Below are 72089 nucleotides of genomic sequence, written 5' to 3' on the forward strand. Positions count from 1 at the left end.
TCATAGTTTCTTCATAGTTCGTAGGTTCGTGATGGTATAGTAACATGACTTCCAGAACAGGATTACCGTACCACTCTGGTGCGGATCGTGCTCTATTTGACCTACGAGGTTCAGTAGTAAATTGATCTGAAGTTTCATGATAATTATCATTAGCTTCCTCTCTAGTTGGTGTAGGCATCATGGGAACGTTTTTCTGTGATGAACTACTTTCCAATTCAAGAGAAGGTACAATTACCTCATCAAGTTCTACTTTCCTCCCACTTATTTCTTTCGAGAGAAACTCGTTCTCTAAAAAGTTTCCATTCTTGGCAACAAAAATCTTGCCTTCGGATTTGTGGTAGAAGGTGTACCCAATTGTTTCCTTAGGGTATCCTATGAAGACGCACTTCTCCGATTTGGGTTCGATCTTATCAAGCTGAAGCCTTTTGACATAAGTGTCAACCCCAAACTTTAAGAAACGACAGCTTAGGTTTCTTGCCAAACCATAGTACATATGGTGTCATCTCAACGAATTTAGACGGTGCCCTATTTAACGTGAATGTAGTTGTATCTAATGCATAATCGCAAAACGATAGTGGTAAATCGGTAAGAGACATCATAGATCGCACCATATCTAATAAAGTACGGTTACGACGTTCGGACACACCATTACACTGTGGTGTTCTAGGTGGCGTGAGTTGTGAAACTATTCCACATTGTTTTAAATGAAGGCCAAACTCGTAACTCAAATATTCACCTCCAGATCAGATCGTAAAAACTTTATTTTCTTGTTACGATGATTCTCCACTTCACTCTGAAATTCTTTGAACTTTTCAAATGTTTCAGACTTGTGTTTCGTGAAGTAGATATACCCATATCTTCTCAAATCATCTGTGAAGGTCAGAAAATAACGGTACCCACCGTGAGCTTCAACACTCATCAGACCGCATACATTGGTATGTATTATTTCCAATAAGTCATTAGCTCGCTCCATTGTTCCGGAGAATGGTTCGCAAGTATCAACTGATTCATAATCAAGTGATTCCGAAAGCCCATCTGCATGGAGTTCAACAAAAATAGACCACTCTTCAAGGGTGCATGACCATAAAAGATATTACTCATATAAATAGAACAACCATTATTCTCTGATTTAAATGAATAATCGTCTCGCACTAAACAAGATCCAGATATAATGTTCATGCTCAACGGTGGCACCAAATAACAATTATTAAGGTCTAAAACTAATCCCGAAGGTAGATGTAGAGGTAGCGTGCCGACGGCGATCACATCGACCTTGGAACCATTCCCGACGCGCATCGTCACCTCATCCTTAGCCAATCTTCGTTTAATCCGTAGCCCCTGTTTCGATATACAAATATGAGCAACCGAACCAGTATCAAATACCGAGGCTCTACTATGAGCATTAGTAAGGTACACATCAATAACATGTATATCAAATATACCTTTGTTCACTTTGCCATCCTTCTTATCCACCAAATACTTGGGGCAGTTCCACTTCCAGTGACCAGTCCCTTTGCAGTAGAAGCACTCAGTTTCAGGCTTTCCCGGGAGTGGCAACTTGCTTGCCATTCTTCTTGAAGTTCCCCTTCTTTCCCTTGCCCTTTTTCTTGAAACTAGTGGTCTTGTTAACCATCTACACTTGATGCTCCTTCTTGATTTCTACCTCTGCAGCTTTGAGCATTGCGAAGATCTCGGGAATTGTCCTATCCATCCCCTGCATATTATAGTTCATCACGAAGCCTTTGTAGCTTGGTGGCAGTGATTGAAGAACTCTGTCAATAACACTATCATCTGGAAGATTAACTCCCAGCTGAGTCAAGTGATTATGATACCCAGACATTTTGAGTATGTGTTCACTAACAGAACTATTCTCCTCCATCTTGTAGCTATAGAACTTATTGGAGACTTCATATCTCTCAACTCGGGCATTTGCTTGAAATATTAACTTCAACTCCTGGAACATCTCATATGGTCCATGACCTTCAAAATGTCTTTGAAGTCCCGATTCTAAGATGTAAAGCATGGCACACTGAAGTATCAAGTAGTCATCAGATCGAGCTTGCCAGACATTCATAAGATCAGCATCTACTCCTGTAGCAGGCCTTTCACCTTGCGGTGCATCAAGGACATAATTCTTCTGTGCAGCAATGAGGATAATCCTCAAGTTACGGACTCAGTCCGTGTAGTTGCTACCATAATCTTTCAACTTAGCTTTCTCTAGGAACGCACTAAATTCAAGGGAACGGTAGCACGGGCCATTGATCTACAACATAGATATGCAAAAACTATCAGGACTAAGTTCATGATAAATTAAGTTCAATTAATCAAATTACTTAAGAACTCCCGATGCGGCTTGAAGCTACGTCAGTATTTCCCCAAAGAGGAAGGGATGATGTAGCATAGCAGCAGTAGGTATTTCCCTCAGTTATGAGACCAAGGATATCGAACCAGTAGGAGAACCAAGCAACACAACGTAAACAACACATGTACACAAATAACAACCACTCGCAACCCGACGTGTTATAGGGGTTGTCAATCCCTTTCGGGTAACGGCGCCAGAAATTGGCATGTGGACAAGAGAAAGTTGTAATAGATTGATAGATAGAATGCCAAATAATAATAAATAATCATAAAATGCAGCGAGGTATTTTTGTATTTTTGGTTTAATAGATCTGAAAATAAAAGCAAAGGAAAATGGATCGCAAAGGCAAATAATATGAGAAAGAGACCCAGGGGCCGTAGGTTTCACTAGTGGCTTCTCTCGAGAAAAATAGCAAACGGTGGGTAAACAAATTACTGTTGGGCAATTGATAGAACTTAAAATAATCATGACGATATCCAGGCAATGATTAATACATAGGCATCATGTCCAAGATTAGTATACCGACTCCTGCCTGCATCTACTAGTATTACTCCACACATCGACCGCTATCCAGCATGCATCTAGCGTATTAAGTTCATGGAGAAACGGAGTAATGCAATAAGAACGATGACATGATGTAGACAAGATCTATCTATGTAGAGATAGACCCCATCGTTTTATCCTTAGTAGCAACGATACATATGTGTCGGTTCCCCTTCTGTCACTGGGATCAAGCACCGTAAGATCGAACCCACTACAAAGCACCTCTTCCCATTGCAAGATAAATAGATCAAGTTGGCCAAACAAACCCAAATATCGGAGAATAAATACGAGGCTATAAGAAATCATGCATATAAGAGATCAAAGAAACTCAAATAACTTTCATGGATATAAAATGATAGATCTGATCATAAACTCAAAGTTCATCCGATCCCAACAAACACACCGCAAAAAGAGTTACATCATATGGATCTCCAAGAGACCATTGTATTGAGAATTCAGCGAGAGATAGGAAGCCATCTAGCTACTAACTACGGACCCAAAGGTCTACAAAGAACTACTCAAGCATCACCGGAGAGGCACCAATGGAAGTGGTGAACCCCTCCGTGATGGTGTCTAGATTGGATCTAGTGGTTCTGGACTCTACGGCGGCTGGAATTGATTTTCATCGACTCCCCTAGGGTTTCTGGAATATTGGGGTAATTATAGAGCAAAGAGGCGGTCTGGGGGGCACCCGAGGTGGGCACAACCCACCAGGGCGCGCCTGGGCCTCCTGGCGTGCCCTGGTGGGTTGTGCCCACCTCGGGTGCCCCCCAGACTGCCTCTTTGCTCTATAAATACCCTACCCTCGGAGCACCCCCAGGTGCAGCCTTGGCCCATTAGGTGTCTTCTGGTCCATAAAAAATCTCCGTGAAGTTTCGTTGCATTTGGACTCCGTTTGGTATTGATTTCCTGTGATGTAAAAAACATGCAGAAAACGTCAACTGGCACTTGGCACTATGTCACTTGGTTAGTACCAAAAAATGATATAAAATGACTATAAAATGATTATAAAACATCCCAGATTGATAGTATAACAACATGGAACAATCAAAAATTATAGATACGTTGGAGACGTATCAAGCATCCCCAAGCTTAACTCCTCCTCGTCCTCGAGTAGGTAAGTGATAAAAACAGACTTTTTGATGTGGAATGCTGCCTAACATGTCATATCATATTCTTTTCTTTATAGCATGGACATTTGGACTTTTATGTGATTCAAAGAAATAGTCTAGATTTGACATGATAACTTAAATACTCAAGCATATCAACAAGCAACCAAGTCTTTCAAATATCAATGCTAAAATAAGTTATCCCTAGCCCATCATGCTCAAACATTGATCCATTCATGAAACACACTCGCATATTAACTACACCCAATACTCAAGTACGATCATATTGCCTCCTAGTTGGTGCTTTTATAAGAGAAGATGGAGACTCAAATTCAAAACAAAATTTGCATAAAGTAAAAGAAAGGCCCTTTGCAGAGGGAAGTAGGGATTTGTAGAGGTGCCAGAGCTCAAAGCAAAAATTGAGAGATAAAAACATTTTGGGAGGTGTGTCTTTCCCACCAATGAAAACGAACTAGAGTTCCCAACAGTTTCCATGCTAAATATATCATAGGCAGTTCCCAAACAAAAATTAAAGTTTATTCCTTTTTTAACCATACTTTCACTTTCCATGGCTAGCTGTATCCACGGTTGCCCTCCATATCAACACTTTCCAAGGAATTTATTTTTTGACAACATAAAGTAAATTCATTTTTCATTTGGGGACTGGGCATCCCTAATACCTTTGCCTTACTCTTGTGCAATGACAAGCGAATAGACACTCATCGTGAGAATAACACATCTAGCATGGAAAATATTAGCGACCCCTCACTGCTCCACGAACGGTACGAACACACAAAAAGAGAAGTTTATTTTCAAAATTAGAGATGGCACATAAAAATTCGCTTAGAACGGCAAAATAATACCTCATATAGGTAGATATAGTGGACTCATGTGGCAAAACTGGTTTAAAGGTTTTTGGATGCACAAGTAGAGATCATACTTAGTGCAATATGAAGGCTAGCAAAAGATTGAGAAGCGACCAACCAAGAAACGAATAATCTCATAAGTGAGCATTAAGCATAATTAACACCGAATAATGCACCACAAGTAGGATATAATTTCATTGCATAATTATTGACTTTCGTGCTTGCATAGGGAATCACAAATCTTAACACCAATATTCTTACTAAAGCATAATTACTCATCAATATAACTCACATATCACATCATCATATCTCAAAACTATTACTAAGAATCAAGTTTATTTTGTCCAATGATCTTCATGAAAGTTTTTATTATATCCTTCTTGGATATCTATCACTTTGGAACTAATTTTCATATGTTGCATTTTGAAAAGCTCAAACAAATATAAGTGAAGATCATGAGCATAATATTTCTTTCTCTCAAATTAATTTAAGTGAAGTAAGAGAGAGTTTCTTGAAAATTTTACTAACTCTCAAATAAATATAAGTGAAGCAAGAGAGCATTTATTCAAAAATACTAAAGCACACCGTGCTCAAAAAGATATAAGTGAAGCACTAGAGCAAGTCCATAGCTGATAAAAAATTTAAGTGAAGCATAGAGAGCAATTCTAACAAGTCATGACATAATTTTGGCTCTCTCAAATAGGTGTGTCCAGCAAGGAATCAAGACTTAAAACACAAAATAAAACAAGCAAAGACTCATATCATACAAGAAGCTCCAAGCAAAACATATAGTATGTGACGAATAAAAATATAGCTTCGAGTAAAATACCGATGGTCGTTAGAAGAAAGAGGGGATGCCACTCGGGGCATCCCCAAGCTTAGTTGCTTGCTCTCTTTTGGATAATAGCTTGGGATGCCGGGGCATCCCTAAGCTTAGGCTCTTCTTACTCCTTATTCCTTCATCCATCGTAAGATAATCCAAAACTTGAAAACTTCAATCACATAAAACTCAACAAAACCTTCGTGAGATCCGTTAGTACAAGAAAATAAATCACTACTATAAGTACTGTTGCAACCTATTCATATTTTATTCTTGCATTATATCTACTATGTTACAACTTTTTTTATGGCAAAAACTCATCAAAGAAAACCATAGAGCCATCAAAATAAGCACACAACGCAAAGAAAACATAATCTGTCAAAAACAGAACAGTCTATAGCAATCTGAATTGTTCGAATACTTCTGAAACTCCAAAAATTTCAAAAAATTAGGACGACCTAAGAAATTTGTATATAAATCTACTGCAAAAACAATTGGTATTTTATCACGCTCTGGTTAAAAATAAGAATTGTTTTCGTGGGCGCAAAAGTTTCTGTTTTCAGCAAGATCAAACAACTATCACCCAAGAAGATCGTAAGGGCTTTACTTGGCACAAATACTAATTAAAACACAAAAAACACAATCATAACAGTAGCATAATTGTGCAACCACTAGAAAGCAAAAAGCAAAAACAAATTTTATTCATTGGGTTGCCTCCCAACAAGCACTATAGTTATACGCCCTTAGCTAGGTATAAAGCAAGGATCTAAGTTTTGTCATCTTTGTTTCGAGATCCATAAGATGCTCTCATGATTGATTCATATGGTGGCCTAATTCTTGTTCTAGGGAAGTGTTCCATACCCTTCCTCAAAGGAAATTGGAACTTAATATTGCCTTCTTTCATATCAATCACGGCACCAATAGTGCGTAAAAACGGTCTACCAAGAATAATTGGACAAGACGGACTGCAAATCAATATCAAGAACGATAAAATCTATGGGCACATAATTCCTATTTGCAGGAATAAGAACATCATTAATTCTTCCCATAGGCTTTTTAGTAGTAGAATCCGCCAAGTGCAAATTTAAAGAGTATTCTTCAAGATCGACAAGACCAAGCACATCACATAAAGATTTCAGAATTGTAGAAGCACTAGCACCCAAGTCACACAAAGCAAAACACTCATAATTTTTAATCTTGACTTTGATAGTAGGTTCCCATTCATCATGCAATTTTTTAGGAATTGAAACTTCTAATTCCAACTTTTCTTCAAAAGCTTTCATCATAGCGTCAACAATATGTTTAGTAAAAGCTTTATTTTGTTCATAAGCATGGGGCGAATTTATCATGGATTGCAACAAAGAAATACAAGCAATCAAAGATCAACTATCATATTTAAAGTCTTTGTAATCCAAAAGAGTGGGCACATCACTACGTAAAGTCTTGACCTCTTCAAACCCACTTTTATCAATTTTCTCAACAAGATTTTCACCCTCCGAATTATCGGGACACCTTCTAACTAAAGTTGACTCTTCTCCAGTCACTTTTTCATCAATCTTAACTTTACTAAACAAGGAATCAATAGAAGAAACACCAATCATTTTAAGATCTTCATCACTTTTGCGAAAGTAATCACTAGAAAACGCTTTTTCTAAAAATTCTCTTTTAGCTCTAAGCATAGCGGTTCTTTTCTTACTTTCATACATAGAAACATAAAGAGCTTTAATTGATTCATCAACCTTAGGCACACAAATTTTCATCTTGAGATTTTCCACATCATGAGAAATTCTATCAACACTTCTAGACAAATCATCAGTCTTATTCAACTTTTCTTCTATGGTAGTGTTGAAAACTTTTTGCATGTTGATAAGTTATTTAATATTATTCTCAAGATCATAGGTATTCCTATTATTATTATTATTATTATTATTATAAGATTGATTTCCATAGAAATTCCCATAATTATTAGAGGAATTACTAGGAAAAGGCCTAGGATTAAAATTACCTCTATAAGCATTGTTGTTGAAATTATTTTGAGAGATAAAATTCACATCTACGGCATCACTATTTTGCTCAATCAAAGTAGACAAAGGCATATCATTGAAATTAATAGGAGCACTTTTACTAGCAACCAATTTCATAAGAGCACCAACTTTTTCACTCAAAGAAGAAATTTCTTCAACCGAATTAATTTTTTTACTAGTAGGAGCTCTTTCGGTATGCCATTGCGAATAATTTGCCATAACATTATCAAGAAATTTGGTGGCTTCACCCAAAGTAATTTCCATAAAAGTACCACCCGCGGTGGATTCTAAAAGATTACTAGAAACAAAATTCAACCCCGCATAAATTTTTTGTATTATCATCCAAAGATTTAACCCATGAGTTGGGCAATTCCTTAGCATCATTTTCATCCTTTCCCAAGATTGTGCAACATGCTCATGTTCAAGTTTGCGGGAGGAAATACTTAGTGATAAAAGCATCTTTGCACTTATTCCAAGAATCGATACTATTGCAAGGCAAAGAAGAGATCCAAATTTGGCGGGATTGAAATTCATGATCTGGGTTCTAAGGGAAATAATTTTGTAGGAGGAAATACTTAGTGATAAAAGCATCTTTGCACTTATTCCAAGAATCGATACTATTGCGAGGCAAAGAAGAGATCCAAATTTTTTTGGAATCACGCAAAGAAAACGGAAATAATTTCATCTTCACAACATCATCGTTGACATCTTTTTTATTTTGCATATCACATAATTCCATGAAGGTATTAAGATGGGACGCGGCATCCTCATTAGGAGTACCGGAAAATTGATCTTTCATAACAAGATTCAGCAAAGCAATATTAATATCACAAGACTCTGCATTAGTGGCGAGAGGAGCAATCGGAGTGCCAATAAAATCATTGTTGTTGGTATTTGAGAAATCACATAACTTGGTGTTCTCTTGAGTCATGATGACTACGCAACAAGATTGCACTCAAAAACAAATCCGGCAATAAAACGGCGAACGAAAAACAGGGGCGAATAAAACGGAATTTTTTTTGTGGAGTGGGGGAGAGGATAACGAGAGGCAAATGGAAAATAATGTAAATTGCGAGGAGATGAGATTTGGGATTAGGAACCTGGTATATGTTGAAGATCTTCCCCGGCAAACGTGCCATAAATTCCTTTTGATGCGGCTTGAAGCTACGTCTGTATTTCCCCAAAGAGGAAGTGATGATGCAACACAGTAGCGGTAGGTATTTCCCTCAGTTATGAGACCAAGGTTATCGAACCAGTAGGAGAACCAAGCAACACAACGTAAACAACACCTGCACACAAATAACAACCACTCGCAGCCCGATGTGTTAAAGGGGTTGTCAATCCCTTTCGGGTAACGGTGCCACAAATTGGCACGTGGATGGGAGAAAGTTGTAATAGATTGATAGAACGAACACCAAATAAAATAAATAATACAAAAATGCAGCGAGGTATTTTTGTATTTTTGGTTTAATAGATCTGAAAATAAAATAAAGGAAAATAGATCACTGATGTCGCTTGAAGCTACATCGGTATTTCCCCAAAGAGGAAGGGATGATGCAACACAGCGGCGGTAGATATTTCCCTCAGATATGAAACCAAGGTTATCGAACCAGTAGGAGAACCAAGCAACACAACGTAAACAGCCCCTGCACACAAATAACAACACCTCGCAACCCGACGTGTTAAAGGGGTTGTCAATCCCTTTCGGGGTACGGCGCCAGAAATGATGCGTGGACGGGATAAAATTGTAATAGATTGAATAAATAGATCGCAAATAAAATAAAGTGCAGCAAAGTATTTTTGTATTTTTGGTTTAATAGATCTGAAAATAAATGCAAGAGAAAAGTAGATCGCAAAGGCAAATATATGAGAACAAACACCCGGGGGCCGTAGGTTTCACTAGTGGCTTCTCTCGAGAAAAATAGCAAACGGTGGGTGAACAAATTACTATTGGGCAATTGACAGAACTTCGAATAATCATGACGCTATCCAGGCAATGATCATTATATAGGCATCACGTCCAAGATTAGTAGACCGACTCCTACCTGGATCTACTACTATTACTCCACACACCGACCGCTATCCAGCATGCATCTAGTGTATTTAGTTCATGGAAAAACGGAGTAATGAAATAAGAACGATGACATGATGTAGACAAGATCTATCTATGTAGAGATAGACCCCATCGTTTTATCCTTAGTAGCAACGATACATACGTGTCGTTTCCCCTTCTGTCACTGGGATCAAGCACCGTAAGCTCGAACCCACTACAAAGCACCTCTTCCCATTGCAAGATAAATGGATCAAGTTGGCCAAACAAAACCCAAATATCAGAGAATAAATAGGAGGCTATAAGCAATCATGCATATAAGAGATCAAAGAAACTCAAATAACTTTCATGGATATAAAAAGATAGATCTGATCATAAACTCAAAGGTCATCGATCGCAACAAACACACCGCAAAAGAGTTACAACATATGGATCTCCAAGAGACCATTGTATTGAGAATTCAGCGAGAGAGAGGAAGCCATCTAGCTACTAACTACGGACCCGAAGGTCTACAAAGAACTACTCACGCATCATCGAAGAGGCACCAATGGAAGTGGTGAACCCCATCCGAGATGGTGTCTAGATTGGATCTGGTGGTTCTGGACTCTGCGGCGGCTGGATGAATATTTCGTCGACTCCCCTAGGGTTTATGGAATATGGGGGTATTTTTAGAGCAAAGAGGTGGTCCGGGGGCACCCGAGGTGGGTACAACCCACCAGGGCGCGCCTGGGCCTCCTTGGTTATGGAAAGATTAGATGCTATTGAAAACAACATGCTTACTGAAGAGCATATTGAAAATTTGGATAAAAAGATGCACAATCTTGCCGCTAAAATTGGGTCAAAGACGGGAGAAGTTTTTAAGTTGTTAAAAGAAAAGGGAACCGTAATGCACGAAAGAATTGAAGGAAGTCTGCCTCGGATTGATAAACTGGAAGAAATCTTTACTAATTTGAGCACGGCTTTTGCTGCCGCTAAGACTATTGAAAAAATTCCCGTAAAAATTGGTAAGACCCAAGTTACCAAGAATAAGGGTGCAACTTCTAGTAATAATAATGGAGATCTTAAGATGATTAGCATTCACTCGGATTTTGTTGAAGTTATTGGGGATTCCTTCGGAAAAATGAATTATTTAAAGTTGTCCCTAGAAGTATTATTATTGAAAATCTTTATGCTAAATCTATTAAGGATCCTAAGTGTTTGATTGAGGAGTTGGACAAAGGTGACAAAACTTAGATCCTTGCTTTATGCCTAGCTAAAGGCGTAAAACTATAGCGCTTGTTGGGAGGCAACCCAATGAATAAAATTTATTTTTTCTTTTTGCTTTCTGTTCTTGAGTGTTTTCACAATTATGCTACAGTTATGATTGTGTTTTTTGTGCTTTAATTAGTGTTTGTGCCAAGTAAAGCCTTTAGGATCTTCTTGGGTGATAGTTGTTTGATCTTGCTGAAAACAGAAACTTTTGCGCTCACAAAAAAATTCTTATTTTTAACCAGAGCGTGATAAAATACTAATTTTTCTGCAGTAGATTATATACATATTACCCAGGTCGTCCTAATTTTTCAGAATTTTTAGAGTTCCAGAAGTATTCGAACAAATCATATTGCTACAGACTGTTCTGTTTTGACAGATGCTGTTTTCTTTGCGTTGTGTGCTTATTTTGATGGCTCTATGGTTTTCTTTGATGAGTTTTTGCCATAGAAAGTTGGAATATAGTAGATATAATGCAAAAATAAAATATGAATTGGTTTGATACAGTACTTATAATAGTGATTTAGATTTCATACACTAACGGATCTCACGAAGGTTTTGTTGAGTTTTTTGTGATTGAAGTTTTCAACTTTTAGGTTATGTTATGATGGATGAAGGAATAAGGAGTAAGAAGAGCCTAAGCTTGGGGATGCCCCGACATCCCAAGCTATTATCCAAAAATGAGCAAACAACTAAGCTTGGGGATGCCCCCGAGTGGCATCCCCTCTTTCTTCTAACGACCATCGGTATTATACTCGAAGCTATATTTTTATTCGTCACATAATATGTGTTTTTGCTTGGAGTGTCTTGTATGATATGAGTCTTTGCTTGTTTTATTTTGTGTTTTAAGTCTTGATTCCTTGCTGGACACACCTATTTGAGAGAGCCAAAATTATGTCATGACTTGTTAGAATTGCTCTCTATGCTTCACTTAAATCTTTTATGAGCTATGGACTTGCTCTAGTGCTTCACTTATATCTTTTTTAGGACGGTGTGCTTTAGTATTTTTGAAGAAATGCTCTCTTGCTTCACTTAGATTTATTTGAGATTTATTTGAAAGCAACATATGAAAATTAGTTCCAAAGTGATAGATATCCAAGAAGGATATAGTAAAAACTTTCATGAAGATCATTGGACAAAATAATCTTGATTCTTAGTAATAGTTTTGAGATATGAAGATGTGATACGTGAGTTATGTTGATGAGTAATTATGCTTTAGTAAGAATAATTGTGTTAAGGTTTGTGATTCCCTATGCAAGCACAAAAGTCAATAATTATGCAATGAAATTATATCCTACTTGTGGTGCATTATTTGGTGTTAATTATGCTTAATGCTCACTTGTGAGATTATTCATTTCTTGGTTGGTCGCTTCTCAATCTTTTGCTAGCCTTCATTTTTCACTAAGTATGATCTCTACTTGTGCATCCAAAAACCTTTAAACCAGTTTTGCCACATGAGTCCACTATATCTACCTATATGCGGTATTCTTTTGCTGTTCTAAGCAAATTTGTATGTGCCATCTCTAATTTTCAAAATAAACTTATCTTTTGTGTGTTCGTTCCGCTCGCAGAGCGGTGAGGGGTGGCTAATATTTTCCATGCTAGATGTGTTATTTTCATGATGAGTGTTTATTCACTTGTCATTGCACGAGAGTAAAGCAAAGGTATTAGGGATGTCCAGTCTCAAAATGAAAAATGAATTTACTTTATGTTGTCAAATAATAAATTCCTTGGAAAGTGTTGGTATGGAGGGCAACCGTGGATATGGCTAACCATGGAAAGTGAAAGTATGGTTGAAAAAGGAATAAACTTTATTTTCTGTTTGGGAACCGCCTATGATATATCTAGCATGGAAAGTGTTGGGAACTCTAAGTCGTTTTCGTTGGTGGGAAGGATACACCTCCCAAAATGTTTTTATCTCTAAATTTTTCGCTTTGAGCTCTGGCACCTCTACAAATCCCTACTTCCCTCTGCGAAGGGCCTTTCTTTTACTTATGCAATTTTTATTTTTGAATTTGAGTCTCCATCTTCTCTTATAAAATCACCACCTAGGAGGCAATATGATCATACTTGAGTATTGGGTGTAGTTAATATGCAAGTGTGTTTCATGAATGGATCAATGGTTGAGCATGATGGGCTAGGGATAACTTATTTTAGCGTTGATATTTTGAAAGACATTGTTGCTTGTTGATATGCTTGAGTATTTAAATTATGATGTCAAAACTAGACTATTGCTTTGAATCACATAAAAGTCCAAATGTCCATGCTATAAAGAAAAGATTATGATATGACATGATAGGCAGCATTCCACATCAAAAATTCTGTTTTTATCACTTACCTACTCGAGTACGAGTAGGAGTTAAGCTTGGGGATGCTGATACGTCTCTAATGTATCTATAATTTTTGATTGTTCCATGTTGTTATATTATCAATCTTGGATGTTTTATAATCATTTTATAGTCATTTTATATCATTTTTTGGTACTAACCTATTGACATAGTGCCAAAGTGCCAGTTGTTGTTTTCTGCATGTTTTTTACATCCCAGGAAATCAATACCAAACAGAGTCCAAATGCAACAAAACTTCACGGAGAATATTTTTGGACTAGAAGACACCTAATGGGCCCTGGCTACACCTGGGGGTTGCTCCGAGGAGAGCACAACCCTTCACGGCGCGCCAGGAGGCCCAGGCGCGCCCTGGTGGGTTGTGCCCACCTCGGGTGCCCCCCAGACCGCCTCTTTGCTCTATAAATACCCCAATATTCCCAAAACCCTAGGAGAGTCGAAAAAATACTGATCCAGCCGCCGCAGAGTCCAGTACCACCAGATCCAATCTAGACACCATCTCAGATGGGGTTCACCACCTCCATTGGTGCCTCTCCGATGATGCGTGAGTAGTTCTTTCTAGACTTTCGGGTCTGTAGTTAGTAGCTGGATGGCTTCCTCTCTCTCACTAAATTCTCAATACAATGGTATCTTGGAGATCCATATGATGTAACTCTTCTTGTGCTGTGTTTGTTGGGATCTGATGAACTTTGAGTTTATGATCAGTTATATCTTTTTATATCCATGAAAATATTTGAGTTTCTTTGATCTCTTTTATGCATGATCTCTTATAGCCTCATATTTCTTCTTCAATATTTGGGTTTTGTTTGGCCAACTTGATCTATTTCTCTTGCAATGGGGAGAGGTGCTTTGTAGTGGGTTCGATCTTACGGTGCTTGATCCCAGTGACAGAAGGGGAACTGACACGTATGTATCATTGCTACTAAGGATAAAATGATGGGGTCTATCTCTACATAGATAGATCTTGTCTACATCATGTCATCCTTCTTATTGTATTACTCCATTTCTCCATGAACTTAATACACTAGATGCATGCTGGATAGCGGTCGATGTGTGGAGTAATAGTAGTAGATGCAGGCAGGAGTCGGTCTACTAATCTTGGACGTGATGCCTATATAATGATCATTGCCTAGATATCGTCATGATTATTTGAAGTTCTATCAATTTCCCAACAGTAATTTCTTCACCCACCATTTGCTATTTTTCTCGAGAGAAGCCACTAGTGAAACCTACGGCCCCCGGGTCTCTTTCTCATATATTTGCCTTTGCGATCTACTTTTGCTTTGCATTTATTTTCAGATCTATTAAACCAAAAATACAAAAATACTTTGATGTACTTTATTTTATTTGCGATCTATCTATTGAATCGATTACAACTTTCTCCCGTCCACGCTCCAATTTCTGGCGCCGTTACCTGACAGGGATTGACAACCCCTTTAACACGTCGGGTTGCGAGTGGTTGTTATTTGTGTGTAGGGGTTGTTTATGTTGTGTTGCTTGGTTCTCCTACTGGTTCGATAACCTTGTTTTCATCACTAAGGGAAATACCTACCGTCGCTATGCTGCATCATCCCTTCCTCTTTGGGGAAATACTGACGTAGTCCTAGCCGACTTTAGCAACCTTCTGTACCCATGAGATCCCATCTAGGGACCTTTTCCTGCACGTTGCCGGAGGGGATTCGATCACAGAGGGCTTCTACATCAACTCTATTGCCCTTCCGATAAAGCGTGATTAGTTTACCACAAACCTCGGGTCCATAGCTAGTAGCTAGATGGCTTCTTCTCTCTCTTTGATTCTCAATACCATGTTCTCCTCGATGTTCTTGGAGATCTATTCGATGTAATACTTTTTTGCGGTGTGTTTGCCGCGATCCGATGAATTGTGGATTTATGATCAACTTATCTATGAATATTATTTGAATCTTCTCTAAAATGCATGATTTGATATCTTTGTAATTCTCTTCGAACTATCGGTTTGGTTTGGACAACTAGATTTGTTTTTCTTGCAATGGGAGAAGTGCTTAGCTTTGGGTTCAATCTTGCGGTGTCCTTTCCCAGTGACAGCAGGGGCAGCAAGGCACATATTGTATTGTTGCCATCGAGGACAAAAAGATGGGGTTTTCATCACATTGCTTCAGTTAATACCTCTACATCATGTCATCTTACTAATGCATTAATCTGTTCTTTATGAATTTAATACTCTAGATGCATGCTGGATAGCGGTCGATGTGTGGAGTAATAGCAGTAGATGCAGAATCATTTCGGTCTACTTGACACGGACGTGATGCCTATATTCATGATCATTGCCTTAGATATCGTCATAAGTTTGTGCTTTTCTATCAGCAGTAATTTGTTCACCCACCGTAATATTTTCTATCTTGAGAGAAGCCTCTAGTGAAACCTATGGCCCCGGGTCTATTTTCCGTCATATAAGTTTTCGATCTACTATTTTTGCAATCTTTTGCTTTCCAATCTATAAACCAAAAATACCAAAAATATTTACTTTACTGTTTGTTTACTTTCATCTATCTCTACCAGATCTCACTTTTGCAAGTAACCGTGAAGGGATTGACAACCCCTTTATCGCGTTGGGTGCAAGTTGTTTGATTGTTTGTGTGCAGGTATTCGGTGACTTGTGCGTTGCCTCCTACTGGGATTGATACCTTGGTTCTCAAACTGAGGGAAATAGTTATCTCTACTTTGCTGCATCACCGTTTCCTCTTCAAGGGAAAAACCAACGCAAGCTCAAGAAGTAGCAGGGAGAATTTCTGGCGCCGTTGCTGAGGAGATCTACGCCAAGTCAAGACATACCAAGTTGACACTCTGCATGCATGTGGATCATGTTGAGGATATTTTATGTGATAGTTATATTGTTGAATTTTATTATGATCCTACATGTAATTATTATGAGAGAGGGGAATATGGTTGTAGTAATTTTCATGTTACTAAACTACCTCTCGTTATTGTGAGATTCCTATTGCTTCTTTCTTCTTTGCATATGCTAGTTTTTGCTTGCCTTGATAATTTATTTGCCTATAAGATGCCTATGCATAGGAAGTACGTTAGACTTATATGTGTTTTTCACATGCTATATGATGCTCTCTTTGTGCTTCAATCCTTGTCTTTCATGTGAGCATCATCGAAATTATCAATGCCTAGCTAAAAGGCTTTAAAGAAAAGCGCTTGTTGGGAGACAACCCAATGTTTTTATTTCCTGTTTTTGAATAAATATTTCATCTAGCCTCTGGTTAGATGTGATTTTGTGTTTTAATTAGTGTTTGTGCCAAGTAATACCTTTGCGATAGCTTACGGTGACAGTTGATTTGATCTTGCTGAAAAACAGAAACTTTTGCGCCCGGTCGCAGAATTTTTACAAATCACATAAGCGCGATAAAATTCTGATTTTTCACACAAGATTGACATACAAATTGCCTATATTTTCCTAATTTTTAAGAATTTTTGGAGTTACAGAAGTATTCTAGAAATACAGATTGCTATAGACTGTTCTATTTTTAACAGATTCTATTTTCTATGTGTTGTTTGCTTATTTTGATGATTCTATGGGTAGTATCGGGGGGTATGAACCATGGATAAGTTGGAATACAATATATATTACACCAATATAAAAAAGAATGAGTTCACAACAGTACCAAAAGTGGTGATTTATTTTCTTATACTAACGGAGCTTATGAGATTTTCTGTTGAGTTTTGTGTTGTAAAGTTCCAAGTTTTGGGTAAGGATTTGATGGACTATGGAATAAGGAGTGGCAAGAGCCTAAGCTTGGGGATGCCCAAGGCACCCCAAGGTAATATTCAAGGACAACCAAGAGCCTAAGCTTGGGGATGCACCGGAAGGCATCCCCTCTTTTGTCTTCGTCTATCGGTAACTTTACTTGAGGCTATATTTTTATTCACCACATGATATGTGTTTTGCTTGGAGCGTCTTGTATGATTTGAGTCTTCGCTTTTTAGTTTGCCACAATCATCCTTGCTGTACACACATTTTGAGAGAGACACACATGAATCATGAATTATTAGAATACTCTATGTGCTTCACTTATATCTTTTGAGCTAGGCAATTTTGCTCTAGTGCTTCACTTATACCTTTTTAGAGCACGGCGGTGGTTTTATTTTATAGAAATTGATAAAATCTCATGCTTCACTTATATTATTTTGAGAGTCTTTAAAAAACATGGTAATTTGCTTTGGTTATAAAATTAGTCCTAATATGATAGGCACCCAAGAGGGATATAATAAAAACTTTCATATAAAGTGCATTGAATACTATGAGAAGTTTGATTCCTTATAATTGTTTTGAGATATGAAGATGGTGATATTAGAGTCATGCTAGTGAGTAATTGTGAATTTGATAAATACTTGTGTTAAAGTTTGTGATTCCCATAGAATGCACGTATGGTGAACTGTTTTGTGATGAAGTCGGAGCATGCTTTATTTATTGATTGTCTTCCTTATGAGTGCCGGTCGGGGACGAGCGATGGTCTTTTCCTACCAATCTACCCCCCTAGGAGCATGCGCGTAGTACTTTGTTTCGATGACTAACAGATTTTTGCAATAAGTATGTGAGTTCTTTATGACTAATGTTGAGTCCATGGATTGTACGCACTCTCACCCTTCCACCATTGCTAGCCTCTCTTGTGCCGCACAACTTTCACTGGTACCATAAACCCACCATATATCTTCCTCAAAACAGCCACCATACCTACGTATTATGGAATTTCCATAGCCATTATGAGATATATTTCCATGCAACTTTCCACCCTTCTGTTTATTATGACAAGCTTCATCATTGTCATATTGATTTGCATGATCATGTAGTTGACATCGTATTTGTGGCAAAGCCACCATTCATAATTCTCTCATACATGTCACTCTTGATTCATTGCACATCCCGGTACACCGCCGGAGTCGTTCATATAGGGTAATATTTTGTTCTAAGTATTGAGTTGTAATTCTTGAGTTGTAAGTAAATAAAAATGTGATGATCTTCATTATTAGAGCATTGTCCCATGTGAGGAAAGGATGATGGAGACTATGATTCCCCCACAAGTTGGGATGAGACTCCAGATGAAAAAAAAGAGGCAAAAAAATGAGAGAAGGCCCAAATAAAAATAATGAGAGAAAAGAGAGAAGGGGCAATGTTACTATCCTTTTACCACACTTGTGCTTCAAAGTAGCACCAGGATCTTCATGATAGAGAGTCTCCTATATTGTCACTTTCATATACTAGTGGGAATTTTTCATTATGGAACTTGGCTTGTATATTCCAATGATGGGCTTCCTCAAATTTCCCAAGGTCTTCGTCAGCAAGCGAGTTGGAGGCACACCCACTTAGTTTTCGATTGAGCTTTCATAAACTTATAGCTCTAGTGCATCCGTTTCATGGCAATCCCTACTCACTCACATTGACATCTATTAATGGGCATCTCCATAGCCCGTTGATACGCCTAGTTGATGTGAGACTATCTCCCTCTTTTTGTTTTCTCCACAACCACCTTCTATTCCACCTATAGTGCTATGTCCATGGCTCACGCTCATGTATTGCGTGGAAGTTGAAAAAGTTTGAGAACGTCAAAAGTATGAAACAATTGCTTGGCTTGTCATCGGGGCTGTGCGTGATTTGAATATTTTGTGTGATGAAGATGGAGCTTAGCCAGACTATATGATTTTGCAGGGATAAGCTTTCTTTGGCCATGTTATTTTTAGAAGACATAATTTATTTATTAGTATGCTTGAAGTATTATTGTTTTATGTCAATATTAAACTTTTGTCTTGAATCTTATGGATATGGGCATTCATGCCACAATAAAGAAATTACATGGATAAATATGTTAGGTAGCATTCCACATCAAAAATTATGTTTTTATCATTTACCTACTCGAGGACGAGCAGGAATTAAGCTTGGGGATGCTTGATACGTCTCCAACGCATCTATAATTTTTTATTGTTCCACGCTATTGTATATCTGTTTTAGATGTTTTATATGCTATTTTACATAATTTTTGGGACTAACCTATTAACCTAAAGCCCAGTACCAGTTCCTTATTTTTCCTTGTTTTTGAGTTTCGCAGAAAAGGAATACCAAACGGAGTCCAAACGGAACAAAACCTTCGCGATGATTTTTCTTGGACGAGAAGACAACCAGGAGACTTGGAGATGAAGTCGGAGGAGCCACGAGGCGGCCACAAGGATGGAGGGCGCTCCTAGGGGCGTAGGGCGCATCCCCACCCTTGTGGGCCCCTCGTGCACCTCCTGACCTAATTCTTTCGCCTATATATGCCCATATATCCCCAAACCACCAGAGGCATCTATGAAAACACTTTTCCACCGCCGCAACCTTCTGTACCCATGAGATACCATCTAGGGACCTTTTCCGGCACCCTACCGGAGGGGGATTCGATCACAGAGGGCTTCTACATCAACTCTATTGCCCTTCGTTGAAGCGTGAGTAGTTTACCATAGACTTACGGGTCCATAGCTAGTAGCTAGATGGCTTATTCTCTCTCTTTGATTCTCAATACCATGTTCTCCTCGATGTTCTTGGAGATTTATTCGATGTAATACTTTTTTGCGGTGTGTTTGCCGAGATCCGATGAATTGTGGATTTATGATCAACTTATCTATGAATAATATTTGACTCTTCTCTGAATACTTTTATGCATGATTTTATATATTTGTAATTCTCTTCGAACAATCGGTTTGATTTGGCCGACTAGATTCGTTTTTCTTGCAATGGGAGAAGTGCTTAGCTTTGGGTTCAATCATGCGGCACCGGTATGCGTCGGTGCTATACAGACGGTTTTTAACCCCTTTCTGCGACGGCACTTGGAACCGTCGCCAAGTGAGTGTGGGCGATAAGGGGGGGGTCCTTCCCACACGACCCAGAAATCATCGGGGATAGGCCCTCCTGGGACATAGGCTGGGGCCATGTGCGATCGGGCAAGGCATCGAAACCCAATCATTTCCGTTCGTATGTACATCCCACACGGTGAATCCCAGAAAAACATTTCCGTTTGTATGTATATCACACACAGTCAATCCAAGAAATACGTTTTCGTTCTTATGTACATCCCACACAGTCAATCCAGGGAAAACGTTTCTGTTCGTATGTATATCACACGCAGTCAATCCAAGGAATACATTTCCGTTCTTATGTACATCCCACACAGTCAATCCAGGGAAAACTTTTCCGTTCGTATGTACATCCCACATAGTTTTGTGTCTAGGCTCGTGTGTGAAAGGTGTAACTATCACACACGCTCTTCCTTGGTTAACTATTTGCTTTTATCAACTACATCACACACGATTTGATCAAGAAAACTGTGTGGCATTGGGCTATCCATCACAAGCGCTTTTACTACTAGAACCCTTTGCAAAGTTCCATGAAACATTTAGCAGGTTTATTAGTTTAAAATTAATAATTCCAATATTACGCAAATTCACATTTCATATCGAACAGTTGTTTGCAATTTCATATCAGGCACATAAATATATTATAACATCACAGTACGATAGCTAGATGAAAACAACACAATACAACATATATATAGTTCAACTTCATAAGGACAATATATTCATTTCCCTAATCAAGATCATCCAGGCTCGTCTTATCCACCTCTGCTTTCAGTTCAATAAGAACCTGTTTTGCACTGGCCAACTAGGAAAGTGCCTCCTCCTTCGCCAACACCATCTTAGCAAAGTCTGATTTAAAAAATCTGAGCTCATTCTCCACCTTCCTCTTTTTATCCCGCATCTTCAAATATTCTTCAGCGTTGACAACACTTTCTCTATTCTCTTCCTCATACATGCTCTAGAGCTTCGCTAGGCACATCTTCAAAGACTGTGGCCACTCTTGATCAACCCACTCCAAGTAAGAACACTTCCGTTCATCCTATAATATTTAAAACTAGATCAGTAACAATTGTAGGGTAAATGGGTTTATAGAAACATAGAAAATCACCAATGCTTATTTTGAAAAACTGAAGAAACATGTTAATTATGACATATCTTCTCAAAAAGATCAATGTGTAAATGAATTAATTGCTACTAAGACAACAACCAAATTCTGGAACATCAGACGCTATAATTAACTACAACAACGCTACAAGTTCTTACTCATGTACAATAAATAACAAATTGAACATTTTATGAGGAAGGTAAATATAACTGCAACAGCATAGCGACAGTGTTTGGATGACAACAAATTGATACTAACAGGTGTGTACATGCACAAATTTAGTAACATAGAACTAATAGCACTAAGGCCATCCACTATGTATGCCAAAACTGGTGTAAAGACAAATGTTGCTACATCTCGCACCGGTGCCCTGCACTGGCGAGCCGATGCAGCGGAAAAAAATCAGGGACCCGGACTCCGGAGCACCTAGTTGCTCCGATGCCCAGTTCCTTCGTGCCATAAAGATCTAGTATTTTACTGCTTAGCTGCTCGGATGTGTGGACCAAAGTTGGCTGCACAAACTCCTGAAGCAGTGCCAAATAATTTTCTAATGGCATCGCTGATGAGATGACAACAATTTTAGATTACAAACTATGACACTGTCTTAGGATGTGTTTGGTTGAAGGTGTGGTAGGAATGGGTTGGGACCGTGACAGTGTCTGAATCACATCTAAGAAATGATTTGTAACAACGAAAGAGGGTCTAACCTTCTCTGCACATGCCAGAAACTTCCTCCCACTGTCCACAGATTCAAATGCAACTAGCTTCACGCATGGAGATTGAAGGTGACAACGAGCAGATAGATCTTCAGCCACCCCTCTCAATTCGTTGCCACTGATGGTCCTAGGGAGCTACAAGAGGAAGAAATGACTCAAATCGACCGCTGGGTAAAAATCCTTCATTCCAAGTTATAGACCAAGAGAGAGAAGAGAGGCATACCCGGGTGGTGAAGGAGTTGTCGCCGGAGGAGGAACCGCTGGAGAGGTCTTTGAAGAAGACCATGGCGACCCCGGTGGTAGGATGCAAGACGGCGAGAGCAAGGAAGCGGCTATAGCTTAGGAAGGAAGGAAGGAAGGAGGAGGAAACAGGGAAAATGTGACTTGTGGTCGGGGAGAAAAGGGGGTGGGGAAGGGGGTAGATATTTTGGCGGTGGGCCAAAATTTGGGAAATGTGGAGGGAAACTTTGCGCGCGATGCCGCTGGACCATTCACTTTGAACGATTGTGTGCATCGCAAATGATTCTTCTGCTTTATGCGCATGGGATGAGTTTGATAATTCAAATTTTGGTGGAAATTTCCCCGGGTACGCATTGCATAATTTAACATTGCTTGCTAATTTGGGCACACAAAAGAGCGTACAGCAGACATACCACACTTATTGAATCAAGCAATTTTAGTAATTAAACAGAGCTAGTTGACCAAAACATTGCTCTAACAAAAGACCAGCATTAAAAACAAAGCCTAAGTACGCATAATTTTAAAAAATATGTCGTCGCGCCGGCCTATGCATCGCCGGTGTGAGATGAGACTTCGATGACTTGTCCTAGCGACATGCCACCGTTGGTGGACTCCGCGTCCCCCCTGCTGAAGTCGACCGCGTCCTCGTCCTCGTCCTCGATGCCGCCCTCAAGGTTGTAGTACTCATAGTAGTGGTTGCGCTAGAGCTCGCGTTGGTACTCCACCGCTGATTCCTTGATGGACGGACTCTTCTCTACCTCGACCTCGGCCATGCGCAACTCCTCCTCCCGGCGCTCCTCGATCTCCGCCGCCTCCTGCATCTCCAGCTCCCACTCGGCGACCTCATGAGGAAGCAGGTGCTCCATGGCCACCGCCGCCTTTTCGGACGTGGGTTGCATGCTGGAGTCCGAGGTGGCCTGGAATATCTTGGTGTGTGCATCCTTGATCTTGGAGTGGATGGCCTCGACCCGGGCCAGGGCGACATCGGCGGCACTGACGGCAGCTCGAGCGCTCTCGGCATTTGCAGCCGCCATTGCAGCAACAGCTGCAGCCGTCTCGGCTGCTGCAGCTGCCCTGTCGGCTGCCGCAGACGCCCTCTCGGCGGAAGCGGCCGCGCTCAATGCGGATGCGGCGGCACTCTCGGCGTAGGCAGCCGCGCTCTCGGCGCAGGCGGCGGCGCTCCGGGGGGACGCGGCCATCATACGGGCCTTCACGAAGCGTTTCCATGGCGTCATCTTTGCAAGAAGGGGGTGCGGGAATGGGGACCGGGATTCATGGATTCGGGGGTTGCCGGCACTAGAGCAGACGAGCTGGCGAAGCTTAAGGAGGGAGACTTAAATAGACCCAAATATTTTCATCGCAAACGATTCCTAGAAAACAACGGTGTGTGATGTTGTAGATATTTTTTTATTAGCTGTGAAAGACGAATTTGGAGTAAAGTGGCAACGGATGGTGTTTTAAATGTACGGGAAATTTTGTAGTACTAATACAACTGTCATGTCAAATTTTGGAAAATTTCAGGGGTCATTTGACCTTTTAAGACATTTAAGTGAATTCGTAGCCATTTAATGACCGTAATTGAAATTAGAACTACATGTACATGCAACAGCAAACCATAACGGTTTGAAAAGTCATATTTTGTGTACTTGTGTGCGATTTAATTCCATGTGCAGTAAATTGGAAGGAATTTTCAAACATATTGGTCTAACGGCTATGACACAATTAAGCATGGAGTGCCATGGCATTTAAATTCCAAAAAATTAAAAAAAAATATCAAAAACACATGAAACCTTGGTTGATGTAATGTCATGCCACCAAGATGATGTGGTAAAAAATTTGGCATGTGTGACAAAAGTTTGGACACACACCCCTCACAAACCGGAGCAACTCACTAGAAGGCTCGTGGTTCCGATAGGGAACAATGCATGTTTGATGACAAACGGGAGATAGCTTCCTCTTACAGCCTTCAAATTTTTTCGACGTGTAACGTGCACTAATACAACTTTCATGTGAAAATTTGGAAAATTTCAGGGGTCATTTGACCTTTTGAAGACATTTAAGTGATTTTCTAGCCATTTAATGACTGTAATTCAAATCTGAACTACATCTACATGCAACGGCTAACCATAACGGTTTGAAAAATCATATTTATGTACTTGTGTGCGAGTTAATTCCATGTGCAGTAAATTAGAAGGAATTTTCAAACATATTTTTCTCACGACATGGACACATGCATATGTATGCATGGAGTGCCATGGCATTTGAATTCCAAAAAATTAAAAAAATAACAGGAACACATGAAACCTTGGTTGATGTACTGTCATGCCACCAAGATGATGTGGTAAATTTTTTGGCATGTGTGACGAATGTTTGGACACACACCCCTCACAAACCTGAGCAACTCACTAGAAGCCTCATGGTTCCGAGAGGGAACAATGTATGTTTGATGAAGAACGGGAGATAGCTTCCTCTTACAGCCTTCATATTTTTTTCTATGTGTAACGTGCACTAATACAACTGTCATGTGAAAATTTGAAAAATTTCAGGGGTCATTTGACCTTTTGAAGACATTTAAGTGATTTTCTAGCCATTTAATGACCCTAATTCAAATTTTAACTACATCTACATGCAACGGTTAACCATAACGGTTTGAAAAATCATATTTGTGTACTTATGTGCGTGTTAATTCCATGTGCATTAAATTAGAAGGAATTTTCAATCATATTTGCCTCACGACATGGACACATGCATATGTATGCATGGAGTGCCATGGCATTTTAATTCCAATTTTTTTAAAAAAATATCAGAAACACCTGAAACCTTGGTTCATGTAATGTCATTCCACCAAGATGATGTGGTAAAAAAATTGGCATGTTTGACGAAAGTCTGGACACACACCCCTCACAAACTGGAGCAACTCACTAGAAGGCTCGTGGTTCCGAGAGGGAACACTGCATGTTTGATGACGAACGGGAGATAGCTTCCTCTTACGGCCTTCAAAAAATTTCTACGTTTAATGTGCACTACTACAACTGTAATGTGAAAATTAGTAAAATTCTAGCGGTCATTTGACCTTTTAAAGACATTTAAGTGATTTTCTAGCCATTTAATGACCGCAATTCAAATTTAAACTACATCTACATGCAAAGGCTAATCATAACGGTTTGAAAAATCATATTTGTGTACTTGTGTGCGAGTTAATTCCATGTGCAGTAAGTTAGAAGGAATTTTCAAACATATTGGTCTCACGACATGGACATATGCATATGTATGCATGGAGTCCCATGGCATTTTAATTCCAAAAAATTAAAAAATGATTAGAAAAACATGAAACCTTGCTTGATGTAATGTCATGCCACCAAGATGATGTGGTAAAAAAATTGGCATGTTTGACGAAAGTTTGGACACACACCCCTCACAAACCGGAGCAACTCACTAGAAGGCTCGTGGTTCCGAGAGGGAACAATGCATGTTTGATGACGAACAGGCGATAGCTTCCTCTTACGGCCTTCAATTTTTTTCTACGTTTAACGTGCACTACTACAACTGTACTGTGAAAATTTGGAAAATTCTAGCGGTCATTTGACCTTTTAAAGACATTTAAGTGATTTTCTAGCCATTTAATGACCGTAATTCAAATTTGAACTACATCTACATGCAACGGCTAACCATAATGGTTTGAAAAATCATATTTGTGTACTTGTGTGCGAGTTAATTCCATGTGTAGTAAAATAGAAGGAATGTTCAAACATATTGGTCTCACGGCATGGGCACATACATGGAGTGCCATGGCATTTTAATTCCAAAAAATTAAAAAATGATCAGAAAAACATGAAACCTTGCTCGATGTAATGTCATGCCACCAAGATGATGTGGTTAAAAACATGGCCTGTTTGACGAAAGTTTGGACACCCCCCTCACAAACCGGAGCAACTCACTAGAAGGTTCATGGTTCCGAGAGGGAACAATGCATGTTTGATGACGAACGGGAGATAGCTTCCTCTTACGGCCTTCAATTTTTTTTCTATGTTTAACGTGCACTAATACAACTATCATGTGAAAATTTGGAAACTTTCAGGGGTCATTTGACCTTTTAAAGGCATTTAAGTGATTTTCTAGCCATTTAATGACCGTAATTCAAATTTGAACTACATCTACATGCAACGGCTAACCATAACGGTTTGAAAAATCATATTTTTGTAGGTGAGTGGCAGGGATCATTAATTAGACATGGTTATGTATTGGAAACCGTCAGCTATTGTGTTCACACATGGATTTTGCTGCAGGAATCATGTGTAATTCAAACTACAGTACTCGTAAATTCCGGCGACCGGTGTGTGTACTGTTCCCGTGAATATAGATTCGGCCACCAATAAATACTACGTTGCTCACGTCGTCCCACCTGCATTCTCATCTACATCCTCCCCTCGCTCGCCCCCTCTCTCCCTCAAATCTCTGCCATGGCGCCGCCGGTCTACCCACGCGCTGAGGAGGAGTCGCCACCCCCCGAGGACGCTCACTCGAATAGCAGCGACGAGGACCCCTACGCACCGCCGGACGAGGTTGCGCCGGACCCCCCAACTTTGGATTGGTTTTGGGGCCAGTACAATCTTTGTCTGTGGAAGTCGCTGCCGCCGGCTGAGAAAACCAGGCAAGTGGCCTTCAAGAAGGAGATGGCGGAGGAGGAAGCTAGGTACCAGGCGGCCTGTGAAGCCCGTGATGTCGCCTGGAAAAAGAAGGCGGCGGAGCTTTGGGGGCGGGTGCGTCGTCGTGCAGAGGAGGTGTACGAAGACGGGTACTTTGCGAGGAAGGTCAAAGGCGCTGGGCACCTCGTCGTTGCGTGGAGGTGGGCCAATAAGCTCCAGCGTGCCACCAACGAGGAGCTCCGGTGGGCGCCCAACAAACTGGCAAGATCATTCGTGCTCGTCCGCCAGCAAGAGGCAGATCGGTACGTCAAGCGCTGCGAGGCGGAGGAGGCGGAGTAGTGCCTCCGCACAGGGAAGACGCCGCGCACCAGGGAGCTGCTGGCGAGGGGCTGCCAGAATACTGGCCCCATGAGGGATATTAGTTTTAGTATTGTTCATTTTGAATTTTATGCAGTGTACCTAGTAGTTAAGTATCATCACGTATATGTGATGATATTATATATATATATATTCTGTGATGAACTAATGAACAATTAATATATAAGAACATATAAGAACGGAAAACAGAGTACACACATTGAAACAAAGCAATAAACAAAGCAATACTATGATTGCTGTGAACACATAGCTATCCACGTCGAAACGACTCAACAAAATAAAACGCGTCCATGAGACCATGACCAGCAGCCCTTGCCTACGGTAGCTCTTGGCACGGCCTGAACTCGTGCATGCATTCATCCAAGCGGTTGACACGCTCGTGGTACATCTGGAGCGCGATCTCGAGCTCCAAGTTGGCTATTTCATCGAAGATCACCAACTGATGCGACGGCCATGTTCCTCTACTGCGCCCAGGTGGACACCTGGGCCAAGGATGCGGTTGAGCCTACCGATCAGTGTGTTGGCATTGAGCGGACCGCGGACAAGGCAAACAGCATGGCGGGCGTCCGGTGCAAGTACGGCGTGGGCAGCCTCTGGTGCAAGTATGGCACAGAGGGCCTCTGCCCACTCCTGGCGAGGAATGGGGGTATTGACGGGACGTGTACCCAGCTGCGACGCCGTGTCGATAGCAGGCAAGCGCCGATGGTTCTGCTCTTGCTGTGCAGCGCACCGCGCCTCTCACTTTGCGACGCTCCAACAGTCTCGCCGTGTGTCGAGCCGCAGCCTATCGGCGCGGACGCGCCTAGCTTGCTCTACGGCACGCCATCGATCATGTTGTGCGGCGAGCTGCAGCATGTCGGCGCTGACATGCCTATCTTGATCCACGGCGCTCAAGCGCCATGCGCCAAAGGTCTGCTCAACCCTGGCGATGACGCGCATCACGGAGTCATCCATCACGTTGTCGGGGAGCGCCTCGGCCTCGACGGGCCGTGGCGCCTACTCGTTTTCCTCGTCAACGAGGTTGATGGCAGAGGCGGCGCTTTTGTGGGTTGGCATGCTTGGAAAAGGTGGATGTGCTACAGGCTGCGCTTGTCGCCTCCGTGCGTCGTGCGTCGCCTAGGTTTATCCGCAATATTGCTGGGTGGCGGGAAACAGGTGAGGAAATGGCAGGAAACGGTGGCGTGTTCATAAAACGCCATCAATTAATGGAAACTTAGCATAGAAGGAACATCGAGCTAGCACAAGAATTAGATGATGACCAGATGAACACGGACCACACTAGGGAACCCGTCGGTGATGAATTCATCAATCGCAAACGGTTGTATAGCAAGCGTTTGCCCACAACACACACGGCTTATTCCATCACAAACAGGTCGGATGGATCAACTGTATGCCACGTATCGCACATTGTCAAAAAGTAATGCGGTAGACCTTCTTTAACATGTGTTAAAAAACAAGGACCTCGAGGTTAATTTAACTGATGGGATGGGTCATATCAGTCATTTAATTTGACAGATATGACCCATCCTATCAGTTAATTTAACATCAACAGACCTTCCCATCCAGTCACCCATCTCATGCTGCTCCAGCCTGAGCACACTTAACTTGAGAGTTCTCTTACATGATCTACTGGTGGAACAACTGGTCCTTGCTGATATAGGATGCCTCTTCGCATCCTTATGGCATATCCGGATGACCGTCCGTCCCCCAATGGCCAATAGATGTTGTGTAGACAGAGCATATCACATACGTCTTATTAGAAGCAATCGTCTGTGTTATTATCGGTTTTCGCACACATTTCTGATTACATACCTGTTTGCCGCGTATCACACACATCTTGATATATTGAACCGTTCCCGTTCTCTTGTCTCAACGCAAACAGTTCATCCGAGTGAACCGCATGCCGTATATCGCACACACCTTGATCTTGCTGACTGTTTCTTTTGTGTTGCCTAATCACAAACAGTTCATCTGAGTGAACCATATGCTGTCCATCGCACACACCTTCATCTGGCTGCCTGTTTCTTTTGTTCCTCCTCATCGCAAACAGTTAATTGAACTGAACCGTATGCCCTGCATCGCACACGCAACTAAAATCTAAATCGTGTTTGATGCATCCTCCATCGCAAATGTTTTGCACCTTTTTTGATGGTTTTTTTACACCACCGTTTGCGATTATTGCATCGCACACAGTTTTGTCGAAGGGACTCTGATCGTAGTGTCGCGTTAGCAGCATCTTGCAGTAGTGCGGTGTCCTTTCCCAGTGACAGTAGGGGCAGCAAGGCACGTATTGTATTGTTGCCTTCGAGGATAAAAAGATGGGGTTTTCATTATATTGCTTGAGTTAGTCCCTCTACATCATGTCATCTTACTTCAATAATTACTCCGTTCTTTATGAACTTAATACTCTAGATGCATGTTGGATAGCGGTCGATGTGTGGAGTAATAGTAGTAGATGCAGAATTGTTTCGGTCTACTTGACATGGATGTGATACCTATATTCATGATCATTTCCTTATATATCATCATAACTATGCACTTTTCTATCAATTGCTCGGCAGTAATTTCTCCACCCACTGTAATATTTTCTATCTTGAGAGAAGCCTCTAGTGAAACTTATGGCCCCCGGGTCTATTTTCCATCATATAAGTTTCCGATCTACTATTTTGCAATCTTTTACTTTCCAATCTATAAACCAAAAGTACCAAAAATATTTACTTTACTGTTTGTTTACTTTCATCTATCTCTATCAGATCTCACTTTTGCAAGTAACCGTGAAGGGATTGACAACCCCTTTATCGCGTCAGGTGCAAGTTGTTTGATTGTTTGTGCAGGTATTCAGTGACTTGTGCGTTGTGTCCTACTAGATTGATACCTTGGTTCTCAACCTGAGGGAAATACTTATCTCTACTTTGCTGCATCACCCTTTCCTCTTCAAGGGAAAAACCAACGCAAGCTCAAGAAGTAACAGTACACTTTCGCGACCAGAATGACAACGCTACATATGCTTCGACCAGGTGGGTCCCGGCTGTCAGGAAGGATAAGGAGGCACTTCCTTCCGTGCGAAGTTGTTGATGGTGGGTCCGAGCTCTCAGGGTGAGGATTCATTTTCTTCTCGCATAATATGGAGGCACTTCCTTGCGTGCGAAGATGTAGCTGGTGGGTCCATCTATCAATCTCACCGCGTACACTACTCTTCCGACGGCTGTCGTTTGTTGACCACGTTCACCATGCCGTGCGGACAGCACCCAGGCGATGGACGACGAGGAGGCCTAGGAAGGGAATGACAATGAGCCAGGGAAGACGAGGTGATAACCCACAAGTATAGGGAATCGCAACAGTTTTCGAGGGTAGAGTATTCAACCCAAATTTAGAGATTCGACACAAGGGGAGCCAAAGAATATTCTCAAGTATTAGCAGCTGAGTTGTCAATTCAACCACACCTGAAAGACTTAATATCTGTAGCAAAGTATTTAGTAGCAAAGTAGTATGGAAGTAACGGTAACACTGGCAAAAGTAACAGTAGCAGTTTTGTAGCAATCGTAACAGTGGCAACGGAAAAGTAACCGAGCAAAGATCATTATGTGAAAAGCTCGTAGGCAATGGATCAATGATGGATAATTATGGCAGATGGCATTCATCATGCAACATTTATAACATAGGGTGACACAAAACTAACTCCATATCATCAATATAATGTAGGCATGTATTCCAAATATAGTCATACGTGCTTATGGAAAAGAACTTGCATGACATATTTTGTCCTACCCTCCCATGGCAACGGGGTCCTATTGGAAACAAAGGGATATTAAGGCCTCCTTTTAATAGAGAATCGGGCCAAAGCATTAGCACTTAGTGAATACATGAACTCCTCAAACTACGATCATCACCAGGAGTGGTCCCGACTATTGTCACTCTGGGGTTGCCGGATCATAACACGTAGTAGGTGACTATAACTTGCAAGATAGGATCAAGAACACAAATATATTCATGAAAACATAATAGGTTCAGATCTGAAATCATGGAACTCGGGCCCTAGTGACAAGCATTAGGCATAGCAAAGTCATAGCAACATCAATCTTAGAACATAGTGGATAATAGGGATCAAACCCTAACAAAACTAACTCGATTACATGGTAAATCTCATCCAACCCATCACGGCCCAGCATGCCTACGATGGAATTACTCATGCATGGCAGTGAGCATAATGAAATTGGTGATGGAGGATGGTTGATGATGACGATGGCGACGGATTCCCCTCTCTGGAGCCCCGTACGGACACCAGATCTGCCTTCCCGAGGAAGAACAGAGCTTGGCAGCGTCTCCTTATCGTAAAATGCGATGAATCCTTCTCTCTATTTTTTCTCCCCGAAAGAGACTATATGGAGTTGGAGTTGAGGTCGCTGGAGGTCCACGCGGCCCACAAGGTCGGAGGGCGCGCCCTAGGGGGGTGGGCGCGCCCCCCACACTTGTGACCAGGGTGTGGGCCCCCTTCTGTTGATTCTTTCACCAATATTTTTTATTAATTCCAAAACTTATCTCCGTGAAGTTTCAGGTCATTCCGAGAACTTTTTATTCTGCACCAAAATAACACCATGGCAATTCTGCTGAAAACAGCGTCAGTCCGGGTTAGTTCCATTCAAATCATACAAGTTAGATTCCAAAACAAGGGCAAAAGGGTTTGGAAAAGTAGATATGATGGAGACATATCAACTCCCCCAAGCTTAACCCATTGCTTGTCCTAAAGCAATTCAGTTAACAAACTGAAAGTGATAAAGAAAAACTTTAACAAACTCTGTTTGATCTTGTTGTTGCAAATATGTAAAGCCAGCATTCAAGTTTTTAGAAAAGATTATGAACTAACCATATTCACAATAACTTTTAGGTCTCACATTTACCCATATTAATGTAGTGATCCGACCTTAGACAGTCAAATCTCTGTGTATAAGTGTCATCCCTGGATTGGTAATGCTGACACACAGTACTTGAAGGATTTATACAGAGTTTCAATCACACACTTATTACATCGGATGTCTCAGAAGAGAACTTATTACAATAATATGGCTTAAGGCCATCTAAATAAGATAACAACGGAAGCATCGAAGGTAAATGAGTCCATCAACTCCAACGGCATAGCTGAGTGCATGACAACGACCTAGTGCACCTTACTCTTCGTCTGAAAAGTCTGCAACATAATACGTTGCAGCCCGAAATGGGTCAGCACATGGAGTATGCTGGCAAAATAACACTGTAGAGCAAGGAACAAGATAAATGCTAACACTACATGCATATATGGCTGGTGGAGGCTCTAAGTTTATTTTGCATAAAGCCAATTTTACCCTACAACAAAGGAATATGTTATAGTTTAACTATCATGGTGGTTGATAAACATTGAGAATGGAAACCCCATCTAAATCCCAAAATTAAGTAGTTAACAACCCAACAAACTAATTAAGTACCGTGATGAGATCAAATCAATAATTGAGGTACAAGATACTCAAGATGTCCATAACCAAGGACACGGCTAACCATGATTAGTTTGTACACTCTGCAGAGGTTTGCGCACTTTTCCCCACAAGACTCGATCTCCTCCGTTGATTTTCTCGCACTACATGATGTTTGAGAAACGGATGACCGAGACACAGTCTTTGAGAGGCATTAACTCTTTCGACGGGTAAACCATACCACCTACATCCCCTACATCTGCTAGTTTACCACTGAAAGAGGTCACACAACATAATCAACTATGCCAGAGCCCATAATGGCTTGTGGCTGCACACGGAAGTTTCTAGCATGAATAATCTCATGATCCCTTTGAGCCTGGGTGGCGAACCATAGGATGATCACACGGATTCCCCGGGATCTCCTTGGACAACACTGGATTCCCCAGGTGCCCACAAACAATCCACCCATATGTGTATTAAAGTAACCACCTTAAATAAACCCTTTGTTAATATTAATCTCTCACATCTGTCATGGATCACTCAAACCAATCCACGTCTACGAGCATAGCATAGCAATATAAGCATAACGTAGAAGTAACTCACAGGGTTTGAATAAAAAGGGCAATAGGCACTACCTCAACTACTACTTCCCAATACCCACATGTTATCAATCCTACTCATGCAATGTTTGAGGGTGGAAACTAATGCATAAAAACTGGGTAATAAAGGGATATGATCAAAGTGTTACTTGCCTTGCTGACGATCTGCAAACCCTAGTGACTCATAGTAGCACGCTTCGCACTCCGGAAATTCGGAGCTACGGAACTCAAACTACGATCAAAAGAAGTTCAAAATCAAATCTGATTGAAACCAATTTTAAATTGTCAAAAATCATGTTCAAGTTGATTTACTGGAAAGAGGGATTCGATACAAAGATTTTGGCGTTGGTTTCACTGCATTTGGACGAACGGTTAAAAAGTTACGAGGGTTTGAAGATCAGGGGCTAATCTGCGATAAAATAATTGCGGATAGGTCCCTGGCAAAAAAACAGAAAAAGAAAAAAAATCTATCGGACGGACTCCGCTAACAGAGACCAACGAACGAATTCGTTCGTTATAAGAACTAAACGAACGAACGTTCGCAGAATAGATCTAAACCGAAGAAAAACCGAGAAAAACCGATCTATAAAAAAACCTACTTAGATCTAGGGTTTATCGAAATAAACCGACAAAAACCGGACGGCGGCGGCAGATCCGAACAGCGACGGGGCGGCGTGGTGAGGTGGCGGGGCTCCGTGGGCGGCGGCAGCGCGCGGCGGCGCAAGCAGCGGCGGCGCGACACTGCTTGGGAGGCGGCTGCGGTGGCGGGGTGGGGAAGTGGCGGCGGGGTGGGGCGGCTTATAAAGGCCGGGGGGCTCGGCTTGCGCGAGGGGGCGCGGACATCGAGGCCGACCCGGACTCCGGCAGGAGTCTGGCGCTCGCACGGCTGGAGGGAGGCGGCGGCGCTGGCGGGCTTCGGCCCGGCTCGGCTGGGCCTTTGGCCCAGTCGGTCGAAACGTTTTTTTAAATAAAATCCCCGAAAAACAAAAATCCTAATAAAATATAAAAAAATTCTAAAAATGCCAAAAACAATTTTAAGCATCTAAATAAAATACTTAGAACAAAGTGAACATTTTTCTGGCCTAAGAATGCAATTTTGAAAAACATGCATATTTTTCTAATTCAAATAAAATAGCAATAAAAACCCAAATAAAAATATTTATTTGATTTTAACATTTTCCCCCAATATTTCTTTTATTTTGGAGAACTCATTTTATCTCCTCTCATTTATTTTTAATATTAGAAATACTTTGGAGAGAAAAATTATTAAAATCAAAATGATCCTTTCTTTCAAATTCGAGAATTTCAAATATGAATTTTTTGTGAAATCCCCAACTCTCTCCGTGCGTCCTTGAGTTGCGTAAGATTTCTAGGATCACAACAAAAATGCAGATAAAATATGATATGTATATGATGACCTATGTATAACATCCAAATTGAAAATTGGGATGTTACAAACCTACCACCCTTAAGATGAATCTCGCCCTCGAGATTCGGGTTGGCTAGAAAATAGGTGTGGGTGGTCTTTCCGTAGATCTTCTTCTCGCTCCCAGGTGGCTTCATCCTCGGTATGGTGGCTCCACTGTACTTTGCAAAACTTGATAACCTTGCTGCGTGTAACTCGGCTGGCAAACTCGAGAATCTTGACTGGTTTCTCCTCGTAGGTCAAATCACTATCAAACTGAATTGCTTCCATGGGCACTGTATCTCTTAGAGGAATATCGGCCATCTCTGTATGACACTTCTTCAACTGGGAAACGTGAAACACATCATGAACTCCTGACAATCCTTCGGGTAACTCCAACTTGTAGGCCACTTCTCCCATACATTCCGAAACTCGGTATGGTCCTACAAATCTCGGGGCTAACTTTCCCTTAACTACAAATCGTTTAACTCCTCGGAGTGGTGACACACGAAGATATGCTCTGTCTCCGATTTCATAGACTACCTCCTTGCGTTTAGTATCGGCATAACTCTTCTGCCTGGACTGAGCTACCTTCAGTATACCCCGAATCAACTTAACCTTCTCTTCAGATTCCTTGATCAAATCTGGTCCAAACAACTGGCGGTCTCCAACTTCATCCCACATTAACGGTGTCCTGCACCTTCTCCCGTACAAAGCTTCGAAAGGTGCCATCTTCAAACTAGCTTGATAACTGTTGTTGTATGAGAACTCCGCGTAAGGCAAATTATCATCCCAACTAGATCCATCATCTAGCGCACAAGCTCTCAACATGTCCTCCAGAATCTGATTGACTCTCTCGGTCTGTCCATCTATCTGCGGATGAAAGGCTGTACTGAACTCTAGCATAGTACCCAAAGTTTGGTGCAGCTGATTCCAAAACTTCAAGGTAAATTGTCTCCCTCTATCTGATACGATGGTCCTCGGAACTCCATGCAAACATACGATCCTGGTCATATATATCTTGGCCAACTTCGCACTCGTATAGGTGGTTTTCACTGGGATAAAGTGAGCCACTTTGGTCAAGCGATCGACTACTACCCAGATTGAATCATATCCCGATTGGGTCATGGGTAATCCGCTGATAAAATCCATGCCAAGCTTATCCCATTTCCATTCGGGTATCGGCATAGGCTGCAGTAATCCTGCTGGCTTCTGATGTTCTGCCTTCACTCTCTGACATACATCACACACGGTGAGATACTCTGCAATATCCTTCTTCATACCAGTCCACCAGAAACGCTCCTTCAAGTCCAAATACATCTTGGTGTTTCCGGGGTGAATTGAGTATGGCGAATTGTGAGCTTCTTGAAGTATTAACTTCCTGATCTCTGCATTATTGGGTACGTATACATGGTCCTCAAACCACAAAGTCTCGTGCTCATCCTCACGAAAACCTTTGGCTTTTCCTTTGCTCATTTTCTCCTTTATCTCAGCAATTTCTTTGTCATCCTTCTGAGCTTCTTGAATCTTTCCCAATAACATAGACTGAACCTCCATTGCTGCAACAAAACCTCTTGGGACTATCTCCAAACGAAGCTCCCTGAGATCTTCAGCTAACTCCTGCGGTAATCCTCCGATTACGAGGGTATTGACATAACTGCTCAAAGCGTCTGCTACGACATTGGCCTTTCCTGGATGATAATGCAACTTCATATCATAATCCTTTATGAGCTCCAACCATCTCCTCTGTCTGAGATTCAGCTCCTTCTGAGTGAAAATGTACTTCAAACTCTTGTGATCCGTGTACACATCATAGTTGTTTGCAATAAGAAAATGTCTCCAGGTCTTGAGCGCATGCACTACGGCTGCTAACTCCAAATCATGCGTGGCATAATTCAACTCACGCGGTCGAAGCTGACGTGAAGCATAAGAAACAACTCTTACGTCCTGCATAAGTACGCCTCCAAGTCCTAAGCGAGAAGCGTCGCAATACCCATGGAAATCCTTGCGTATATCCGGAAGAATCAGCACTGGGGCTGTAACCAAACGTTTCTTCAACTCTTGAAAACTGGCTTCACAATCTTCAGTCCATTTAAACTTGGTGTCCTTCTTCAATAACTCCGTCATGGGTTTCGCAATCTTGGAAAAATTCTCAATGATTCTTCGGTAATATCCCGCGAGTCCTAGAAAACTGCAGATCTCTCCTACTGAGGTGGGTGCCAACCACTCAGTGACTGGCTGAACCTTGGTAGGGTCTACTTCTATACCTTCTCCTGATATAACATGTCCATGAAATCCAACTTCCTTCAACCAAAACTCACATTTGCTGAACTTGGCATATAACTGATGTCCCCTGAGTTTCTCGAGAACTAAATGCAAATGCTCCTTGTGTTCCTCTTCATTCTTCGAGTATACCAAAATATCATCAATGAACACCACCACAAACTTATCCAAGAACTCCATGAACACCTTGTTCATCATACTCATGAAATAGGCAGGGGCATTAGTTAATCCAAAAGACATAACCGTGTACTCATATAGCCCATACCTGGTGGTAAAAGCTGTCTTAGGTATATCCTGTTCTCGAATCTGCAGCTGGTGGTATCCTGATCGAAGATCGATTTTGGAGAATACTTTAGCTCGTTGCAACTGGTCAAACAAATCATTGATCATTGGTAATGGGTACTTGTTCTTGATCGTCACTTCATTCAACGCACGATAATCAACAACCATCCTCAAAGATCCGTCCTTCTTCTCAACCAAGAGCTCTGGGGCTCCCCACGGTGATGAGCTTGGTCGAATGTAACATTTCTCCAATAACTCCTTAATCTGCTTCTTAATTTCCTCCAGATCATTTGCAGGCATCCAATATGGCCTCTGTGATATTGGTCCGGTGCCTGGCAACAGCTCTATCAAAAACTCTATATCACGATCTGGTGGCATGCCTGGTAACTCCTCTAGAAATACATCCGGGTAATCCTTCACAACAGGCACTTCCTCTTGAACAACTCCTGAGAGAGAATTTACTTGAGTCCTCCTGGGCGCATCTCTGGATACATACTTGATCCTCTTTCTCTCCGGGGTGGTGAGAAGTATCGATTTACTAGCACAGTCAATGTTTCCGCCATACTTCGATAGCCAATCCATGCCTAGTATTATATCCAATCCTTGTGACTCCAAAATTATTAGATCCGAGGGAAACATGTGGCTACCAATGGTTAAGGGTAACCGATCACACCATCGGCTGGCCATATACTCTGCACCTGGCGAGCTTAATAACATGGGTGACCTAAGGGCTAAGGTGGGTAACTTAAACTTGTCCACGAATCCCCTTGATATGTATGAATGCGATGCACTAGTATCAAAAAGAACAAGAGCGGTAAATGACTTAACCAAAAACTTACCAATCATCGCGTCAGGCTGATCTTCAACTTCCTCCACGTTGATATGGTTCACCTGACCTCTGGTGAAGGGATTGGGCTTCTTCCCAGAGCTTCCATTTCCATTGCCATTGCCATTCTTCGACTCAGAACAATCGTTGGCGTAGTGCCCAGTCTTCCCGCACTTGTAGCAGGTGACATGACTCAGATCCTTCTTAGCAGGGATTGCTGGGTTGGAACGGTTCTGGTTACTGCTTGCTCCATTCCCATTTCCATTCTTGGGGCCATAGTGGTTATGCGAACTTCCTCCATTGTGAGTGTGGCCTCCATGGTTATGGGTATATCCTCCCGAGTTCGGGGTAAAACGAGGCTTCTGCGATGCTCCAGAATTGTACTTCCCTTGGCCATACTTCCTTTTGCGGCTCTCTATTTGCTGCTGCTTCCCTTCAATCATAAGAGCCCTGTCTACCAAGTCCTAGTAGTTAGCAAATGTTGCCACCATCAACTGCATACTCAGCTCATCATTCAATCCATCCATAAACTTCTCCTGCTTCGCGGCATCTGTGGCCACATCATCTGGGGCATAGCAAGCTAACTTGCTGAACTCATCCACGTACTACCCCACAGTACAATTTCCCTGGCGTAAGTTGCGGAACTCATGCTTTTTCATGCTCATAGCTCTAGTTGAGACATGTGTTGTACGCAATGCTTGCTGAAACTGATCCCAAGTGACATTGGCTATGGGGAAAGTTGTGGTGTAATTCTCCCACCATGAGGTTGCGGGTCCATCCAGTTGGTGTGCGACAAAACGCACCTTCTCAGCATCTGTGCATCCTGCGGTGGTCAACTCCCTTCCTATCCTGCAGAGCCAATCATCAGCAACTATCGGCTCGATGCTACTGGAAAACACCGGCGGATTCAACCTTAGAAAACAGGCTAAGTTGTCAACTGGAGGTGGTGGCGGTGGGTTATTGTTGTTGTTGTTGCCTTGGTTCTGAACTAGCAACTGCATCAAGGCATTCTGCTGCTGGATCAACTGAGTGAGCTCCGGTGGGAAGACAAATCCGGGGTCACGTCTCAGAGGCATCTGATGGGTTTAGAGGGAAGAGATTAGAATAGAATGAGGTCTAAAGAGAAATCACTACCGATATGCACATGAGACAAACACATTCATATCACATCACTCAATTGAAACAAGGGCATACAATCGATCTAGCTACCGTTACAAAATACTTGGACTACTACTATATACATGGGGGAATACTACTAATAATATGGTGGTCAACTAGAAATTTTGATCGATGGAAGACTCCATGATGTCCGATCCAGCTTCGTCTTCATAATCTTCATCACTACTGTCGGGGTCGGAGTCGGTGTCGTCGATGATGATGTAGTCCTCGGGATGGCCGTCATCTCCTCCTGGCACGGGGTCTCCCATGAATACTCCTAGCTTCCTCGTCAGGTCTTCATTCTTTTCTACTAGCACTGCGATTTCCTCCTCATATCCATCGCGTGTAGACTTGAGTTCCTCTTCAAGCTCCATGTTCCTAGTCATCACCTTCTTCAGATCTATCATGCTTGCGCACATTTGGTTCTCCTGGCGGCGAATGTGTTGGTTTAACTCCTGGATGAAGGCTGCAATGGACCTATCCCTCCTAGTGCTGATCATCTCCCATTGCTCGTCTCGGCGCCCACATATCTGATAGATAGTGCCCTTAAAATCCTTGTGGTAAACCTCGCCAATGCGTCCCATGGCGATGTGGGCTGCCATGCTCTTTCCTAGACACCAGGTTGGTGCATCAAAGGAAAACTCTATGGGCTCAGTAACTGGCGTGAATGTCCTTCCTGGAACTTGAACTCGAATCATCCAACACTCCTCTTCTGGTAATGTGGCGGTGTAGGTCCTGGTGAAACTGGGTATTCCGATGTTCAGGTACCTAGTGACTTCCTTCAAGTGTCATCCAAAAGGTGTGTCTTCATCCGGTTGAGTGAACTTGCTCCTTGGGTCCGCCATCTATAGAGTGGAAAACAGAGAGGAGTCAGAAATGAGTAGAGAAGAGAATCCTATGGCTTTTCTTAGTGGTCGCGTCCTACAGTCAGTGTGTGCTCTGATACCATCCTCTAGCAATCCGACCTCAGACGGTCAAATCTCTGTGTATAAGTGTCATCTCTGGATCGGTAATGCTGACACACACAGTACTTGAAGGATTTATAACAGAGTTTCAATCACACACTTATTACATTGGATGTCTCAGAAGAGAACTTATTACAATAATATGGCTTAAGGCCATCTAAATAAGATAACAGCGGAAGCATCGAAGGTAAATGAGTCCATCAACTCCAATGGCATAGCTGAGTGCACGACAACGACCTAGCGCACCTTACTCTTCGTCTGAAAAGTCTGCAACATAATACATTGCAGCCCGAAACGGGCCAGCACATGGAATATGCTGGCAAAATAACACTGTAGAGCAATGAACAAGACAAATGCTAACACTACATGCATATATGGCTGGTGGAGGCTCTAAGTTTATTTTGCATAAAGCCATGGTGGTTGATAAACATTGAGAATGGAAACCCCATCTCAATCCCAAAATTAAATAGTTAACAACCCAACAAATTAATTAAGTACCGTGATGAGATCAAATCAATAATTCAAGTACCAGATACTCAAGATGTCCATAACTGGGGACATGACTAACCATGATTAGTTTCTACACTCTGCAGAGGTTTGCGCACTTTTCCCCACAAGACTCGATCTCCTCCCTTGATTTTCTTGCACTACATGATGTTTGAGAAACGGATGACCGAGACACAGTCTTTGAGAGGCATTAACTCTTTCGACGGGTAAACCGTACCACCTACATCCCCTACATCTGCTAGTTTACCACTGAAAGAGGTCACACAACATACTCAACTATGCCAGAGCCCATAATGGCTTGTGGCTGCACACGGAAGTTTCTAGCATGAATAATCTTATGATCCCTTTGAGCCTGGGTGGCGAACCATAGGATGATCACACGGATTTCCCGGGATCTCCTTGGACAACACTGGATTCCCCAGGTGCCCACAAACAGTCCACCCAGATGTGTATTAAAGTAACCACCTTAAAGAAACCCTTAGTTAACATTAATCTCTCACATCTGTCATGGATCACTCAAACCAATCCACGTCTACGAGCATAGCATAGCAATATAAGCATAACGTAGAAGTAACTCCCAGGGTTTGAATAAAAAGGGCAATAGGTACTAGCTCAACTACTACTTCCCAATACCCACATGTTATCAATCCTACTCATGCAATGTTTGAGGGTGGAAACTAATGCATAAAAACTGGGTAATAAAGGGATATGATCGAAGTGTTACTTGCCTTGCTGACGATCTGCAAACCCTAGTGACTCGTAGTAGCATGCTTCGCACTCTAGAAATTCTATCGCAAACAAGAAATAGCATACATAAGAACTCAAGCATAGATGCAAGGGTAAAACTCTGATGAGAAAGATCAAATCTGAAAGTTCAACTGAAGAGCTTCGATTTATAAAAAGAATCAATCAAATCGGAGCTACGGAACTCAAACTACGATCAAAAGAAGTTCGAAATCAAATCTGCTTGAGAATAAATTTTAAATTGTCAAACTCATGTTCATGTTGATTAACTGGAAAGAGGGGTTCGAGAAGAAGATTTTGGCGTTGGTTTCACTAGATTTGGACGAACGGTTAAAAAGTTACGAGGGTTTGAAGATCCGGGGCTAATCTGCGATAAAATAATCACGGATAGGTCTCTGACGAAAAAACAGAAAAAGAAAAAAATCTATCGGATGGACGTCCGCTAACAGAGACAACGAACGAATTCCTTCGTTATAAGAACTAAACGAACGAACGTTTGCAGAATAGATCTAAATAGAATAAAAACCGATCTATAAAAAAACCTAATTAGATCTAGGGTTTACCGAAATAAACCGATGAAAACCGGACAAAAACCGGCCGCCGGCGGTGGATCCGAGCGGCGGCGGGGCGGCGTGGTGAGGTGGCGGGGCTCCGCGGGCGTCGGCGGGCGGGCGGCAGTGCAAGCAGCGGCGGCGGGAGCGGCTAACGGCGGCGGGGCGGCGCGGCTTGGGAGGCGGCGGCGGCTGCGGTGGCAGGGTGGGGAAGTGGCGGCGGGGCGGGGCGGGGCGGCTTATAAAGGCCAGGGGCTCGGCTAGGGCGAGGGGGCGCGGACGTCGAGGCCGACCCGGACTCCGGCGGGAGTCCGGCGCTCGCACGGTTGGAGGGAGGCGGTTATGCTGGCGGGCTTCGGCCCGGCTCGGCTGGGCCTTTGGCCCAGTCGGGCGAAACGTTTTTTAAATAAAATCCACCGAAAAACAAAAATCCTAATAAAATATAAAAAAATTCTAAAAATGCCAAAAACAATTTTCACTGTCTAAATAAAATATTTAGAACAAAGTGAACATTTTTCAGGCCTAAGAATGCAATTTTGAAAAAATGCATATTTTTCTAATTTAAATAAAATAGCAATAAAAACCCAAATAAAAATATTTATTTGATTTAAACATTTTTCCTCCAATATTTCTTTTATTTTGAAGAAATCATTTTATCTCCTCTCATTTATTTTTAATATTGGAAATACTTTGGAGAGAAAATTTATTAAAATCAAAATGATCCTTTCTTTCAAATTCGAGAAATTCAAATATGAAACTTTTGTGAAATCCCCAACTCTCTCCGTGGGTCCTTGAGTTGCTTAAGATTTCTAGGATCACAACAAAAATGCAAATAAAATATGATATGCATATGATGACCTATGTATAACATCCAAATTGAAAATTGGGATGTTACAATTAATGACATTATCGATTAGTGAGCAATAATAATAAATCTCGGATGACAACACTTCTTCAAAACAATCATGATATGATATAACAAGATGGTATCTCGCTAGCCCTTTCTGAGACCGCAAACAAAAATGCAGAGCACCCCTGAAGATCAAGGACTGACTAGACATTGTAATTCATGGTAAAAGAGATCCAGTCATAGTCATACTCAATATAAATTAATAACAATGCATACAAATGACAGTGGTGCTCTCTAACTGGTGCTTTTTATAAGAGGATGATGACTCAGCAATAAACGTAAAATAGATAGACCCTTCGCGGAGGGAAGCAGGGATTTGCAGAGGTGTCAGAGCTCGAGTTTTGAAATAGAGATAAATAATATTTTGAGCAGTATGGTTTCATTGTCAACATAGCAACTAAGAGATCTCGGTATCTTCCATGCTACATACATTATAGGCGGTTCCCAAACAGAATGGTAAAGTTTATACTCCGCCACCACCAACAAGCGCACTCCACGGCTGGTCTGAAACAACGGGTACCACCCAACTAACAATAGTCCTAGGGGAGTTTTGTTTGCAATTATTTTGATTTGATTTGAGCATGGGACTGGGCATCCCGGTTACCAGCCATTTTCTCGTGAATGATGAGCAGAGTCCACTCATCGTGAGAATAGCCCACCTAGCATGGAAGATATGGACAGCCTAGCTGGTACATGAGCGATTCAAGCATACAAAATAGAATATTATTTGAAGGTTTGGAGTTTGGCACATGCAAATTTACTTGGAACGGCAGGTAAGTACCGCATATAGGAAGGTATGGTGGACTCATATGGAACACCTTTGGGTTTATGGAAGTGGATTCACAAGCAGTATTCCCACTTAGTACAAGTGCAGGCTAGAAAGAGACCGGGAAGCGACCAACTAGAGAGCAACAACAGTCATAAACATGTATTGAGATTAACCAACATTGAGTGCAAGCATGAGTAGGATATAAATCACCATGAATATAAATATCGTAGAGGCTATGTTGATTTTGTTTCAACTACATGCGTGAACATGTGCCAAGTCAAGCCACTCGAATCATTCAAAGGAGGATACCATCCTATCATACTACATCACAACCATTTTAATTTCCATGTTGGCAAGCAAGGCAAACCATTATAAACTCCTAGCTAATTAAGCATGGCATGAGTAACTATAATCTCTAATTGTCACTACAAACATGTTTCATTCATAATAGGCTGAATCAGGAATGATGAACTAATCATATTTACAAAAACTAGTTAGGTCGAGTTCATACCAGCTTTTCCTCATCTCAATCATTTCATCATATATCGTCATTATTGCATTTCACTTGCACGACCGAATGGTGTGGATAATAATAATAGTGCACGTGCATTGGACTAAGCATGGAATCTGTAAACATTTGTTCGAAGGAAAAGACAAGGTAATATGGGCTCTTTGTTAGATCAATAATAATGCATATGAGAGCCACTCAACATTTTCATCGTGGTCTTCTCCTCTTGACCCCCAAAGAAAAGAATTTCAAAGAATACTGCTGCAGGACGCTGCTAACGCGACACTACGATCAGAGACCCTTCGACGAAACTGTGTGCGATCCAATAATCGCAAACGATGGTGTAAAAAACCCGTCAATAAAGTTGCAAAATGTTTGCGATGACGGATGCATCAAACACGGTTCAGATTTTAGTTGCATGTGCGATGCAGGGCATACGGTTCAGTTCAATTAACTGTTTGCGATGAGGAAGAACAAAAGAAACGGGCAGCCAGATGAAGGTGTGTGTGCCATATACATCATACGGTTCACTTGGATGAACTTTTTGTGATTAGGCAACACAAAAGAAACGGTCAGCCAGATCAAGGTGTGTGCGATATACGGCATGCGGTTCACTCAGATGAATTGTTTGTGTTGAGACAAGAGAACAGAAACGGTTCAATATAACAAGATGTGTGTGATACGCGGCAAACATGTCTGTAATTAGAAATGTGTGCGAAGACCGATAATAACACAGACGGTTGCTGCTAATAAGACATATGTGTTGTGAGCAAACGATTGCTAGTATACAATTGTGAGTGAATGATGTAAACATCACCGACGGGTTCCATTGTTTAGTCCATGTGCGATGTGATTTTCCTTGTCCGCTCAACATCTACGCTCTGTCTACAGAGCATCAACATATATGCTTAAAAAGACATCATTGCATGACCAAATTAAGCATACAATTACACAAGTGACTACACACATAGCATTTCCACACACCAAAGTAAGCAATTACATGCATACTAAACTAGGAGAAACGAGGATCTAATCATCTACTTATTGTTGCGACGACGCTTGCCATTGATCTGCTTCCGGCTGGATCCCTGGTCGTTTTGGGGAAGGAGGCACTTCCTCATGTCAATGATCCGCCTGTACATGTCGTAGCTCGTGTACGCCTCCTTGGCCGCGTACATGACGTGAGCTTTGTCGAGTTTCTCCATCCAGGCCGAGTGCCAGGCACGCTTGTCCTTGTTGCACAAATCCTTCATGTCTCTGCAGTAGGGGCGATGATGGCCTCGGCGAGGTGAACCAGTGAGTCCTTCTCATGCTACTCGCTGCCCCAGATCTTGTATTGGCCCTGGATGTCGACAAGATTCTGGCAGGCGATGACCGAATTCTCGAGCGCCTTTACATTGTTGGTGATGTCCACCATAGCGAACATGTAGTGGGGGCTATTGACAAACCTGGCAAAACACTCGCAAGGCCTTGTGGCCAGGCAGTAGTGGTAGACAAGGACGTGGTGGCGCACGCACATCTGGGCGACGGCGACCTTGGGAGGAGACCCAGCACGAGCGCGGGTGTACTCGAGGTCGAACCCGACCACCTTGTACTTCTCCTCGGCAAGCAACAGCTCCATGATGTGGATGAAGTGCTCCACCCAGACTGGGTCGTTGGTTGTACACCACCGAGAGGTCCATGAACCTTCTGTGGGTGTCCACCACGGCATGCATGGTGAACTTCTTCTCATAGTCGGCACCGCTCGAAGCGCCATTGGAGCCGCACAAGATAACCTCTAAGAATTTCTCATGGTGGGTGTGCTTCTTGCAATGGTGGGGCGCGATCGAAAGGTTGAAGAGACACAAGGATTAAATGACCACTGTAATAAATGGGGGCCGGCCGGCCTGTAATCATCACGTCTTGTCACGATGTTCATAGCGGAGGATTCCAGTGCATGCTTGACAACACCGCACCGCACGCGTGGGCTCGAAGAGGCGCCAAATGTATCTTCGGTGAGCCTGTTCCCGCGCTACCGCGCAAGCTTCCCGCCCGACTTGTTTGGCCACGCGTTGGCTAGAAGAGGGACAAATCGTGGGCGTTTATTGGCAAAAAGCTTTGTAACAACGAAGTGTGTGGAATGACTTCGGTCATAAGTTTACCCGTCGGTGATGAGGTCAAAGTTACACAGAAGGGTGATGATGGACACTCGAGTGCGATAGTTAATCCTGTGCTCTACAGGGCACACGATGGAAGAAACCAACTGTGTGCAATAATGTCGAAGATTGCAGTCGAGTTAGCTATACAGATCATGTGCTGTGAGATCAACAAGTTAAAAAGATTCGAGAATGGTTAATAAAATCTATGACCATTGCATATTAAGGTCAAAATAGTGCTACTAATATACGAGTCTCATATGCTACGATTTCAACGATTGTACCACAAAAGCTCCAAATATTACAAGGTTCAAATTCCAGAGTTATATGGCTCAAATTCGAAGATTACAAGGTTCAAACTGATATTAGAAATGAAATTCAGCTCATCAGCTGCAAACGCTTGTGTTGATCCGCTGAACATGGATATCAGAGAGGTTCAAACTAATATTACCACTTCTAGGTCTAGTTTCGAAACTTCACAATTTTTGCAAAGGGGTCAGCCACTGAGAAGTCATTAATGGGGTTGACATGATGACTTTCGATTACTCTATCATCTGAAGTTCCAAAATGAAATTCAGCATTTTTGGAGCCTATTCCATTCTGCCACAGGCGCCGGCGTTGATCAACAAACCATTCATTTTTGCGATGTAGGGCAAACCTCATTTCCTTCAGCACCCTTGCTCTAAGAACAAAGAACCTGGCGAATATAATCTCCCGTAAGGTCCCTCGGTAGGAGTTCAAAGTAATTTCTGAGAGATACAGATCTAGGCATTCGACGTGGTTGTTATATTGTATCACATTATCCACCGCTGGGCCTAATATTATCCGCAAAAGAAGAAAACGTGTTAGTGCCTACATGCAGTTTTGAACATTACTACAGGCCTATTTGGTTTGCAGGATTTGTAAAATGCACTAACATGCCATCTTCGATCTGACATGATTAACATGGGAATTTGATTACATTCTAGAAAAATGTAGGCTTCTTCACTAGAGGTTGGAGTGGATGAAAAGTTCCCTAAGAAAACTAGTACAGATGAATCCAAAGGAGAAATTCTTACTGATTGTAACTATATGGATCAAGCAACCAATATGGGGGGGGACATGTATGTACTGAAATCCTCCAAAAGAATCCTTCAGAAATCGTAGTACATTGTCATTGTAAACTTGGAAAAAGGTGTCACAAATTGAACTCCCTTATGGTTAACATTTAAAAGGAAAGGAACATCACCTCGATATATAGCTTCTCCAGGCACGAAAAGCATCTCAGGAAACTGACAACTTGCTCCACGTTGGGGCGGATAGATTCTAGTGCCAAGACCTTCACTCTGCGTAGTTTCGGGGTCAAGCTTGTCGGAATCATTTTCTGAATGATAGACGAACAAACATCTTCAAAATTAGTAATAATGTTAATTTGTAGAAGGAGAGGTAGAAGGCGGCTGTTGTACCTGAACGGGTGTGGATCCAATAACAAGTTCGGAGTATTTGTCAGACGAGTAGCCCACCACTGTCAATTTCGGCGCAGAAATGACATTGATTCTTGTTGGACCTTCTTGATCAACTACAAGTAATCTCTCAAGTGCAGGTGTGTCCTCAATGACCATACCGTGGTACACATCTTGTGATGTCTTCCCGCCGCACCAGCAACACACATAAATAGACCGGAGACTCATGGAGGTGATGTGGAAGGTACTGAAACCATTGATCACCTGAAGACGAAGGTACTCGAGTGCAGTACAGCCACGGAGCATGCGCTCCATGTCACCATTTGAGAGGCAGACGGTGATGAGCTCGAGGTGCTTCAGTCGTGGTAGAATAAGAGCGGGCGCATCATTAAGGGGGGGATGGCAGTTCCTGAACTTGGCGACGCACAGCGTGGGCGCGAGGCGGAGTGCGGACATTGGCAGCGACCGCATATGTCCATCATCAAAAGTGAGCTCCTCGAGCTGATCTAGGGCGGGGGGTCGGAACCAGTCGTCAAGCTTGGCTCGGTCCTTGCCGTTGGAACGAAACTTGCCCATTCTAAGGCCTCTGGTTGGGCCAAGGTGTATGCCGAGGATCTTGGAGAACGCATCCAAGCTTTTGCGATAGCCATGGCAGAGCTCGTGGGTGTCGATGAGGTCGAGAGGGCTGGAGTTCCATAGGGGTGCCACCGTCGGGAAAGGATGGTTGTCTACGCCCCATATTTGATTGGGAGGAGGGAGATGATGACTATCAACATATCATTGGGGAGGCTGTTGATGAAGTCTAGGCCTGCTGGAGTCGCTTGCAGTTCTAGCTCGCCCCGCCTCTGCTTGTTGGCAGCCCCGTTCTCCACCTCTGGAGTCTCCCTGTCAGCGGCGTTTTCTGATAGAAATGGGAGTACAGGGAATATTTTGTTAAAACAGGGCAATATAAAAGTGTATTGGTAACTAGAAGTTATTAGGTAGGAATATAGTAAGAAAAGGGAATAACAGTTGGTTGCTTAAATACTACACAATTCATTTCATATTGCTGGGTAAGTCAACATGCAGATAGTTGAAAAGAGAACTTACTTCGAACAAAGTCTGGACGGATGATATCGTCGGAGAAGTTACCATATATCTCATGCCCAGGCCCTTTTATGTGCAATGCAATTCTAGTGCCAGCTTTCAGTTCATAAAACTTAGAAATTTCTTTCCAAAAGCCAGTGCCAAAATAGGAGTCACCACGTTCATCAAGTCTTACAGTAGCAACGATTGTAAATCCATGGTTTGTGTGCAGTATGACATCCCTACAGTCTTGATTTATGTAAAGGGAAAGATTGTGCACTACAGATTCTGTTGCATAGCAAGGGACGCGTGTTGCAGAAAATGGTAGGATTGTTAAAGAAAATAGGGTAACATGCAAATATGGGCCCAAATTGAAAGAACTGTCCAGCAGTCGAAATCGAAGGACAAAAAATCTATAATTAAACAGATAGGGCAAACATGATGTCATGGAAATATGAGAGTAATCGAAAGAACAGTACATCATTAATTTGCCTAATATAGAAAGAAGAGGGGAAAAAAATCCCCTTTGACGTATATGGTGCATGTGGCACCTTTTATCCAAATGTAGTTGTTAGATCACGGGTTCCGGCAAAACCCTCAAGGTTCGAACACTGGGGTGCGCGCGAAGATTTCCCCCTACCGATCCACGTCCTAGCTTGCTAAGATATCAAGGGCTAACTCGACGAACTCACAACGCAAGGGACACAAGATTTATACTAGTTCGGGCCACCGTTGTGGTGTAATACCATACTCCATTGTGGTGGTGGTGGATTTCCTCTTGGGCTATGGATGAACAGTACAAGGGGAAGAACAACCTCTTGAGGTTGAGGTGTTCTTGTGCTCGAGTGTGACTAAGGGTTGGCTCGAGATCAGATCAATCCTGAGGCTCAGTTGTCTCTTGATCAGTTGCCTCCTATGGTGGTGGCTAGTCCTATTTATAGAGGCCCCGGTCCTCTTCCCAAATATTGAGCGGGAAGGGATCCCACAACGGCCAATTTGAAAGGGGACAACTAGTACAACTTATCCTGACAAAAGCAGTCTTCGCCTGCCAAAGGCTCTGGTGGTGACGCCGCCTTGGGCTCCATGGTGACCTCCGTCCTGCCGTCCTGCTGGTCATGGTCTCGTTGCACCAATATGGAAACCTTTGCTTGACGCCTCGGTACTCCGCGCCTGCGCTTGCCTCCTTAGCACCAAAGAGGAAACAAGGACGCTGTGCGGACTGGTGCCCACCTGGCCTTGATTGTCATGGCTCACGTCATGAGAACCTCGCGAGGTTTGCCTTGCCTTGAACTCTCCGCCCCTCGCGAGCCGACCTGGTGAGGCCGCTCCTGAGGAGGTCTTGCGTGGTCTGCCTCATGAGGCTTGGCCCCTCGCGAGGGTCTTGAGTGCTTGCCGATGAAGATGGGCCATACGGGCCCGCTCACAGAGCCACGCAGTGGGCCGCAGGCAGGCAAGTCTGGGGACCCCCGTTCCCAGAATGCCGACAGTAGCCCCCGGGCCCAAGGCGCGCTCGGGCTTGGCTTCGAGGCGAAGCCAAAGGTCAAGTGCGGAGCGCCGCGGCCCCAATAGCCTGCGGCCTTGGTCAACGCGTGGCAGTTGATTGGACGTGGGCGTCTCCGCTTCCCCATGCTGCCTCGGCAACTGCCCGACTTGACTAGTCCCTGCGACATGCAAGGAAAAACCATCATTACCTGTGATCGTGGGAGGCGCCGGTTAGCCTTCTCCTGAAATAAATGGGGAGGGGGGCGGAGCCCCCGTCGCCCATCTCTTCCCGTTCTGCTTGCTCCTCCCCTTCACTCCATTGCTAGCAGCGACACCAATGGCGCCGTCGAGGAGGTTCTCTGCCGCGGAGAAGGGGAAGGCCCCTTGCGAGGGGCCCGGCTCCCGCGCCCAAGCGTGGACGTGGCCGTCCCCGCAAGCACACCGCGACCCCCGCGGCGGCCCCCCATTCCCGTGGTGGTGCCGCTGCGCGTGGCAGGGGTCGTTCCAGTCGTGGTAGCCCTGTCGATGAAGGGAGACGTGCCATGGTTGCACGGCCTCCCCGTCCGCTCTTCCACTCGGCGGAGGTGCTGCCGGAGTTCGTCGTCTGGTCGGAGAACCCGGCCGGCAACTGGCTTCAGCTCCCGCGCTTGTTCGCCGACGAGCTGCCAGCCTCCGGTCCAGTGGGGCTCTGGCTGCAGGCGGATGGTTGCTGCAGCAGGGCTTCTTGGGTTGCAGTCGAGGTATCCGTCGCGGGCAACATAGCTTTGGCCCGCGATTGGCATATGTTCGCCAGCGCGCGCGCCCTTGGCAAGCGGTGCACCCTCCATTTGAAGTACGAAGGTGATGCGATCCTCTACGTAAGGGTGTTTGGGGAAGATGGTCGCCGCGCCGGGTGCTGCCCCGAGGTGAACGATGGCGAGGAGGTGCTCGGCCTTGGCGACGGTCGGGACGAGGAGGAGGGCGAACCCGCCCTTGGCGTCGACCGTGTCTCGTCCAGCTACGGTGGCTCTTCCCCTGCCGACAGCTCCAGCAGTGGTGGCTACGACCAGCCGCCACGCCGCCGCGCCCGCTTCGAAGGTGGCAGCGGGTCGTCTCGTCGCCGCGCCTCCGTGCAGCGCGAGGAGGGGTCCGGCTGAGCTCAGGACGTCACCAAGAGCCCGCCCCCGTGAACCACTGTGGGGGGCAGGCGCCGCTTTTACTTTGTTCTTCCTTTCCTTCCTGTATCAAAAAGAAACCAGTATGGGACCGGGAGGGGCGTGTATCAAACCGTGATTCCTCAATTACTATGTTATGCTTATCGTTTCTGTGTTGTGCCGTTGTTTTGTGTAGAGACAACTTAGCTTGGCACGCTCGGGGCAGCCTCCTCTTCACGAGGCACTTATTTCCTGGTGCCTCTCAAGGCCTTCCTTGACTCAGTGGGCGCCTGGGAACTGCAAAAAATTCGTTAGAAAACTCGCTAGGAGGCTTATCGTTCACCCGAGCCTTGACCCAGCACTTCATATCACGGTACCCGAGGGGCACGGATTAGGAGAGATGCGCCAGCTTGTGGGCTCGAACGAGGGTTCCTCGCGAAAAAGCAGACGGAAGGCAGAGAAAAGGAAAAAGCTCGCGAGGGCACCTACCTAGCCCCCTTGCGAGGTATGCAAGAAAGAGAACAGGTTAAGCTGGGGTCAGAAACAGCGGCAAAAGGCGACGGAACCAAATCAATCAAGGAACACCAGAAGCAAACTTCAATTAAAAGGAGGCGAGCTAACTACGGAAATCAAATGAAAAGCCGCGTCCGGCACCTAGTCTAGTCTTCAAGTCTTCTCACCAGTGCAGAGCTAAGTGCTGCCACTAGGACGTGGGAGGGAGCCCCCGAGGCCCGAGGGTGGCACTCCTAAGACTCCGGGGCGTGTACATCCCCACTCGTTATTACGTGAGAGTGTCACGGGCGGCGATCTTCACCCGCACTGGGCCTTCTTCACAGGCACCGGGCCTTTCTTCATGGGTAGAACTTCCAGAGGTGCTGGATGTTCCAGGCGTTCTGGATGGGTACCCCGTCCTGTGTCTCCAGGCGCGCGGCGCTAGGCCCGGAGACATGGACGATCTTGAACGGGCCCTCCCACATGGGTGAGAGCTTATGCAACCCTTCCCTGGAGAGGACCCGCCTCAGGACGAGGTCACCTGCCTCGAGCGTCCTAGAGCGGATGCCGCGGCAGTGGTATCGTCGCAGCGCCTGCTGATACCTTGCCGCCCGCAGTGCGGCCTTGCGGCGACGTTCCTTCCCTAGCACGAGGTCCATTCCCCGCGTGGCGTCCTGCTGCGGTTCATCAAACGCCAGGACCCATGCGGAGCGGTGCTTGACCTCATGAGGGAGGACTGCTTCGGCTCCGTAGATGACGAAGAACGGGGTCTCGCCCGTTGGCTTGGTGGCGGTGGTGCGGATGGACCACAACACAGACTGGAGCTCTTCCTACTAGCCCCTGCCGCAGGCCTCGAGCTTCTTGTTGAAGGTCCTGGTCTTGAGGCCCCTCAGGACCTCTGCATTGGCGCGTTCGGCCTGACCATTGCTCCGGGGGTGCGCCACCGAAGCGTAGCAAATCTGCATTCCAAGGTTAGCACAGTATGTCTTGAAGAGATTACTAGTGAACTGCGAGCCGTTATCAGTGATGATGCGGTTGGGGACCCCGAAGCGGCTTACGAGACCCTTGATGAACTTGACCGCGGAGCCAGCTGGGATGGTGCGGACGGCTTCCACCTCCGCCCACTTGGTGAACTTGTCAATGGCGACGTAGAGGTAGCGGTAGGCCCCAGGCGCTCGAGGGAATGGGCCCAAGATGTCCAGCCCCCAGACCGGGAACGGCCATGTGAGTGGGATGGTCTGGAGGCCCTGAGCCGGCTGATGGATCTGCTTGGCGTGGAACTGGCAGGCTTCATAGGACTTCACCAGCTCAGTCGTGTCGTTGAGCGCCGTGGGCTAGTAGAACCCGCTGCGGAATGCCTTGCCGACGAGGGTCCATGATGACGAGTGGTGCCCGCAGTCCCCACCATGTATGTCAGATAGCAACTCCTTCCCCTGGTCTCTGGAGATGCAACGCAGTGAAACGTCGTTCGGTCGCTTCCTGTATAACTCACCGTCCCGAATGCAGTATGCCGTGGCTTGCCGGGCCACGCGCTCCGCGTCCTCCTCCTTCTCCAGCAGCGCCCCGTGCATTAGGTATTCCTTGAATTCCTTGGTCCAGCATCCCTCCTGGGGCTCGAGCGCCATGAGCAGGCACACTCCCGAAGTCAGGCCACAGGCTGGGGCTCCTGTGGCAGGCGGCTGCGGGAGTTCCTCCCGAGGCTGAGCTGTCCTTGAGAGTGGTGGTGTCGTTGATGGCTTGAAGAGCCGCTCCTCGAAGACGCCAGGCTCTTGGGGCTGCTGCTTGGATGCCCTCCTGGCGATGTCGTCAGCTTCCTTGTTGGTGCCCCGGGGCACGTGCTGCAACTCCAGGCCCAGGAACTGCTTCTCCATCTTGCGCACCTCCGCAAGGTATGCTTCCATGTGCTTGTCTTTCGGCTCGTACACCTTGTTGGAGAAGTTGACAAGGAGCTTCGAGTCGCCCCTAACGGCGAGGAGCTTCACCCCTAGAGCTGCTGCAGCCTTCAGGCCAGCTATGAGGCCTTCGTACTCTGCGATGTTGTTGGAGACCTTCTCGCCCCGCTGAAAGCAGAGCTGCACAGCGTAGTAGAGCTTGTCTTGAGTGGGCGAGATGAGTACTGCTCCAGCCCCCACGCCCTGGTGCGCTAAGGCGCCATCGAAATACATGACCCAGCCGTCAGGCGCCTCGCTTCCCGACGAAGTGGACCGGTCCTCGCCTACTTCAAGCATTGGGGCATCCGTCCATTCTGCCATGAAATCAGCGAGTGCAGCTCCCTTGATGACCCTGGTAGTGCTGAACTCCAACTGGAACGCCTGCAACTCGATGTTCCACTCAGCGACCCTTCTAGTAGAGTTGGGGCTCCTGAGCACTCTCTCCAATGGGTAGGCTGAGACGACCTTGATGGGGTGGCCCTGGAAGTAGTGCCGCATCTTACGCGAGGACACCAAGAGCGCGAGTAAGAGCTTCTGAGGCATGGGATATCGTGCCCTTGCGTCCCGCAACACCGTGCTAATGAAATACACCGGGTGCTCGACGAGAGCTGGCGCGTTGGTGAAGCTCGTGTCTTGTGGAAGCTGGGGCGCGCTCCTGAGGCTGTGGAGCTCCCGACGCCTGATCGCTTGTCGGAATCTCAGCGGCATCGTCCTGCCGAGCTTGGTCCTCTGTTGAAGCTGCTTCGGCTCTTGTGGCGCCTTCCTGATCTTGCGTCGTCTCGGCTGGCGGCGTGGCTTGGCATGATGCGCCTTTGGCTTGGCGTTCTTCCCCAACCGCCACCAGAGCCGCGCTGGCGGAGTATGGGGTGGCGGCAAGATAAAGCACTAGGGGCTCAAGAGGTCGTGGCGCCACCATCACTGGAGGGCTGGTCAGGTATCTCTTGAGGTCTTGAAAAGCTTGGTCGGCCTCCGGGGTCCACTCGAAAAGGCCCTTCTTCTTCATTAGCTCGAAGAAGGGTAGGGCGCGCTCTCCCAGCTTGGAGACGAAGCGCCCCAACGCAGTCACCCGACCAGCCAGTTTCTGCATTTCCTTGAGGGTCTGCGGTGGGCTCATGTCTTCACTGGCCTTGATCTTTTCTGGGTTCGCCTCGATCCCTCTATGGGATACGAGGAAACCCAGCAGCTTGCCGGAGGGGACACCAGACACGCACTTCTCCGGGTTGAGTCGCAAGTTCACCTGGCGTAGGCTCGCGAAAGTCTCCTCCAGGTCTTGGATCAAGGTTCTCGCCTCCCGAGACTTCACAACAATGTCATCGACGTAGGCCTCCGCCTTTCTCCCAAGCTGCCGCCCTAAGGCGATGTGCGTCAACCGCTGAAAGGTCGCACCCGTGTTGCACAGTCCGAAAGGCATTAAAGTGTAGCAGTACACTCCACACAGGGTCATGAAGGCTATCTTCTCCACATCTTCTACTGCCATCTTGATCTGGTGATAACCTGAGAATGCATCCAGGAAGCACAGCAGGTTGCACTCGGCGGTGGAGTCGACGATCTGGTCGATGCGTGGGAGCGGGAACGGATCCTGGGGGCAGGCCTTGTTGAGGTTGGTGAAGTCAATGCACATTCGCTACTTCCCGCCTTTCTTCGGCACAACGACGGGGTTTGCCAGCCATTCGGGGTATCGAACCTCGCGAATGGCACCCGCCGCCTCCAACTTGCGGGTTTCTTGGACGATGAAAGCTTGCTTCTCCGTGGACTGCCGTCTCGCCCGCTGCTTCACAGGGCGTACATTGGGGCACACCCTTAAGTGATGCTGAATCACCTCTCTCGGGACCCCCACCAGCTGCTTGGGTTCCCATGTGAATATCTCCTTGTTTGCGCGCAAGAACCTCACCAACGCTTCCTCTTGGCTCGGGTCGAGGTCGGCGCCTGTGGTAAAGGTGGCTCCTGAGGACCCATCCTCATCGACCGGCACCTGCTTGGTTTCTGCCTTGTCTTGGGTGAACAGCTGCTTCTTCTTGGTTGGTGCGGCCCCCTCGGCCTCAGAGGTGCCCGCGCCGGCGGGCTGCGCCACCGTGGCGGTCTTGAGGGCAAGCTTGAGCGCTGTCAAGGCCTCCTTGACGTCCCCCTTGATGGTGAGGACGCCTTTGCTTCCAGGCATCTTCATGAGGTTGTAGGCCAGATGGGTCGCTACCATGAACTGGGCCAGAGCTGGGTACTCAAGGATGGCGCTGTATGGGAGGGCGATGTGGGTGATGTCGAAGTTGACCAGATCAGTGCGGTAGTTGTCGTGCATGCCAAAGGTGACGGGGAGGCGGATCTGCCCCAGGGGGTGGGCGGTGCCGCCGCCAACTCCTGAGAAAGGCTTGCTGAGGCGGAGTCGCTCGAGCGTCACGTGAAGAAGGCTAAAGGCTTCCATGGAGAGCATGTTGAGGCCGGCACCACCATCGATGAGGGTCTTGGTGACGGCCATGTTGCAATGGTGGGCGCGCAAAGCATCGGGAGCATACCCGCGCCGGCTGTGGTGACGAGGTGGTCTTCTGAGTCGAAGGTGAGGTCAGCCTCGGATGCTGCCCAGCCCGGAGGAGCCCCCGAGTGCTTGGAAGCGGCGCCGATCTGGCGAAGGAACGACTTGATATGGCGATCTGAAGGCGGTGCTAGAGAGCCGCCTAGCAAGGCCGCGACCGCGTGGTGCACCGGTGCCACGTAGCACGCGGTGAAGAGGTCGCGTAGCTCCTCCCAAGACGCCACCATGGATCCAGGGAGGTTAAGTAGCCAGGCGCGTGGCGCACCAGTGAGGGCCATGGGAAGCCAGTTGGCCATGACCTTGTCGTCACCCCCGGCCTCGAGGACGGCCTCCTCATACGCCAGCAGCAAAGCTGACGGGTCCGCCGTGCTGTCATAGCGCGGCGACATCTTCAGCTTGAACTTGGGCGGCCACTGCATCTGCCGCATGGCCGGGGCCAGGGCTCGGAGCCCCTGGCCCTGTCGTCGGCGCCAGTCGCCGGAGCCGGGAGCGGGGCGCCTGCCATGAGGGCGGAGTGCAGTGGTGGCGGAGCGCAGATCGATGGAAGGAAAGCCACGACACACCCCTACCTGGTGTCGGGTGGTAGGTGCGACATATGCCAACGGGTGGCTTATCATTGTGGGAGCCAATAAGACGTCGCCGGTGCCTGGAAACGGGATGAGGCGAAGACATGCACATCGGCGAATCTTACCCAGGTTCGGGGCTCTCCGTGGAGATAACACCCCTAATCCTGCTCTGCGGGGTCTCCGCATGATCACTAGATCAAAGCGAGTAGCTACAAAGGCTCCTTGAGCTGTCGGATTCGAGGGAGAAGAAGAGCAAGGCTAGCTCTCCCTTTCCTCTCTATATGGTGTGTGTGTAACTCAATGAGACCAACCCTTTGCATGGGTGCCCCGGGGGGTTTATATAGGCCTACCCCCCCGGGGTGCAATTGTAATCCGGCTGGGCGTGGGTCCCAGCCATCAGTGTCTGTGTTCGCCGGCTTCTCCGCCGACTGGTGGGTCCCGCCGGCTGCCGGCCTCTTGGTCGACAGGCTGGCCCCACCGCTTGGGGGTCTTGTCGGCGGCTGGTTACTGTTGCCTTGCCCCTGATGACGAGGGCTTTGTCGAGGTAAGCGTGGCTACAGTGTGCCGTCTTGCGGGCCCTCACTGTAGCCTTACCTCGTCTTGTCTCCTTAATGTGGCACATGTTTCGAGGGAGGGGGTAGCCGGCTCCCGAGGGCCGACTACGCCCCTGGCCGACTGGGGGAGGCCGGGCCGCCTTCGTGCATCTCTCTGGCTAAAGGGGCCCGCCGCCCGCGGGCCGTACTGGCGTCTGTCGTGGATGACGTCGAGGCCAACATGGCTACAGTGCCGCGCCGGACGGGAGATGGCTGACCCGTACGGCGTCCTGTGGCCATGCCTGCTTCGGGATTCGGGGGTAGTGGGGTGTACTGTGGCCACGCCCCATCTTATCTCCGTTATGTGGGCATAGTCTTGGTGGGTGTGGTCTTGGCCGGCTTCTTGGAGTCGGTGTTCTTCATGGCCGGCTTTTGGGAGTCGGTCCTTTTGGAGCCGGCTTCCTGGAGTAGGCCATTTCGTAGCTATCTTGGGGGAGGTTTCTAGGAATGGGTCGCCTTCTGAGAGTCGGCCCCTGGGATAGCCGGCCGGGGGAAGGCGGCCCAGTGCTTCGAATGCTTGAAGGCCCAAATGGCCTGATAATTTTTTGAGGAGCCAGGGGGAGTCGGTTAGGCTACTCGTGGCCATTTACTCCGACAGTAGTCCCCGAAGTTGATTGAGCTTCGAGGTGGGGTGGGAGTCGAGAAGCTCGGTCAGCTTCCTATCTTAACAAGCCGGCAGCTGGGAGCCGGCTTCGGCTAGGCGCGCCGTCTTGGCGAAATTTTTTGAAGTCGGACGGCGGGAGTCTGCCGGCGCGCGCACCGGGCCGCGGGCCGGCCACTTGCCGCCTGCGAACCACGTGGCATCCCTTGGCTAAAAAGCCTGACAGCCCACGCGCGCGACGAGACGTCGCCGCAGGTCGGGGGCCCACCACTCCTACACCCGGGCCCAGGCGCGGATTCTCTGTGGCCCAAAGCCGCCCGCATGTCTTGCTGCGGCGGTTTCAGCACGCCTTTAGGGCGTAATAATCGCGGGGCGTGGGGGGAGTGGGTGCAGTTAATCCCACGTCCCACCCCACGCCTCGCCTCCTCGGCTTCACCGTGCGAAGCTACAAGTAGGGGGAGGGGGGGAAGCGGCAGGCGCTCGCACGCCCCTCTCCTCTCCGCCATCTTCTTCCTTCTGCTCTTGCTTGCAACAGCGCCTCGCCGCCGCACCGTTCTACCACTCGATTCTCCGCCGCCGCGCTCATTCTCGCCAGCCCTACGCCGCGATGCAGTACGGCGGGGATTGACGGCTCCAACGTCCATGAGGATCATGTCGAGTTCCTCCGCAAGACGCGGCGGCTGCCCGGCGCGGACAAGGTGCGGGTCCGTCTCGCGCCGGCGAAGGAGATCACGCCGGAGCCGGAGGAAGGCGAGCGGGTGGTCTTCCGCTCGCATTTCTTGCGCGGCATCGGCTTGCCCGCGAGCGCCTTCTTCCGCTCCTTTCTCGAATTCTACCAACTCCAGCCGCACCACCTCACCCCGAACACGGTGGTGCTGCTGTCCGCCTTCGTCACCTTGTGCGAAGGCTACCTCGGCGTCCTCCCCACCCTCGAGCTCTGGGGGAGTTCTTCCAGTCCAAGCTGGGCACGCGTATGCAGGGCGTGCCGGCTCAGAGTGGCGCCTTCATCGCGATGCGGAGGGTGACTGCCGACAACCCCTTCCCCGTCATCACGCTGATCCAGTCGGTGAAGCTATGGCAGAAGTCATACTTCTATGTGAAGAACGTCGCCCCGCAGGGCGACTACGTCAATTTGCCGGCTTACGAAGCCGGCCCGCCGGCGGGCAGGCGGCCCCAGTGGTCCTATCGGGCCGTGACGCTGACGCCGGCTGGAGCCGCAGCTGTCGCCCGACTGCGGGTGATGATCCAGTCGGAGGGCCTATCGGGGCCCGACCTGCTGGCCGCCTTCGTCACGCGCCGGGTGCTTCCGCTCCAGAGCCGCCCTCATCTGATCTGTCAGATGAGCGGCCAGCTCGATCCGAGTCGGATGTGCACCAAAGACATGCCGCACGACGAAGTGGCCCATATGGTGAACTACCTTGCGAACTGCAAGCTCTCCGCAGAGTGGCAGTTTGGCAAGGAGCCATATTGCCGAGCTCACCCGCCGCCCACGGTATGTTCTCTTTTTCTCTTTCTCTTCTCTCAGTTTTGTCGCCGAGTTCCTTTTGGCCGACTCTGACTAGTCGGCTTGTCTCGACAGAGCCCTCTTCTTCGGCCTGCAGGCGGGTCGGACGCGGAGCGCCGATTCGTCCCCGACCGGGCGGAGCACGATCTGGAGGACCCCGACTTGGGGGCGGCCGCCATGGACGACAACACCGAGGCGGGCGGTGGCCAAGCCGGCGGCGAGGCAGGCGGCTCCGGGCTTGGAGTCAGCTTCGACGACTGGCCGGACGATGACGAGGCGGAAGTCGTCCCACGCCGCCAGCCGGCGCCTGGCCACGGCGCGGGTTCCTCCGCCGCGCCGCCTGCTCGGGGCGGCGGGCAAAAGCGTCGTGCCGCGCCGGGCTTGTTCGGCAGTCGGCCGAAGAAGCCCAGAGGCGGGGCAGCGGTGACCAGGCGGGAGGAGGCGGCCGCGAAGGCGGCCCGCTTCCGCAAGGCGGTGAAGCAGCCGCAGACGGTGTCGGCGTAAGTATATACTCCTTCGTGTATTCTTTTTTCTTTTCTCTGGTAGCTCCTGAGTCCTTGTCCTTTCTCCAAAAAACCAGGGCTCCATTGTCGCTCGAGCGAGCTGCTGCCGCCTCCGTCGTTGGTTCGCCGGGAGGATCTGGGAGCACTACTCGCCGCGTGGACCCCCGTGCCGATCTTCAGGTGGCGAAGGAGCGGAACGCGCGGGAGGTGCGGGAGGAGCGAGAGGCGGAGGCATTGAGGGCGGCCGCCGCCAAGGCGGCGCAAGAGGAGTAGGCGGCGAAGGCGCGCGCTGACGCCATGGCCAAGGCCCAAGCGAAGGCTGCGGCTGCAGCGATGGCGGAGGGGGCCTTGCTGGTCACCCCACTGCGCGTCGCGGCGCCTGGGGCCCCAGAGCCCTCGCCAGAAGAAGCCGGCGGCGACCAGCCGGGGCTGGAGAGGGAGGACGACGTCGTCATCCTGGAGAGGGTGGCGTCACCGGCCCCGCCGACTGGGGCGACTCAAGGCGGCCGGCCTGACCTACCTCCTGTGCAATCGGCCGGGGGCGAGCCGGCCGCAAGGACTGATCTGGTGGTCCGGGCGCCGTCGCGCCAGCGCATGGGGAAGGCCGCATCAGAGCCGCAGAAGGCTGCATCGGAGCTGCAGCAGGCCGCGGGCTCCAGCTCGTCGGCCCAGGATATGGAGGCGGCCAGCGCCAGCTTGGGGTGGACGCCGGGCGGAGGGACGGCCGTGATGAATCTGGCCGCGCAGGACGTCCGGACCCGGCTTCAAGCCCAGGCTACGGCGCTGAGGAAGTACAACGACGAGTTCCTTGCGACGCGGGCAGCCATCCGGGTTAGTCTTCTTGTCTTTGCTTTTTTGATCTTGATTTCTTCCGTGGGGGCGCGTCAGCGCACCCACTGGGTGTAGTCCCCGAGTTCCGAGTCGGCTGCTGAGCAGGCGGCTTGGAACTTCCTAGCAGACCTTGTGTTGCTATTCTTGTTCTCATTCGCTCTCCTGCCTGACTTGCAGGACTACCACAACCTCCGCGCGGCTGCCTTCAACTCCCAGGCTCGGGAACTGACCCAGAAGACTGCTGACCTATCTGAGAGCCGGGGTAAGTGCTTCGTCTTTTATCTCACGTGGGGGCGCGTCAGCGCACCCACTGGGTGTAGTCCCCGAGATTCGGGCCGACTGCTGAGCAGTCGGGTCGGATCTTCCTTGACGACTTCTTCTTATTGCTTCTTTTTTTCTCTGCCATCCCTGCAGTGGCCAACACCAATCTAAGGGAGCAGCTGGGAGGGTCTCAGGCCGCCCTTCGTGCTAAGGAGGCCGAGTTTGCCGCCTTGGCGCAGGAGCGTGACCGCCTGGCCAAGAGGTTGGCCGACCAGGAGGAGAGCCACAAGGCGGCCCTGAAGGCGGTGCAGGACAGCGAGGCCGCCCTCCAGGCCGAGTACGAGACAGAGGCGGCTAGCTGGGCCGAAGCGAAGCAGACGCTGATCAATGGCTATGGCCAGATCGAAGATTTGGTTGACGGTAAGCCGCCTTCTTCTTCGTCCTTTCTTGCCGCTTGCCGTTTTTGGCTCGTTTTCTGACTTGGTGTTTTCAGTTCTTTCTCTTTCTTTCTTGCGCAGAGTACTTCCCTGGCAACTCTACCGCCGCCAACAAGATCATCGAGGCCCGCCGTGAGGCACAGAGGCAGGCTGGCGCCGAGATTGCGCCAAACGCTCGCCGGTCGCTGGAGGAGCAGCTCTTGGCGATCCAGGCCCGCCTCCAGCCGGCTCATCGCCTGCTCCGCCGACTTCAACGTGTCGGGGTGCAGATGTTGGCCGCCCTCTGGCCTGGCAAAGTGGTTCCCCGTACCCCCAGTCAGACTACCGACTGGCTGGAGGTGGCGGTCGGCCACTTTGAAGCCTGGAAGGCTTCGGCGGCTCGGTCCGGCGCCAGGCGGGCGCTGGAGTTTATCAAGGCCTGGTATCCCGGGATGAGTCTGGACCAGCTGGCCACCTGGCGGTAGCAGGCCGACATGGAGCTGGAGCCGGCGCGACCGGCTATCATCCGGCGGGCTTCAGCGATCGCTGACTACACCGACACCAGCGCCTTCGCCCCTGAGGTGGATGACAATGGTGTTGCCCAGCCGGAGGAATGGTTCGGGCAGAACCCGGCAGACAGCAAAGACTCGGCGGAGGAGATCGACTCGAGCGACGAGGGCGAAGAGGAGGAGGAGGAGGGTGAAGACGCCGGGCCGGATGGTGGAGCAGCCGGCCAGCCTCAGCTTGACCGTGCCTCCAGCAACATGGCACGCGCGGGTGCACCGCCTGCCGCCGGCGATGATCAAGCCGATACCCGCCAGCCGGCCACTCCTTCGGCTGGTGACGCCGTCTGCACCGACCAACCTGGCTCCCACACCGCGCCTTTAGTCTAGTCTGCCATCTTTATTTTCCTGTCTTATCACTTTTAGAACAATATTTTGTTAAGTTTGCACAATTCCACCCACTGGGGGTGTATTCAAACTATGTTGATTGCCGGCCTGTTGGGGGCTTTATATGTAGATATGACTATGCATGTGTTTGGCTTTTCCTTGTTCTTTGCTTTTCATCCTTCTGCTGTTTCCTTTGCCGCCCTCCCTTGGTTGCCGCCTCCCCAGTCAGACAGTTGCTCTGCAATCTGTGGCTGGAGAAGTGCTTGGCCAGTTGGGAGGGCAAGTACTCTAGCTTTGTTGGATTATAGCGAAGTGTTTGGGAAGCCGGCCAGCCGGCGGTTCTGACAGCCGGCAAGCGTGGTTGGAGGCCGTCTTTTCGCTATACAAGTTCATTAGTCCTTAGCCGTTTTTCGTGTGGGCATCCTTTCTGCCTTGGCTCTTGCTAGTCGGACAGTCGGTTCTTCGAGCTGCGACTTTCAACAAGAGAGGACTCGGGAGCCGGCACACTACTTGTCTGACTTCAGGTAGAATTTTGATATAGCTTAAAGCGGCCAGTCCCCGGGCCGACTAGTCGAACCCGGTGCCAGACAGAAAATCAAATGTAATAACACATTCATGGATATGACACTTGTCACTCACAGATAAATGAAGGCAGTCCCCGAGTGCCCCTCGGGGGGCCTGTTGTTTTCGTACTTAATACAAAAGGGTAGCATGATACATACTGCTTTTAACTGTAAAATCTTCTCAGGAGGTTCGCGTTCCATGGTCGCTCCGACTCCTTGCCAGAATCATCCCTCTTGCGTGCTCTTGGTTTTTGCGTGTCGATCAGGTAGTAGGAGTCGTTGCCTAGTGCCTTGCTGATGACGAAAGGGCCTTCCCAAGGGGCCGAGAGCTTGTGCTGCCCGGCTGTTCGCTGGATCAGCCGAAGCACAAGGTCGCCCTCCTAGAAAGATCTTGGCTTGACCTTGCGGTTGTGGTAACGGCGCAACCCCTGCTGGTAGATGGCAGACCGGCTGAGTGCTAACAGCCGGCCTTCTTCCAGCAGGTCGACACCGTCTTCTCTCGCTTCCTTGGCCTCCGCCTCCGTGTACATGGTGACCCAAGGCGAGTCGAACTCGATGTCGGTTGCGATGAAAGCCTCGGCACCATATACAAGGAAGAACGGAGTGAAGCCGGTTGACTTGTTAGGGTTAGTACGCAGACTCCAGAGGACAGCCGGCAGCTCATCGAGCCAGCAGCCGGCCGATCGCTCCAGTGGTACGACCAGTCGGGGCTTGATGCCGGAGAGGATGAGTCCATTTGCTCGCTTGACCTGGCCGTTTGACTGCGGGTGGGCAACGGACGCTAAGTCCAGTCGGATACCCTGCGTCGCGCAGAAACATGCCAGTGCTCCTTTGGCAAAGTTTGTGCCATTGTCGGTGATGATGCTGTGCGGTACACCGTACCGAGTAGTGATGTCGGTGATGAACGTCACGGCAGTCGGCCCGTTCAGCTTCTTGATCGGCTTCGTTTCGATCCACTTGGTAAACTTGTCCACGGCGACAAGCACATGTGTCAAGCCGCCGCAGGCTGTCTTGAATGGGCCCACCATGTCTAGTCCCCAGACGACAAAGGGCCAGGTGAGGGGAATGGTCTTGAGTGCAGAAGCCGGCGGAGCAGGCGATGAGCCGGCTCTCGGGGTAGTCCGTGCCCGCGTCGGACGCGGGCTCGTCAGAGATGCGAGTCTCGCCGAGCAGATCGGCGAGGCAGCTCGCTGCGCAGGCGTCGTCGACGCCTTGCAGCGCGTCGGGGCAAACGCCATCGGGCGCAGCAGGCTGGCTGCGCTCGTGGGGGAGAAAAAGGGTTCCCATCCAGAACAGGTCTCTGGACGACGGTGCACCTGGCCCCACGGTGGGCGCCAAATGTCGGGTGGTAGGTGCGACATATGCCAACGGGTGGCTTATCATTGTGGGAGCCAGTAAGACGTCGCCGTTGCCTGGAAACGGGATGAGGCGAAGACATGCACGCCGGCGAATCTTACCCAGGTTCGGGGCTCTCCGTGGAGATAACACCCCTAATCCTGCTCTGCGGGGTCTCCGCATGATCACTAGATCAAAGCGAGTAGCTACAAAGGCTCCTTGAGCTGTCGGATTCGAGGGAGAAGAAGAGCAAGGCTAGCTCTCCCTTTCCTCTCTATATGGTGTGTGTGTAACTCAATGAGACCAACCCTTTGCATGAGTGCCCCGGGGGGTTTATATAGGCCTACCACCCGGGGGAACAATTGTAATCCGGCTAGGCGCGGGTCCCAGCCGTCAGTGTCTGTGTTCGCCGGCTTCTCCGCCGGCCATTGGGGCCCGCCGACTGGTGGGTCCCGCCGGCTGCCGGCCTCTTGGTCGACAGGCCGGCCCCACCACTTGGGGGTCTTGTTGGTGGCTGGTTACTGTTGCCTTGCCCCTGATGACGAGGGCTTTGTCGAGGTAAGCGTGGCTACAGTGTGCCGTCTTGCGGGCCCTCACTGTAGCCTTACCTTGTCTTGTCTCCTTAATGTGGCACATGTTTCGAGGGAGGGGGTAGCCGGCTCCCGAGGGCCGACTACGCCCCTGGCCGACTGGGGGAGGCCGGGCCGCCTTCGTGCATCTCTCTGGCTAAAGGGGCCCGCCGCCCGCGGGCCGTACTGGCGTCTGTCGTGGATGACGTCGAGGCCAACATGGCTACAGTGCCGCGCCGGACGGGAGATGGCTGACCCGTATGGCGTCCTGTGGCCATGCCTGCTTCGGGATTCAGGGGTAGTGGGTTGTACTGTGGCCACGCCCCGTCTTATCTCCGTTATGTGGGCATAGTTTTGGTGGGTGCGGTCTTGGCCGGCTTCTTGGAGTCGGTGTTCTTCATGGCCGGCTTTTGGGAGTCGGTCCTTTTGGAGCCGGCTTCCTGGAGCCAGCCATCTCGTAGCTATCTTGGGGGAGGTTTCTGGGAATGGGTCGCCTTCTGAGAGTCGGCCCCTGGGATAGCCGGCCGGGGGAAGGCGGCCCAGTGCTTCGAATGCTTGAAGGCCCAAATGGCCTGATAATTTTTTGAGGAGCCAGGGGGAGTCGGTTAGGCTACCCGTGGCCATTTACTCCGACACCCGGCGCGCCAAATGTCGGATCACGGGTTCCAGCAAAACCCTCAAGGTTCGAACACTGGGGTGCATGCGAAGATTTCCCCCTACCGATCCACGTCCTAGCTTGCTAAGATCTCAAGGGCTAACTCGACGAACTCACAACACAAGGGACACAAGATTTATACTGGTTCGGGCCACCGTTGTGGTGTAATACCCTACTCCAGTGTGGCGGTGGTGGATTGCCTCTTGGGCTATGGATGAACAGTACAAGGGGAAGAACAGCCTCCTGAGGTTGAGGTGTTCTTGTGCTCGAGTGTGACTAAGGGTTGGCTCGAGATCAGATCGATCCTGAGGCTCAGTTGTCTCTCTTGATCAGTTGCCTCCTATGGTGGTGGCTAGTCCTATTTATAGAGACCCCGGTCCTCTTCCCAAATATTGAGCGGGAAGGGATCCCACAACGGCCAATTTGAAAGGGGACAACTAGTACAACTTATCCTGACAAAAGCAATCTTCGCCTGCCAAAGGCTCTGGTGGTGACGCCGCCTTGGGCTCCATGGTGACCTCCGTCCTACCGTTCTGCTGGCATGGTCTCGTTGCACCAATATGGAAACCTTTGCTTGATGCCTCGGTACTCCGCGCCTGCGCTTGCTTCCTTAGCAGCAAAGAGGAAACAAGGACACTGCGCGGACTGGCGCCCGCCTGGCGCCCGCCTGGCCTTGATCGTCATGGCTCACGTCACGAGAACCTCGCGAGGTTTGCCTTGCCTTGAACTCGCCGCCCCTCATGAGCCGACCCGGTGAGGCCGCTCCTGAGAAGGTCTTGCGTGGTCTGCCTCGCGAGGCTTGGCCCCTCGCGAGGGTCTTAAGTGCTTGCCGGTGAAGATGGGCCGTACGGGCCCGCTCACAGAGCCACGCCGTGGGCCGCAGGCAGGCAAGTCTGGGGACCCCCGTTCCCAGAACGCCGACAGTAGTAATATTTAGAATATGTTCAGGAAAGTAGGCCTTGCCAGCCAATTTAGGGTGAGATTGAACCTACTGCGCACATCCTCAAGTCATCTGGTACGGTAAGATGGAATGTCTGGCGGAGGCCGCAAGGTCCTGATGTGTCCGCGCACTGTACACTCTATGAATGGAAGAAAACCCTCAAATCAGCTCGAATAAAAATGAATTCACAGCGATTTCGGCCGGGTGATTAAAGGAGGCAGATGAACTGGGATAAGAGATACGATAATATCTCATTAAATTAGTTACCTTGTTTTCCATGAGAAAGAACCCTCAGTATGGCAGATTCCCCAACCAAGTGGAGCTGGGTCGACCGCGAGCAGCATCAAGAAAGTCGATGGCGATAGGCGGCGGCAAGCGGAAGTGGCGAAATGTGATGGGCTTTGCCGGCAGCCTGGCGGCGGCGGCAGGCGTCGAGCTAAGTGGTTACCGCCGCAATAGACGGTGCCATGCATAGACGTGGAGGAGCTTGTGCAGGTGTGAATGGGGACCGGAGGGGGTGGCGGGCGGGGTGAGGGTTTTTGTGACGTGGGGATGGTGAGGGTTTTCTTTTTCTGTTTTGAATTGGGTGGTGAGGGTTTTCTATCCCACAAAGAATTGGAGGCGATGGTTTGCTAGAGCCAACCGTGTGTGATTGACACAATAGGCAAAATGAAAGTCATTGCACATGGTTCCACTTTTGGGAACCGTGTGTGATTGACGTACTACCTCCGTCCTGGTTTATTGGTCCCCTTTGTAATTTTTACCAAATTTTGACCAAATATTTAAATAAGAAATGTTTATGCATGTCACCAAAAATTATATGATTGAATACTATGCTCTAATACCCATCCAACAATATAATTTTTGCTGACATGCACTAACATTTTGTCAGTTAAACCTTTGGTCAAACTTTAACACAACTTACAAAGGGGACCAATAAACCAAGACGGAGGTAGATTCCGTCAACCGAACGGATTGCATCCATATCCCACGGTTAGACATAAGTAAACATAGATTAAACATACTCAGACATAGGTAATAAGCGTACACGTACACAAGCATAGTTCAACCATAAGTACATAGTTCAACCGTCATTAAGCATACTCAAGTGTACATAGTTCGATCCCACATCTCATCTCACATGCCGGCACGATCCCGAAACTTCTCCAGGTACTCGGAGTACGCGCCGTGTGCCACCCTGCGAGAATACTTCTGCTTGAAGGATCCAACGGCCTGTCCTCTTGCATGCGCCAGAACACTTAGATAAGCGTCATGAAGCTTGTCGTTGCAAAATGAGCATTGGTAGTCGCCGTTCCAGGTCCTAATACGCCTGTTATGCTTTCCCGCATAAAGCTCCCTCAGGATTTTCCACTTGTACCTCCTCTGGCCATCTTCATCCTTGTTGTCCACATCGTTAGACAACACCTATACAAATAGTAAAACAAATTTGGCATCAAATCAATGTTTACATGCCGTGAAGTAGGATTAGGAATTTATGGCTATTTATTTATGTATATCTAGAGATTATGGTTCAATTTTTAAGCACAGTCGTCTATGTACAGACAAATCTTGAAGAAAATAATGGCACAAACATATGTAGGTCATTCAAAATCAATTGTCAAGTCCTGGCTAGGAATTATTAGCACGAACACTAACCCTAGTCGGATTACTAGCAGAAATCATTTGCGCAGATGAAACAACTAATCACTTATCACTTGTACCATTCACACAATCAATAAGTACACTACACGGATCTAACGAAACTTACTCAGATTTCATGGATTGGGAGAACATAACCATAGGATTTCTATTCCAAAAAGGGGGAGGCAGGAGTAACCAGAGAAACCCTATGATCTATTTGACACATAAATGGGTATAGATGACTAACTAGCTGTCCGTTGTCATCGGAGTCGTTGCCGGAGTGGTCGTCGGAGTCGTCGCCGGGGTCGTCACCAGAGTCGGTGTGGAACTCCACCTCCGGCTGTGGAAGCTCAACGCCGTCAACGACATCAGGGTGCAGCGATAACTCGCCGGCGGTGACAGCAACCTCTGTCTCCATCTCCACATCGTGCTCCGGTGCTTTAGAAGCCCCGGCGTCGCCACTCCCTTCGATGGGGCACTTTGGCGGCATCCTCATACACTGACGGCTTTGAGGACTGAGAGCGGCATCGAGGATGCAAGCGGAGAGAGAGGATTGTGTGTGTGGCGAGGATGGGGGCTGCGGCCACTCGGGCGCACCATTAATATGGAGTAGTGGGAGTTGAGGGAGAGCGGCGGGCGGCGGTCAAACTGATGGCTTGCCTCCCGGTGAGCCTGCGCATCGGACTACTGGCATGCCTACCAAAGTTTCACATAGCTACTCGCACGCCTCCCGATGACACTGCACTACGAGCACGCCTCCGTCAATTCACACACCTGCACGCACGCCTCTCGGTCTGCCTGCGTGGCGGACTGCTTGCATGCGTCCCGTCAACTCACACCTGCTCGCACGGCACACCGGTCGCGCGGCGGCACGTATATTGTTTTTTATTTGGATGATTAATGATGCCGCTTTATTTACACGGGAAGGGGTTAAAAACCGTTTGTATAGCACCGACGCGTACCAGTGGAAACACACTGAAATGTTTTTGGAGTTTTTGTTTTTCTGAAGAAAGTAAAACAAGAACGAGAAAAACTATTTACATGGGAAAGCTCCCAACAAGCACGAGAAATCTTTTTGGGTTTTCTTTTAATTTTACTACTAAGCATGCATAGAAAGTAAACTGGCTACAACTAATTTTTTGGATTTTCTTAAGGTTATTCTAACACACAAGAATAAAGCAGAAAAAGAAATAAACTAACATGGATAATACAATGAAAAAGTATGAACACCGACAACTGGAATGAGTGTGTGAACATGAATGTAATGTCGGTGAGAAATACGTACTCCCCCAAGCTTAGGCTTTTGGCCTAAGTTGGTCTAAGGCCACAGCTGGCCTGGTGGATATCCCAAGTTATAGTTGGGGTTGTACTGAGACGCATCAGCTACTTCCTGAAGGGCTGCAGCATGGAGGCGAGCAGCTTCTGCTGTTCTCTCATACTCGTTTGCTTCCTCTCTAGTTATAAAATATTGCCCATTTGCCTGAAAGTTAAAGAAAGCAGGAGCAGGAAGAGTAACAAGGACGGCGCCGTCTATCTAAGATTAGTTAGTACTGGAGGATCTGTTCGTTCCTCTTAAGAAACTGATATCGTACCATAGCCTCATAGTCTATAAAACTAGGTGGCAACTCAATATCATACCCTCTAATAGATACACCCAAATATTTAGCTAAACGAGTTGCATAAATCCCACCAAATAAATATCCATCTTTAGCATTAAGATGTAACATCCTAGCAATAATGGCCCCCAGATTATATCGTTTATCACCTAACACCGTACACTTGAGGACACTAAGATCTGGAATGCAAATGTGGCAATGCTCATGTTTACCATTAATACACCTACCGATAAAGAGAGCAAAATAATGTATGGCAGGAAAGTGAATGCTCCCTACGGTTGCTTGTGTGATATTTCTAGTTTCTCCAACAGCGATGCTAGCAAGGAAATCATTATATTCAGATTTATGAGGCTCACTAAGACTACCCCATTGTGGGATTTTTCATGCATCACAAAAATCTTCTAGGTCCATAGTATAAGATTCATCATAAAGATCAAACAAGACAGTATGAGTATTACGTTTGGATGAAAACTCAAACCTCCGCACGAAGGAATTGGTGAGATAATAATAATGTAAGCAATTGAACGATAAGAAATCCTCGAGGCCGACATTTTTTACGTACGCATAGAATTCATCCTTGAAACCTGCACGGTCCATAAATTCATCCAATGGCCATTCGCAAGGCTTCACTTGAGCTTCCCTTGGTGGTTCAAGGTCCTGCTCACGAATCGCAGGCCTTGGTCCTTGCTTCCTTGAAGAACCACCTTGATACATTTTCCTGGACATTTTTCTTCCTCTGCAAAATTTCTGAAATTTTTAGTGACTCAAAATAAAAGTGAACCAAACTCAACAAAATTGATAGCAACTACTCCTACAAGTGCCTAGAGGCTATATCATGCATCAAAACTACTTTGGACCAAATAAATTTGACATGTAAGCTCAAGAACAAGGTCACCACAACAGCAAAAATTTGCAATAAATAAAGCACTGGAACAAAAACTAATTAGACCATTGGAGGAGTCACATACCGAAGAACAATCCCCCAAAGTAGTTTTGTGAATGGAGTTTTGAGCAAGGAGATCAAAAATGGCAGCAAGATGAGCAAGAAGACGAGTTTGAGCTATGGAGTGATTTTTCTGGAGGAAGAAGGAGCGGATGGGTGCTGGAATAAGTGGAGGGTGCCACATGGGGCCCACAAGGTCAGGGGATGCCCCAGGGGGGTGGGCGCGCCCTCCGCCCTTGTGGCCAGCTGGTGAGGCCCCCTGGTGTGTGTTCAGTGCCAGAAATTCTAAAATATTACATAAAAAATCATACTAAATTTTCAGGGCATTTGGCGAACTTTTATTTTCAGGACATTTTTATCGCACGCATAATTCAGAAAACAGATAGAAAATACTATTTTTGCTTTATTAATCTAAATAACAGAAAGTAAAAAGTGGGTACAGAGAGTTGTGCTTTCTAAATTCATCCATCTCATGCTCATCAAAAGGAATCCATTAACAAGGTTGATCAAGTCTTATTAACAAACTTCTTCCGAATGACATGAAGCCGGAGAACTTTCGAATAACACTAGGTTACCTCAATGGGGATATGCATTACCCCAACGATAAGAATATCATATTTCTTTTTGACAGTAGGAAGAGGAAATTCAAAACCTCCAATAGTAATAGTTGAAATTTTTCCAATAGAATTGATAGTATGAACTTGAGGTTGTTTCTTCAGAAAGTGTATCGTATGCTCATTACCATTAACATGAAAATTGGCATTGCCTTTGTTGCAATCAATAACATCTCCTGCAGTATTCGACAAGGGTCTACCAAGGATAATCGACATACTATCGTCCTCGGGGATATCAAGAATAACAAAGTCCATTAAGATAGTAACGTTTGCAACCACAACAGGCACATCCTCACAAATACCGCACTACTAGGAAAAGGGCTATAGCTAATATGGACATTAATGGCGCACCAGATACAGGTGCGCCATTAGTGTCCTCATTACTAATGGCGCACCACACACATGGTGCGCCACTACTAACAATTTTTTCTTTCCAAAACTAGTAATGGTGCACCAAGGCATAGTGCGCCATTACTAGTTTTAACTAGTAATGGCGCACCACACACTCTGTGCGCCACTACTAACAATTTTTTTTACTTTTTTTTCAAACTAGTAATGGCGCACCATGGTA

Source organism: Triticum aestivum, chromosome 6D (genome assembly GCF_018294505.1).
Source record: "Triticum aestivum cultivar Chinese Spring chromosome 6D, IWGSC CS RefSeq v2.1, whole genome shotgun sequence".
Lineage (NCBI taxonomy): Eukaryota > Viridiplantae > Streptophyta > Magnoliopsida > Poales > Poaceae > Triticum > Triticum aestivum.